This window comes from Scyliorhinus torazame, chromosome 10 (assembly GCF_047496885.1).
Source record: "Scyliorhinus torazame isolate Kashiwa2021f chromosome 10, sScyTor2.1, whole genome shotgun sequence".
Lineage (NCBI taxonomy): Eukaryota > Metazoa > Chordata > Chondrichthyes > Carcharhiniformes > Scyliorhinidae > Scyliorhinus > Scyliorhinus torazame.
The window spans coordinates 39373830-39445918 of NC_092716.1; the positions used below are offsets into that span (position 1 = coordinate 39373830).

The following is a 72089-nucleotide window of genomic DNA, read 5'->3' on the forward strand; positions in this document are numbered from 1 at the left end:
AACTAAAAGGAAAGTGGGAAGAAGAATTAGGGGAGGAGATAGAGGAGGGTATGTGGGCTGATGCCCTAAGCAGGGTAAATTCCTCTTCCTCATGCACCAGGCTTAGCCTGATTCAATTTAAGGTGCTACATAGAGCACACATAACGGGAGCAAGATTGAGCAGGTTCTTTGGAGTGGAGGACAAATGTGGGAGGTGTGGCGGGAGCCCGGCAAACCACGCACATATGTTTTGGGCGGCACTGGAAGGGTATTGGAAGGGAGTGACGGGAGTGATTTCGAAGGTGGTGAAGGCCCGGGTCAAACCAGGCTGGGGGTTAGCCCTATTTGGAGTTGCGGATGAGCCGGGAGTGCAGGAGGCGAAAGAGGCCGACGTTGTGGCCTTTGCGTCCCTAGTAGCCCGGCGCAGGATCCTACTCATGTGGAAGGAGGCGAAACCCCCCGGACTGGAGGCCTGGGTAAATGATATGGCGGGGTTCATTAAATTGGAGCAGATAAAGTTTGCCCTGAGAGGATCGGCTCAAGGGTTCACCAGGCGGTGGCAGCCATTTCTCGACTACCTAGGGGAACGTTAGAGGGAAGACAGATGACCAGCAGCATCAACCCGGGGAGGAGGGGGGGGGGGGGGGGGTTTAGTTTAGTTTATGTCAAAAGATTATGGGGTTTAGTTATTTGCGTATTGTTAAAAATTTCTTTACTGTTACGTTTGCTTTGTAAGAGGGAAAAAATTGTTGTTTGGAAAAAATTTTCAATAAAATACATTTTATTAAAAAAAAGAGCTAGTCTGGTTCAATCAGACAGAGTAACCACACAAGTTAGCAGAGAGTTGAACTCAGAGAACTGTGCTAGTAGTTCAATAAACCTGATTGAACTAACTTCAAGGTCTGGAGTATCTTTCTGATCTAAGCTACATCCAGTTGCAGCCAGTGTTAGACCACTGTACCTAACACAACAAAATTATCAATCCATTTCCAAGGTTTGTATAGGACTGTTTCTTTCTGGCAGTTTCATGGGCCCACAACAGATTTAACCACAAGTCATTTTATTTCCTGTAAAACATAAGCAGTCAATTTCCAAGTGCCTTGAACCACTGCTTTGACAAATATTGAAATATTATCTTTTCTCACGATTTAGGTTGGCGATTTTCGTCATACATCACATTTTGGGAAGGATGGCAATTATAGCCGGTTTCGGATTTTGTTAATTCAAAATACTTGGGCTACAAAGCACAAGGGTTGCCATTTCCCCAGAAACATAGGGAGGCACTATTGTTCTGGGGGGGAACGTGGCATGAGCAGCTGCGATTTCACAGGTGGCTCTGCCCATCTTTGAATCCGTCTTTTCATCCTGTTGCACATTTCATATTTGTCTTTTCTTGGGATGCATGTCTTGTGCTATATCCCACGAAGTGTTTGGTTGAAAAACTTGCAAGAGCTGAGATAAAATGTTTAAATTCTTGTTCGTCTGTGGCAGCTGGAGTGGGCTGGGGTGGGGCCCTGCTTTCAGTGGCACAGTTGCTATTGTGCAGACCCCCACCTTGGCGGTGTTGTGTGCATTCGATGATTGCTGCTAACGAAGATGTAATGCTGGCTGAAAGTCTCGGCTCTGAGGTGCAAGACGTCCGGGTGAAATTCCAAGAATTGTAGGGTACGTTTAATTAGGTGTTGGAGGCACAGGAGCAGATACTTGAGAGAGAACTTTTCCAAGTGGAGCCCCACCTCCGCACTGTCGGGATTCTGCTACATGGATTGTCGTCCATCCTGACGGATTCGGGAGAAGAAGACAGGGACCGAGAGGAGCACACCACTGAGCCCGGTCCCTGGAGAGGGGTGGTGGAAAAGATCCCGAGTGAGTTCAAATGTTGGCTGCCATGTTTCGGTAATCTTGATTTGGAGATTGAGTGTTTGTGATTCGATGGAGCACATCATATCCTGTCTTTGAGGCTGGGGGCTGGTGTGGCTTCCTGATTACTGGCCCTTTATTGTCCTATTCCTGGTGCTCATCATGACAGGTTGGAGATGGCCATACCGGTCAAGTCATTCCACCTCACTCCCAGCCGGGGCCTAGGCTGTGGACCACCCGTGTGGTGGTGAGATGGCATGGTGGAAGTAATGGTGTATCATGCTGCGATCATTGGAATCCTTGAAAGATCCTAAAGAGGGCTCGTTGATCCTGTTTTATCCTTGCATTTGCTTTCTTGGAGTGTTCGGGAAGATGTCTTTATCCTGAGGACTGCCCTGAAATTTAATTGTTATCCTGGGAGTTGCTCCCTGTTGATCATGTTGTTGTTTGCTTGATGGTTGTTTTTTTTCCTATAGTAGTGTGTGTATTACAGGTGCAATGGCCTGTACTGTTGGTTATCCTGATTTTGCAAGTTCTTGTTTCGTCATGGAAAATGGGACATGTGCATAGTTTTAATCTAAGTAATCATACTTTATGGTGTATTATAATCCTGGTGGTTGAGGGAGGGGGTAATTCTTTGCCAGGAGAGGGGTGGAAGGTTGGGGTTGGTAGGGTTAGTTTGTCTCTACTCTGATGGAGGATAGCTCCCCCAGTTCATCCTCACTGTGATGGAGAATAGCCAATCCGTTTCAGATTTATTATCCTTTTTGGTTTGAATCTCAGAATCCGTGCTTTTATCCTTCACGAGCCTGAACATTTTTTTTTTTTTTAAATATTTTTTATTCTCCTCCTTTTTCACATTTTCTCCCAAATTTACACCCAACAATAAATAATAATCAGTAACGAATGTAATGTCAATGCCCATATCAATAACAACGATCCCATCCTCCCACCAAACCCCAGACAAACCCTCCCAGCCTCCCCCCCCCCCGGCAATGTTCGAAGTGATCCAATTCTCGAAAGTCCATAATGAATAACGCCCATGAATTGTAGAACCCCTCCATCCTTCTCCTCAGTTCAAATTTGACCTTTTCAAGCGTTAAGAATTCCAGCAGGTCCCCCTGCCACACCAGCGCACAAGGTGGCGAGGTTGATCGCCACCCTAACAGGATCGGACTTCGGGCGATCAACGGGGCGAAGGCTACATCTGCCTCTGTGTCAACGAGGCGAAGGCTACAACACCCCGGACATTTTACTGGGTTCTATCGGACTCTTCCGTTGGGGCGAGTTTGTCTTTTCTCCTTACATGGGCCTCTCTCTTTGGCTGTTTATCTGTGGAGCTTATCAGTCTGCTCTAAAAACAGACAAGAACTCAAAGTGGAGTCAGTGCCCCTGGTTGTGGATGGAGGATGAGGGTGCCCGTGGATATCTTTTGTATGGCGGTGGTCTTCGCAAATTGGTCTGGGTGTCCCCTCCCTGACAGTCTCTTATTTCTTCCCTCATCCGAATGAGGGTGGTGCTGGTGGAATGAGTAGGGCTCTTGGGCATTCAGTGAGGAGAACTGGCCCTCCTTCCCAGGGCACCTAGTCGGTGGGTGTCTTGACGGTTCTTCTTCCTCCGGATTGGAATCCCATCCAGGCTAGGCTTAGCATCCTTTCTTTCCTTGTGAAAGTGGAAGTGGTGCCTTGCCCTAGGTTGGGTTTGATAGGAGTAGGCTTGGCAGGCTATCGATTGGGGTTGTGAAAGAGGTCCTCAGGACAGAATTATCTGGGGTTTTTTTATTTTTATAAAGGATGTTGCTGGGCTAGGCCAGGCTTGGCATCATGTTCAGTATCCTGTACCCCTCAGGGATAGGGGGTGCCCCCTTCTGGGGCCATCTGTCCCTTGTTGATTGGGTGGCTGGCTCTCCTCCTCATTGGCATGCGTCAGGCATCTGTCCAAAAGCTGTGGGATTTGGGTTGGATCTATTTCCCTGTTGTTTGTGTGAGTAGTTGTGATGGTTCTTGCTGGGTTTCTGTGTTCGGGCTGTCTAGCTGTGTCCACACCGAGTGTTCATTTTACGGTGGTGTTGGCTTTTCTCCTGGAAGGTCCTGGTTGTCAGCCTTCCCTCCGGGGCATTCCCCCCACCCCCCCAGGGGCCTCTATGATTGGAATGAGAATGAGAATGTTTGACATTAATAATAATAATAATAATAATAATCTTTTATTGTCGTAAGTAAGAAGTTAGTGAAAAACTCCTAGTCGCCACATTCCTGCACCTGTTCGGGTAAGCCGGTACAAGAATTGAACCCGCACTGCTGGCCTTGCTCTGCATTACAAACCAGCTGTCTAGCCCACTGAGCTAAACCGGCCCATATTACTCAAGTTTTGGGCTTTGCGGGTATCCCGTTGTTCCCCTTGGGAGTGTGCTGTCTCCGTCAGTTGAGTGGTCTATTCCCCCCGGTTTAAGGTCCCTCCACGAGTGCTGTGATGAGTCAGGAGCTGAGCTGGGTCCTGAGCTCTTATTACCCAGGGGATCAGTTCTGGTAGCTCTGGGTTTTCCTCTCCGCTACTTCTTCTATGGGAGATCTTGGGTCTGAGAACAACTTGGACTTGTTACTGCTGGTTCTCACCATTATTTTTGGATATATAATCAATATTGGTTCTGTTCAGGGCCTGGACAGGGGTTTTGGGGTACGTATGTAACTTCCCCTTAAGAACTGGGGTCCTCGCGGACTTTTGCTTTTTTGTAGTGCTGGGTATGTTGTATCCATTCTTGGTTTTTGCATGGGTGCAGTTGGGTTTGAAATCTAGAAAAGCAGGCTATGTTGGGTTGCTGATGCCTGTGGTGCTGCTGGAGCCGAAGGGATCGTGTGTTGGTGTGCACCCAATCTAGCTGCGATTCATGCGACGTGGAAGGGTGTGCACCTTCCTGCCATGCTTTTATCCCGTTCTCCCCTTGGCTTCTGGTGGGATCACAGGAATATTTGGTTTTGCCCAATGGTTCCACCAAGCCAGTTGTGATGTTGTTCCCCTGTTGCATTTTGTGCCCATGTACATTGAGCCATTTTTTCCACTCCCCTTATGTATGGTATTATTTTGTAACTTTGTCGTGTCTGTTTCTAAAATGTAAAAGTCCAATCAATATACTTCCATAGAACGAGTGAGAAACACCCTATTAATCTGTAACTAGCAAAATTGGGAGCAAAACAGTTGAAATTAATCACTTGCTAGTGTTCCAACCTACGATACATAGCACATACTGAATTCACCATTATATCAGTTGGCAGCACTCTTGCTTCTGGACCAAAGATTGTGGATTTAAGTCACAGCTGGAAGCCGTAATCCAATTATATTTACAAAGTTTTCAACAACCTACTTTCTCTCCTTCCTTCAACAACATCCTCCCCTCCCCCCACCATCCAAACAATCCCAACATAAATTAATGCAAGATCTTGGGAGACATTTTCATCAAGTACTCAGAAGTAACAAGGCACACTATTTTATGGAGAAGTGACAAAGAAAAATCTTCTGTCAAACCAAGCAAAATCTCATCTAAACATATTACTTGCACTTTTTTTGTAATATCTATCCTGCAAATTATCTCATATGCACTTGGAAGTTCAGGCTATTATCAGGCTCATCATACATGACAAATTCAAACTCCAGAAATGAGTCCCATTGGCACTTAACACTTTGAACTCGAGCTCCCAAGGTTAGATATCCAGCCAGCAGAGTGGACAGGTGTTGTGTTGAACATTTCAAGAATCTGCACTTTCAACTTTATTGCACATTACTTCTGTTCTATGCTAAATGTCCTGTAACAAAAAATAACTTTTTCCATGGGTAGCCAAAACTGCCTTTAAATGTTTGGGCAAGGGTCTTCAGAGTGCATCTATGCACAGGGAACACAAAGTATCAAAAAGTGATGTTCTAATTGTGTCAAATCTTCACATAGAAAGCAGCCTATGGTTACCCAACTCTGCAAGCATATTTCTGACAATAGAGATCATGGGCTGGATTCTCCGGTCGCCAAAATCACATTCGGTGACTGGCCGGAGAATCTGAGTTCTGGACCAAATCAGGGGCAGCACCGCTTTCGCGATGATCCATTCCCTCCAAAGCAGCATACCCTAGGAGTACGCTATGCCACGTATCAACGGCCTCAGGACATTGCCTGAGGCCCGCCACCCCCCCTCTCACGACGATGCTCCACCCCCAACTGGCCGAGTTCCGACGGCGTGGGACACGTGTGGACTCATCCGTCAGGAACTCGGCGTGGTGGCTGCGAACTAGCCTATCCGCAGGCAGGGAGTGACATTATTCAGAACTGGGGGCACTGTGGGGGGATGGTCCAGGGCACGCAAGCCGGCCCGGGGGGGGGGGGGGGGGGCTATTTCACAGGACAGATTCACATGCAGCCTCCACCATGTAGCACGGCGCAGCCGCTACAGGCCACCACCGTGCGCATGCACGGCCACGGACCTGGCAATTCTCCAGGCCGTATCAGCAGCTAGAACCAGGTGCTCTACGCTGCCACCCTGCTAGCCTCCAGCAAAACAGGGAATTGGTGGCCATTTTGTACCTTTTTCTGGCGTAAAACACCACCCTTCCCACATCAGCATGGGGACATAGCCCCAGAATCGGAGAATCCAGCCCCATGTGTTTGCCAATAAAATATTCTCAGACTGAATACTTCAGAAGAATCTTCATGAAAGGGATAATGGAATAATTTCAGTGAGCAGAATAGCAAAGAGGTGCGTTTTTGCTAGTTTAGCATTGATGTCACACAAAACACAAAGCTGGAATTTTCTCCATTGGGGTAACCAGGAACTTAGACCAAAAATACATCCATTTGTGTCCATTCTGCTGATGCTCATTCAATTTACCAGAGAATCTCAGTAGGATTCACCCGAATTGAATCAGCCACCATTCATTCACAATAGGTGCCCATGATTGAGAATCGACAATCGAGGAAACTTTAAGTGACTGGTACTCCTGTCGCAAAGATGCTAAACAGAAAACGGAGTTCTCAGAAGATAACCCTTTTTAAAAACTCAATGTCAATGAGTCAGTCCTTCCTGCTGCACCCGTAGTGCACGGGGAGGAAATTCGTGCGTAATGTAATTAGACACCTAACTTGTTTCCGGCCAAAAAAAAAAATGCAATAATCTATTGCATCTCTGGGCACAAATCCACAGGGATGTCCAGGACAAAAATCGGGTATGAAGAAGATCCCAAGGAAGGAAAGAAGAGGATAGGAGGAAGAAAAAGCAGGCCTCCCCTCCTCCTCTAGAGGGTTCACCCCATCCTTCCAGGCTCGGAGGTAGGGTTCAGTCTCTGGATTCGGGCAAGAACAAAAAAAAAACACACACAACTATAGCACCTTCCTCAAACCGGACGTAGGTGTAAAACAACACCCTCAGAGTTTCAAGCAGGGATTCCACCAAATGTTGGAGCTCTGATCAAGTTGTTTTGACAGGTCAAGAATCTGTGGCGTTTAATGTAAAGCAAGTTAAGCGAATTTTTTGGAAAGTAGAATATGAGCGGGCTGACCTCCCTCCCCGCAGCAAACTCCACCTGCCCGGCCCGCAGAGTTCAGAGCCTTGGGGCGCACTAGCCTGACTACCGCCGGCCGGCCCGGGCCGCTGTTATTTATCATTCACTGGTAGCCCGAACAGTCGCAGCGCTGCCGGCTTCACTTCCGCCAGACACGCACCACCCCCTCTCCCTAATTAAAGAATGACAATAAGATAAACCAACCCAGATTCCCTCTCCCTAGCTCTCTCTCCACCGCACGCCACCAATAAACCCCTGTCCCCGCCAGGAGCCTTCACTTTTACCTCAGCCGCCGCTTCCACTTCCGCCTCCTCCGACACTGTCAGCTGACCGCCGTCATCTGACCGGAAGTGATGCGGCAGCCTAGCAACCGCAGGCCTGGGTGGGCAGGTCGCAGTCCACCTTGCACCTCCTCTCATTTAGAGGGAATCGTGAGCAATCTTGATACGCCCTGTTCCAGAAAGGTCAGGACAATCTAATGGAAATAATTTGCATTGATGCAGCATTTCACGATGCTCTTGGGATAGACCCGTAGAATGCCGACAGTGCAGAAGGAGGCCATTCGGCCCATCGAGTCTGCACCGACCCTCTGAAAGAGCACCTTACCCAAGCCCCCGCCATCACCAACCCTACCTAACCTTTTGGACACTAAAGGGGCAATTTAGCGTGGCCAATCCACCCGCCTGCACATCTATGGACTGTGGGAGGCACCCGGAAGAAACGCACGATAACCTAAAGTGCTTTATAACAAATGGGAGACTGCTATTCCCCAGGCAAATGCTGCAGCAAAATTGCCAATAACAAGGTCCCCGAAACAGGAAACAAAGGATCGATTAATCTGATTTTGGTAATGTGGATTCAAAGAAGAATGTTACTTAAGGCACTGGAAGAATTTATACTTTTCTTCAATACGGATTTGTAAATTTCATCAGTTAATTAATGTACGGTTGTACTGCACTGATTAGCATGCTGGTTGGTGTAATATTCTTTTGTGTACCTTGTTAACTTAAAATAATCGATGTAAAACTGTACATTACCAGAGGGCATTACAAATTTAAATGTGTTTATGTGAATCCCTGTAATCAATTCATTTTTAAAAATGGAAATAAGAAAAAGGACCAATGCTGGAAAATTGACTGAAAAGAAAATGCTGGAAACGTACAACAGGTTCATTCTGACCTGAGTTCCAGTGTCTTCTACACCCAGGGCGTTGTTATTTTCTTGACGTTGCTGACAGACCAGCTGTGTAATTTAATAATTATGAAAATCATTGAAAAACAAGATACAAACTAGATATGAATGTTCTGCTGCTCCACAAAAACACACTGGGCAGCACGGTAGCACAAGTGATTAGCACTGTGGCTTCACAGCACCAGGGTCCCAGGTTCGATTCCCCGCTGGGTCACTGTCTGTGCAGAGTCTGTACGTTCTCCCCGTGTCTGCGTGGGTTTCCTCCGGGTGCTCCGGTTTCCTCCCACAGTCCAAAAACGTGCAGGTTAGGTGGATTGGCCATGATAAATTGCCCTTAGTGACCAAAAAGGGTTAGGAGGGATTATTGGGTTACGGGGATACGGTTGAAGTGAGGGCTTAAGTGGGTCGGTGCAGACTCGATGGGCCGAATGGCCTTCTGCACTCTATGTTGAACATTAATTAGGACAATTAATAATGTGTAGGGTTACAGGGTTGCACCTAGGTGAATTATTCAATCTAAGAGAATAATGCAGACATTTGAGAGCAGTGCAATAGTAATTGTTTTCACCTCTTGGTGTTTATAAATAGTGTTGTCAGTACTCAGTCTCTCAAAATTCCAAGTTTCATGCAGTTTGATGTTAAATTGTTGAATTTAGTCTGAAAACTGATGTACTAAGGAATTTATAAAGGAAACTCTGAGGTAATCTTTTCTATAAGTTCTTGCAGCAATGAGTTTAACAGATATAGTAAGAAGTCTTACAACACCAGGTTAAAGTCCAACAGGTTTGTTTCGGTGTCACTAGCTTTCGGAGCGCTGCTCCTTCCTCACATTCACCTGAGGAAGGAGCAGCGCTCCGAAAGCTAGTGACACCGAAACAAACCTGTTGGACTTTAACCTGGTGTTGTAAGACTTCTTACTGTGCTCACCCCAGTCCAACGCCGGCATCTCCACATCATGTTTAACAGATATGTGAGTGATACCTCAGTAATTAAACGAAGATGTTTTAAAAACTATATCAACTGCCATCTGACATCAGGTCCTGGAGTTGTATGTCTGGCAATAGAATGGAAAATGTGCTTCAGTGAATGACTTTGGTCATTGTGATTGATAAACTTCCTGCAGCTAAAAAAAGACTACAACAGAAATCTAGATACTGTGTCAAAAACAGAATTGTATGGATGTGTACAATTATATAATTGATATGTAATAAAAATACAAAATAGCTTTTAAATATTGCATTGCGTGAATAGGGTTGTTTGAATGAGTAAGAATATATAGAGTATAAACGAATTAGCTAGAAAAGAGATCAACTGTGCAAATTAAGTGTTTTACATTTCTATAACGTAAATGAAAACTGGAAAACTTAGAGCAAAATTATGGCATCGCCTAGATCTCCAAGGATATAGTTGAAGATTGATATAATGCCTCCACCTGCATTCTTGGCCTGGTGTTGATAAATGGCAGGAAGAGACTACAGAATTAGGAAGAAATGGGGCAGGCCAGACCTCATGTGACTCTTTTATAAAGCCAAATACAATCTTCATATAATGAGTTCAAGAGACGCAAAGAATGAAAGGTGAGGAAATCTTTCTTGTAAATTTTAGAGCTGTGGAGTGAGATCCTTCAGAAAGACAAAGGTAAATGGAAATTTATTATGTTCTTATTCAGTTGTCTCATTTGTTGTTCTGTTGCCAGAATGCAATTGTAATAGTTGCACTTAACTATGTTTTCACAACAATGTATGTCCAATGTAAATAAATTTCATTAGATTGTGCAGACCTTGCATGCAATTTTCTCTGCAATATTCTGGAATTCGTTTTCATGCTTACTAAAGCACTTTATTGCCATTCTGTCCTTAAGGTTAAGACTGCTCTGCCACTGAACACCTTGAAGGGATGTCATAAGATGTGTGTGTGTTCTGCCCATAGGCAGGTCCTTGGTTCATTATCTGCTATGCTTCATGCGGAGTTTTGGTAAGTCATTTTCCTTAAGGCTGAACAAGAGAGCATGTGGCCATATAGCGAGAATTTATTGCCCAACATGATTGGTTTGCAGAGGGCCAGATAGTTGCTACTGACAGTCTCCACTTCCAGCTGGTAAAATCGTCATTTCATGAAGTGTTGGTCTTGTCTGGGTGTTATAAGGAGGATGGTAGCAATAAACATTTTATACTGACTTTCACTGTTATCATCTGCACCTGGTGCCCACCCACTGTGGGCTCCATACCATGTTTTTCTGTTATCTAATGATCAACTGATGACTATTTACCTTGGAATGGAGGTAGACAAGGACTCTTTGGAATCAAAGTGGCTTGCAGGTGGAGCCAACTGATGATGGATGATCAGAGACAAATCGACCATTTATAGCAGTGTCGATAATCTCACACTTGAATTAAGTAGGTCAGCAGTACTCTCCGGGCAGAACTTTACATTGCCCCATTGGTGGGTTTGAGGTAAGGGGTGGCCATAAAACCTGCCTGATTGCCTTCCACCGAGCTCCTCCTGCCCCAGCCTCTCTGCAATTTTATGCTGCGATGGACAAGGCCAAGGCTGGCTGACCTGGCCTCACCTCAATTTTGTTTTATAAATTTAGAGTACCCAATTCATTTTTTCCAATTAAGGGGCAATTTAGAGTGGCCAATCCACCTACACTGCACATGTTTGGATTGTGGGGGCGAAACCCACGCAAACACGGAGAATGTGCAAACTCCACACGGACAGTGACCCAGAGCCAGGATTGAACCTGGGACCTCGGCCCCGTGAGGCAGCAGCGCTAACCACGGCACCACATGCAGCAAGTAATCTACCGGAGCTCCGTGCGAAGGGCTGAGCTCCATAAAAATCCATATTCACTCTCAGAATATCTAAACTGGTGCTAAACCTACAGTTTCTGGATTTAGATAAATGGGGTGTGCCTTATGCAGAAAGAGTGCATTTCATATCAGGCAAATAGACATTCCATTCTCATTAGTTTGGTTTGGAAGTTCTTATGATATTTGGCTGACCAACAAAATAATGAATGGTTGGAAACCTCACAGCTGGGAAGTCAGACAAATTAAAGTTTATGTATCAACAAGGAAATAAATATTCTTTATTCTACAATGCATTCGAACTGCAGTCCACGGTTCTTAGTAATAATGTTTGGAAGTTTTCTAGTTCAGTAATGCATTTAACCTTTCGTTTTCCACCGGGTAATTAATATACTTATGGAGTTGTGTTATAATGCTAGTTAAATCTTCCTGCAAAACACAAAACCAAATATTTTGCTCTGATGGGATTGCAGCACATTGATTTAGCAGAAACATCCTAATGCCTCCTATCGGTTAATATCTGACATTTTGTTGAAATTGAAGATCCACATCATATTGACTAAGTAAAACTGCAATCCTCTTCACACCATATTAATATTTTCACTGCTAGAACGTTGTTAATTTGACTAAAAGGCACCCAGATAACATCTGACAGAACATTTGCCCATTTGTTTTATTTTTTCAAATGCTGGTGCACCTGCCATATATTTCCAACATTTTAATTTTACATTTTGGATTACTGAAGGAGAAAAATTAACTTTCAGATGAAACAGGATTTGGTGACGGATTAAATTACAGGTTTGATGTGGATTGTCCAGCAGGGACCATTGTATGGCAATCAAAACCAGAACCACTAACTGGTCCTGGTCTAAAAATGAATCATTTATACCTCCATCCACTCTCAATCCATTCATTCTTCAAAGTTTAAATTGCTCTCATCATGATGCCTCAGGGCAGCACAATGGCATAGTGGCTTGCGCTGCTGCCACACAACTCCAGGAACCAGGGTTCGATTGCGAACTTGGGTGACTGTGTGGAGTTTGCACTTTCTTTCCTTGTCTGCATGGGTTTCCTCTGGGAACTCCAGTTTCCTCCCACAGTACAAAGATGTGCAGGTTAGGTGGATTGGCCATGCTAAATTGCTCCTTAGTGTCCAAAAGGTTAGTTGGGGTTACTGGATTATGGCGATAGGGTGGGGCTTGGGCCTAGGTAGGGTGCTCTTTCGGAGGGTCAGTGCAGACTTGATGGGCTGAATGGCCTCCTTTTACATTGCAGTGATTCTATGATCTCCCTGGCTGGCTTGTTGGAAGTATTTAATTTTCTTTAATAACATTACATTTGGATCCATCTTGGATAATTAAAAGAAGTTAACATGTATGAATCAGGATTGTGCCACTCTGCTACATTTAGTGACTCAGCTATTGGATGATTAATTCCTGGGATTGTTCTCTGAACAATAAGAATGTCTTTGTGTGCCCAGGAAAAGACACACCTGAATTCTTGGACCAGCTTCCTTATTTAAAGTCCTCCAAAGGTTAAACTGCCTTTTTAATATCCAAAATGTTCTTTCTTTTAAAAGCAGGTGCTTACATGGCATAACAGAAAGTTCCAATACACTGAGCATAGGTTGGTAGTCTCTGAGTTATCTTCATTCAGTAAATATACAAAATGTACTATCTTTTGAACAATCTGCTGTCAGAAATCAGTCAATGGCAAACCCCAAACAAAATTTGAAAAAGAACATGAATTAGAGAATGGGTTATTCGTGGTGTGGAAAAATAAATAATTTTGTTGTAATCTTCTGTCCATGCAGTTTGCTGAAGTGTTGCCTCTGAAAAGTGAGTCTTTCAAAATTTGAATGTAATCAACAATCAGAAATTAGCAATTTTGTACATCCACATTCTATTAAAGTGATTTCAGTTGAGGCATATTTAACTATTTGTGTGGGCAGGTTAACCTTATTATTTTGTGAAGCAAAAACAGTGGCCTTGCAGGCTAATTAAGGAGACAAATTAAACTAGTCAAATGGTCTCTTTCAGGTTTTTGAAAAAATTAATATGAGATGAAAGCTTAATTAAAATTTGTCTTTAATTTTTTTTAAATGCCCTCATATTAACACCATCATATTCCTTGGATATAACTGCCTAACATCTGGGTTTTTCATTTGCAATGGTGACTCTCACAGCAAACAGGCGCCTTAGAAAATAAAGCTGTAAAACGCCAGATGAAACAATAACTACACTCTGGGCAAATGACCACCAATTCACATAGTTATTACTTGCTAGTACAATGAAGTAATCAGCTCCTTTGTGCATTCTGGCAAAGTTATAAAATCTCCACATATGGAAGACATAGCTTTGAACTTTGATAGTAGTATCCTATGAGAGAGGGAAAATGAGAAAATTAAGTATAAGATATAAGATTTAAAATTGATAATTAACACAATGAAAAGGCAGATAACAGCTGAGACATTGGGTGGAATTGTCTGAACTTAGTTCCTGCTGAAGCAACAGGACCATTAGTGGGACAGGAACCTATTGACAGCTGGAGCAGGCTTTGCTGAGACTCCTTAACTGAGCCAAGCATTAGTATTGCATGTCCAGGTTCTCCAGACAATATGCGGGGGTTGGCGGGGTGATGCACTGGACCTATCAAAGGAATGATTTCTAATTGAAGCGACCCTTTGTTACAATGACTTAAAAGGACATGGAATTTTGAGGGTGCAGCAACCACAACGATGAAGAGGAGACCAGTGTCTCTCACTTTTACCTAGAGGTCCGACTCAGGGGCTGTGTGAGGTGATCTTTTGTCAGAACCAGTTGAAGAGGACAACCTCTCAAATAAAGCAAGAGTGGATGGAAGTGTCCAAATAAATCAGTAACGCTAGTGTGGTCCCTTCTACCTGGAGACAGTGCCCCAAGAAGATCCAGGACCTCAAGAGAGTGGGCAAGGTGAGTTGCATCACATTTTCAGGTTTCAAGCCCACACACTGACTTCCCCAGCATTCTCTTGCATAGCACCCAGAACAAAGCACCTTGCAGCTGCATTCATTCCTCTCCAGGCATCCCCTCACATTCCATCTGAGCAGCCAACACACCTTCATCCTCATACCCTCTCCTCACAGCCACCCACCACAAACGTTGTCCCTCGCTGCTACCCACACAAGCCATTGCTAACACTCAAGTGTTTGTTTTCTCTCATTGTAGAAGAAGAGAGCATACAACTTGGGAAGAGGCAGAAGTGCAGGGCGTGATCAAACAGTCTCATCACACCCGACTCGGTGACGCAATGAGACTGTTAAATATCGTGAGAGGCCTTTTGCAAGTTTTGCGACACTTGGAGCGCCTCACAAGATCTAACGCCTCGCTGGAGCATCTATCTCGCTGCTTTTTAAAAAGGCCAAAAACCCTAAAGAGTGTGGGTCAGAGCGTCCATGTTGAACGTTAATGCCTAATAGCTGGCCAAGGTGTTGGCTTTAAGACTGGAGTTGTGCCTCCTACAGTTGATCAGGGAAGATCAGACGGGGTTCATGAAAGGGTGGAGGCTGTCGGCAAATGTGCGCCGGTTGCTTAATGTGGTGTTCACCCCTGCAACCGGTCCGGTGCCAGAGATTATTGTATCTCTGGACACCGAGAAGACTTTCGACTGGGTGGAGTGGGGATACCTCACTATGGTGTTGGAGAAATTTGGGTTGGGTCTGGGGTTTGTGTCCTGGGTGTGGCTGCTGTATGCGGCGCTGTTTGTTCGTGTTTGTACTAATAATATGAAACCTTTCGGTTACACAGGGCACGAGGCAAGCATGTCCGCTGTCACCTTCGTTTGTAAAGGCAATTGAGCCATTGGCTATGGCGTTGAGGGCCTCAAAGGAATGGAATGGGATAGTTAGGGGGATGGAGAACAGGGTATCGTTATATGCGGATGATTTGCTGTTGTACATCAAGGGATCTGGAGACATCTATTGGGAACATCATCGAGATTCTACAGCGATTTGGGGCTTTCTCTGGCTATAAGCATATTTGCCGTTTGGAAGAAGATAGATGACACTAACCATGCACGCATCACGTTTTAAAATTCATTCATGAGATCGGGGCAGCTGTGGCAAAGCCATCATTTATAGCCCATCCCTATTTGTGCTGGAGAAGATGATGATGAGCTGCCTTCTTATGCAGTCTCCCAGAGTGCTGTTGAGTAGTAATTTCCAGGCTTTGAACCTGGCAAAGCTGAAGGGCATGTTATTTTTCCAAGTCAGACTGGTAGTGGTTTTATCATATAGCTCCTGTCCGTGGAGGGACCGAACAGCAGGAAAGCCTGTTGACCGTGGCTGGACTGGAAGATCCCGCCACCGGCATGCCGCCTCCGCTGCTGCAAAATACGCCCTCAGTGTTTGTAATATGTTGGGTCTCATGGCAGGTTCCTAATTGCAATACATTTGCGTGTCATGAATACTCCTTATATTAAAATGTTTTGCAATGACGGCCTACCTTCAAGCTTAAGTCAGCAGTGTACGAGTCTCTTGTGGTCCTAGTTCACTTCCATTTAAAGGTGACCTGCAACAGTCAGTTTTGTGTGGTTGTGTCTGAGTTCAGCAATTTTCCTTGTTGAATTCTGCAGCATAAGGGAGTGGAGCAGGAAAATGGCAACTTGCACGGAAGCTCGAGACTGGCAAGGGCTGGGAGGGTGTGTGTGGAATGGGGTCAGGGACATGGAGGAGTGAAAGAGGGATTTAAGGGAAGACAAAGGATGTGGCCGGAGGCACTGCAGAGTGAAGTCAAAAGGGCCTGGTGTCCTGGGTGACGTTGGAGGGGTGGTGGGAACAGTCAGTCATGCTAGGAAAATGAGGGGACTAATGGGTGGGGTCAGTACTTTCTACTTGGAGGTCCATCTCAGGGTGTTGGCTGACAGAGTCCTTATAGGGCTTTGAATTCACTTACAACATTTAAGTCACACCTGCTGAGAGTGTTCTTGGACAATGTCCTTTTAAATGCATAGAAGGCAGGATCAGCTGAGCCTGCAAGTTCAGCCATGTCCCCCAAGATGGCAAGCACACCACTGAACACTAATGTGAACATTCAATAAAGAACGCAAAATCATATCTTCTACAATAAAGAGACTCACAATTAACTATCAGTGGGTGGTAACCCTGAGGCATACCAGTACATTTAGCCCTCTGACTTAGCTAGTCTAAACAAGTAATGATGACGCACACATGAATAAAGTGAAACTAATGCAATGTGAAAAATGTACAAGTGTCCTTTCAATTTGAAAAATGCCCATGCCAATTTTGTGCTTTCAATAAGCCTATGTTAATGGTAATGGCAATGTAATTGAGAAGAAAAGTTCTGGCTGTGATGCAGACCCGCCCTGTTTGTCCAGGAGGCCCTTTTTTTTTAGGTTGTCCACACCTGCTGCATTGTCGGCTTACGGTTGTTATGGGTGGCACGGAAGCATTGTTGCTTCACAGTGCCAGGAACCCAGGTTCAATCCCAACTCTAGGTCACTGTGGAGTTTGCACATCCTCCCCGTGTTTGCGTGGGTTTCGCCCCCACAACCCAAGAGATGTACAGGGTAAGTGGATTGGCCACGCTAAATTGACCCTTAATTGGAAAAATGAATTGGGTACTCTAAAATTTTTTTTTTAAACTACTGCAGAAAAAAGCATTGCAGGTGTACCTGATCCCTACAGCATAGAAGGAGGCCATTTGGCCCATTGAGTCTGAAGACCACCTTACACAGGCCCAATGCCCTATCCCTGTAACCCCACCTAACCTTTGGACATTTAGGGGCAATTTAGCATAGCCAATTCACCTAACCTGCACATTTTTGGACTAAGAGAGAAAACTGGAGCACCTGGAGGAAACCCACACAGACACGGAGAGAATGTGCAAATTTCACACAGTCAGTCACCCAAGGTCGGAATCGAACCCACGTCCCTGGCACTGTGAGGTGGCAGTGCTAACCACTGTGCCACCATGCCTCAGCTTTAGACAAGTGTAGGTAGAAACAGAGTCTTTGAATATTTTTAAGGTAGACGTAGATTCTTGATAATAAAAGGGGTGAAAGGTTATTGAGGACAGGCAGGAATGTGGAGTAGAAGTTACAATTAGATCAGCCATGACCTTACTGATTGGTGGAGCAGGCTCAAAGGATCGATTCCTGATCCTAATTTGTATGTTTGTATTGTTATGACACCCTGGGCTGGTGCACGGTCAATTCCAGTCCCACTTGACCCCGAGTCGCAACACAATTGAAATTAACAAATAATTTTTAGAAAATACCCAAAGTCTTTGGTCATTGGCTGCCCAATAACTACAGTCACCAATTTGTAAATGTAAACACAATTATTAGTTATTAATAACAATAATTATAACCAAATGCAACTGGTTAACTATTATCTAATTCTTAACCCGCCCCTCTTTAACTTGCCCCACCCTCTATACACACACAAAGCAGAAAACACAGAGGGGAAAGAGGGATGTGAAGAAAAATAAAAAAGGATAAAAGTCTCTGGGCGGAATTCCCCATTTCTGCGACCAGCAAATTGGCGTGAACCCATCACCGATTCCAGTACCAGTACCGGTGCGGGTGGCACCGGTGCCACGTGAAGTGCCCATGGATTACGCTGAAAATGGGAGGAGAATGGCCGGGTCCTGGGCTGCGCATGTGCACGGCTGACGACGTGCACCGATCGCACCATACAACATGATGCCGGCCATGTGCGACTCCAAACCACACACCGTGACCTCACAGTCCACCCCCTCACCACACCTCACCAACCCCGCTAGCCCTAGCAGAAGCAACCCCCGGCCAGCAGCATGGATCCCGGCCATGTGTGGCGCTGGACACAGTCCGCAGCCGTCACGCCAGGTTTCCACACGTGGCCCTTGTCGTTGGGAACTCGGCCCAGCAGAGGCGGAGCATCGTGTGTGAGCGGGCCAAGGACATGCCAACGCTGTTGAAACGACGCGCAACATGCACCAGGTTGGAGGGCGGTGGAGCATGGCGGACCGGCGTCAAACTAGCACCGGCCCTGATTTCGGGATTGGAATCCATTCTCCCCCAATAGGCGAACGCGATTTTGGCGTCAGGCTACGGAGAATCATAGAATCATAGAATCTACAGTGCAGAAGGAGGCCATTCGGCCCATCGAGTCTGCACCGGCTCTTGGAAAGAGCACCCTACCCAAGCCCACGCCACCCTATCCCCATAACCCAGTAACCCCACTCAACCAACACTAAGGGCAATTTTGGACGCTAAGGGCAATTTAGCATGGCCAATCCACCTAACCTGCACATCTTTGGACTGTGGGAGGAAACCGGAGCACTCGGAGGAAACCCACACACACACGGGGAGAACGTGCAGACTCCGCACAGACAGTGACCCAGACGGGAATCGAACCTGGGACCATGGAGCTGTGAAGCAATTGTGCTAACCACTATGCTACCGTGCTGCCAGAATCCAGCATAGATATATGTCCATTAAATATCCATGGGTCAAAATGATAACAAAATAAAAGAAATGGAAAATAAGGGAATCATCAGGAAGGGTCCTTACTTACCTTCCTCACTAAAAGGATTGAGGTACGCAAGACATAAAACGTAAACATATATCCATTCATTCATTCTTCCTCAATATATAGGTTCCCCACCCCTCAGTTCCTACATTGGGAACTAATCAGCCCGTAAACCGGCAACAAAGTATCCGCTCTCATATTATCCCTCCTGGGGATGTGTACAATTTTAACATTGAACTGTTGTAATAATAAACTCCAATGAAATAATCTTGCATTCCGGGTTTGAAACTTTACTATGAATGCAATCGGATTATGGTCCATATCAACAAAGCTTTGTTTATTGTCATACTGGACATGTACTTCAAAGTGCTGGAGGGCTAGTAATGCTAAGGCTTCTTTTTCAATGGTGGAATACTTTTTTTGAACATCTATTCCTGCATCATTATCTTGTAATCTCGAGTATGAGCTGGTTTAGCACAGTAGGCTAAACAGCTGGCTTATAATGACTAGAGGCTTTTCACTGTAACTTCATTGAAGCCGACTTGTGACAAGTGTTTATTATTATTATATTAATAGCACTGTCCCCAATCCCAGGTCATTGGCACCCATGGCTATTTTAAAGGTTTAGAAAAATCCAGTGCAGCCAACACTGTTTCGCCCACCAACATGATTCTCAGTCTCCCAAACTCTATTTGGCATTCTGTGGACCACATTGGTTTCACTTGTTTCCGCAACATATCCAACATGCATTGGATTTCCGCCTCTAATTGAGCCAGTCTCCATGGGTTTAGTCCATGGGTTTAGTTGCGTTATTGGTTCATGTCTACATGATGATTAGTTAACGTGATGCACCCTGGTATTTCCCTACAAATCTGCCCATATTTTCCCAGTATCTTTATTAGACATTTTTGCTGTTCTTCTAAATAGGCAAACTGGGCCTCTAATACCTCTAAGATGTCTTTATTTATTAGTCGTACTACCGGAAGGTCATTCTATGAACTGTCGACTTTTTCTCCTACCTCACTCTTCCCATTTCTTCCCATCTCCTATGGTCTGGATTATCAATGAGGTATGTCATCTTACTCACTCTCCGAGCTACCTTATAGGGGCCACTGAATTCGCTTTCTGAGGTTCACCCTGCAACGGCAACAATACTGATACCTCATCTCCAGCCGAGATAGTTCTGGACTTGGCATGTTTGTCTGCCCACATTTCTATTCTTGTTCCTGTAATCTTTAGATGCTCTTGGGCTATCTGACAAGCTCCTGTGAGTCTTTGCAGAAATGTGGACACGTAATCCAACATTGTGGATTTGTCCGGTTGTTTTAGAAACTTCTCTTTCATCGGTTTTAATGGACCCTGTATTTCATGGCCATAAACTAATTCAAATGGGCTGAACCCGGTAGCTTTGATCAGATAATATCTGGTGGCAAATAGTAAAGAATCCAATCCCTTGTCCCGATCTCTTGGTTATTCATGGCAATAGACTCTAATCATGATTTTGAGATGATATCTCTCCGAAGCTCCCTGAGTTCGTGGATCAGATGTGGTTGATTTTAATTATTTGATACCTAAACTACAAAATGTGTCCTGGAAAAGTTTAGACATAAAGTTAGAACCCTGATCATATTGTACTTCTAAGGGTAGGCCATAGTGTGTGAAAAACTGGGTCAACTTTCCACCACTACCTTAGCTGTAATTGTTCTCAAAGGTATAGCTTCCAGAAATTGGGTAGTCCTATCCATGACTGTAAGAATGCCCTGCCTTCATTTTAGACAATGATCCTGTGCAATCTACGAACACCTGACTAAATGGTTCTCAAACTCTGGTATTGGCATCAAAGGTGTGGATTTAATCACATGCTGTGGTTTACCTATCTCCTGACAAGTATGTCAGGTTCAACAGAATTACACTACATCCTTATGCAGTCCTGACCAGGAAAAATGCCTGTTGATTGATGTCTGAATTTTCCGAATTCCCACAATTCCTGCCATTGGTATCTCATGTGCTATCCGCAGTCCTTCCCTGTGATATTTGGGTGTTACCACTATCTGATATACAACTGTCCATTCCTCATCCTCAGTTCTATGAGGATGTCTCCACTTCCTCATCAGAACTCTGGAACCCTATCAACCTCACCTTCTGTGAGAGCTGACTCTGCTAATATATGTATCTCTGGATCTGCTTCCTAGACCTCAATTAATGAAGTCCTACCAAATGCTCCCTTAGAATTATCCTCATTCTCAAGGATAGTTTTGGTTACTCTATCATCTGATTGTGGCGTGACTTTAATATCTGATGGTGAACTTTTTTTAACCATTGCCCTGATCACCACACACGGAGAAAAAATATTTGGAAATTGTCCCTATAACTGTTCTGTCTCCTTATCTTCCCTCGGATTCGTTGTAATCATGGATGAAGCTATAATGTTCACTCCTGCCAAATCATTCCCAAAACGTAAGTCTACTTTGTCCACTGGTGACTTCTTAACCACTCCGACAACTACTGGACCTGACAATAAATCACACTCCAATTGTAATTTATGTAATGGAACTGGGATATAATCTCCACTTATCCCATTCATTAATAGCTTAGCTTTCATTCAACTCTGCGGAGGGAAAACCAAGTCCCTCTCCAGTAAGAAAGTTTGCGTAGCACCTGTGTCCCTTCAAATAGTTATGGGGTTGGCTACATCAATTGATGAAAATGGGCTGATCATTCTCTTACACAAAAACCCTGCATATCTCTCATCTACCTCATTCCTCATACCTGCTCCCACAGCAGCATTTACCTCAGGTCTCCCAAGTCCAATTAGAACTACTGCCTGCCCTTTTCCATAATCCTCCTCATGAACTCGAACAAGTTCCATGGGCTTTCCTCGCAACTTCCAACATGTTGAACGAACGTGTGCCACTTTATTGCAATGGTAACACCTAGGCCTTCGAGTCTCACCTTCACCCTCAGTACCTTCCTTGCTGGTCTGAGGAGGGAATCTTGGAGTATTCCCAGCTATCCATTCCTTATCTTGACTACCTGCCTTCCTTTCACTCTCCCACTTCCTAATGTTTTCAAAATTAAGGGGATGATGGAACAAAGGTTGAAATTTACAGATCAGCTCATAATCATCAGCCATTATTGCTGCTTATCTAGCAGTCATCACCTTTTGGTCATCAACATGGATTCTTATCCCAGAAGATAGTGAGTTCTTAAATTATAGAGAATAACGTCTCTCTGCGCCTCATAAGTAGTTTCAACTCCCAATGCTTCCACCCACCTATTAAAATTGTTCTGCTTAACCCTTTCAAATTCAGTATATGTCTGGCCCGGATGTTTCCTTAAATTCCGAAATGTTTGCCTATATGCCTTGGGAACTAATTCAAATGCACTCAGAATAGCCTTTTTTACCTTGTCATAACCTTTAGACACCTTTCTGACAGGGTAGCATAAACATCCTGTGCCCGCACCGTCAATTTACTTAGCATGGGTAATGTCCACCTTTATTTTGGCCACTCCATTTGGGTTGCTAATTTCTCAAATGCCCCCCAAAATGTTTCTACTTCCTTTTCTTCAAATTTTGGGAGGACCTGTATGAACTTAAACATATCACTACTGGGTTTCATTCTAGGACTAAACCCCCCTCTAGCTCCTGGCAGCTCTCTTTCATATTTAAATGTTGAGTGATTGCTTCAATTATCTCTACCTTCCTAGCTTTAGCTAACATCTCAATTTTTAATTCACTTGCCAATTCAATTAGTTTGTCTTTCCAAGCCCTTTTAAATAAACCAAAGGGAAGTCCTCCACCTGAAGAAAAACCATAGCACCTGTTTGAACCTCCTCCAAACCCAACAGTACCTCCATCTCGTCCCGCAATTCTCCTCCCACCTTGGGGACTCCAGACCCTCCAAAAACTCTGCCATTCCCTGCTCATCCTCTGGCGGCTCCAAATTCACTTCCGTTGACAATGCTGGTTCTGAATATCATGTGCTGCGTATCTTGGATAACCAATTCAAAATAGCATATTTTGCATCATTTACCACCCTCCAGCCTCCCAAAATGATTAACTACACCATTTTCTCTTGAGGCCTTTCTTAAGTATGTTTTTGTACGTCCAACAGCTTTAGAGTAGAAATATGTTTTCAGGTTTTAAACTTAAAATTTTGCTATCCTGTTCAAACTAATGACACATTGAACATGTTTAATAACAGAATGCCTCTCTGTTATCACCCTCTGGTGTTGCTGATGTTTGATATATGGCAACCATCAGCATCTCACATTGATTGACAGTGTTTCTTCAGCCTGTCATTGTTTCAGCAGTTTCGGAAATCAATATTTTGCAACCTTGCCCCAGAACTTTATTGTTTGTACGTGTGACTACATAGATTCGTATGTGCAGAGTTTCAAATTAAAATGAAAAACCCAACTTGGATGAGGACGGAAGAACAGCACCAGATTAGATAGGGTGGAAGAGAGAAGATGCCTCATTCAATTGAGTTGGGCAAGAGAAGAGTGCCAGTATGAACTGGTAGGAAGAGTCAACATAGAGGCAAAAAGAATGTTTTTGACAAAAGTGTAAGGGTTTGGGGGAATGTAATAGCCCAGGATTTGCTCTCAGCAGCAAAGCAATGTCATTCGCTCCTCATCTCACTCACTGCTCCCCACAGCTGTTTTGCTGGCTTTTCTCTAATGTGGTATCTTATCCAGTGCAGAGGCCTTTGTGAAACGTGTGACATATGTAAGCAGGAAAGGCAACAATGCAGGTCTTCACCAATCAGACTGAAAATCCTCGCTGAGCCATACAAATCAAGATGAATAAAGCAGGAAGTATAAATTTCTATTAAATAATGTGCAGAAATTAAATAAATATTGGGGAAAATAGATGAGATTAAAGGAGAGATAAAAGAGAAAGGCAAAAAAAAAATTCTTATTTCTTTCAAAAAACAACTCCAACTCTAATTTGCTCCTGTGAGATTGAGGCTTCATACTTAGAGAATTATTTTTTCAAGGTGAGAAAGGTGCTTTGGCAGTAATTATCACCTACTGCACCATTAATAATTCATTTATTCCTGAATGCACCAGCCCTAAATGTTTTGCCATTTTTAGTGGTAGTTCCCACTACCTGCCAATGGATTTCCCATTGTGGCCACCCAATGCCGCCGGGAAGCTCGTGGGCGGCCGGCACAAAGGAGAATGCAGCCCATAGTGGTACTAGCCTGCATGGCTGACAGATCAAAATTAAACCCTCTGGTAAGTTTCCACTGTAAAACCATGCTGAAAATCAATTTCATTTCAGGAGTTGTTGTGCATTTTTGTTTGGATGCATGGGGAAAGAATGAAGTTGCGGATCAATAGTGTGTGGTGTGGAATAAGCATCCCACAAGCCTATGCAAAGAATGCAGCTAATAAGTGTGGGATATGTTCAGATCCCGTATAACTGAAGAGATCAAGAGGCACCTGCAGAGAAATGATTCCCAAATTGCAAATAGATTAGAGGGTCTAAAGTCCGAATCCATCCTTTGTATGCGTTTCTCTTCAAACCATTCAATGATCATGTTCACACTGAATGGAATTGGCGAATGGTCGACAGAGAAATAAACCTTCATGATAATGGAAGTATGTGTGCTGCCCTGTGTGATGATATGCATAAGCAACCTTGTATATAATAATACATGACCTCCGACCAGCAGGTGGCAATGTAAACCTACCATGTGACTCTGTGCCTGGGGGAGTTGGGAGTAAGTCGTGTTAATGGAGAGACATATTTTGCAGTAGCTCTAGATTAATTAGTGTTAGTTTGCATTATATTTATTCCAGTTATTTTTACCATGCATTTGTTTTATAATAAATTATTTTAACTAGTCAAGAACTAGATGTTCTGTAGTGCATCATTCGTACTGGCCAGTGTACAGAACATGACACCCTGCTTGATGTTTTGTGTGTTTCATCATCAAATCGTGAAATTCTATTAATGCACAAACTGTCATAAGATCATTCATAAAATGTGGAATATCCAATTGAATGAACCGAGGGGAAAATGATGTGATATCACAAGAGGTTGGGCGATGACAAAGGGAGTATTAAAGATACAAAGCAGACACCCTTAAGCCCATAACCAATTAATAGACGATTTATTGATTAATACAATTTCTTGGTTATAATACACAGCCAAGTTCGTAATCGCCTACTTGAAACACGTTCAAGTTACCGATACAGGCTCTCATCCAATCCGCAGTCAAGCTTCAAAATAGGCTGCAGTCCGTCCCTGGTCACTATGCACACAGTAATCCACTGCCTCCTGGCTTCCACCTCAAGGCCTTCCCCCATGGCTCAGGATCCACTAATATAGTCATTTTTGCAGCTGAATCCCATCACCAAGATTGATGTGACCTCACTTCCAGTTGGAGGTCACCTGTGGCAGCAGCCATATTGTGTGTGGACTGGCTGTACTCGGCAGCCATTTTATTGAATGATAGCGCCTGGGCCCTTGTGACATCACAATGATTTGCTGTGGCAGGATGATTCTGGAAACACAAGCACCAAATCTGATCCAGAGTCGGATCCTTCTGATAATGTCAAAGCCAAAGTGACTGAGAATGAATTTGTCATTTGTCAGATGTTGAAAGCAATGAATTTGATGGTTTTTAAAATGTTTTGGTTGTGGTTAAAAGGCATCCTTGTAGAATTCATTCATTCAATAAAATATGACACATCAACATCAACGCTGACCCACTTGTCGATGGAGCAACTGTTGGCGCTTTCCTCCATAGAGCTCCAGAAGCACAGAGACTCAATAAAAGAGGACGTTATGTTGTCCATGAGATTGGCGTTAGAAGCCGCACTGGCCCTCATCCAGGAACGATGAACGATAGACAGAGCGGAGCGGAGACTGGAGGCCCAGGAAACGACGGTACGGGACCTGGAGGTATCGACCACTGACCAGCACAAGCAGATCGCCTCGCTCAAAGCCAAGGTAGCAAGGTTGGTAATGATCCAGAAAGCACTTACGGGGAAAGTTGATGACCAGGAGAACAGGTCCTGTTGACAGAACCTGCGAATTGGTGAGCTGCCTTAGGGCTCAGAGGGCAGGAGTCCGATGAAATATGTCTCAAGGATGCTTGGGAAACTGGTCAGAGAGGAAGCTTTACCAAACTCCCAGCAGTGGACCAGGCCCACAGGTTGATCCGACAAAAGCCCAAGTCAGGAGAACCACCATGGGCAATAATTGCAAACTGCATAAGTTTCAGGACAAGGAGAAGGTTCTTAACTGGGCGAGGAGCACGCAGTCATGTAGGTGGGAATGACACACAATCCGTATTTACAAAGACTTTGGAAAGAACCTGGTCAAGCGCCAGGTGGAGGTTAATGGGGCCAAATCGCGCTATTCAAAAGTTAAGTATGATTTGACATGTGCCTGGCGAGGCTATGGGTCATGTTCAACAACAAAGAACTCTATTTCAACACACTGGAGGAAGCAAATTAATTCATTCAAAATAATGGACTTGCAAAGAAACAATAAGAGACAATCAAGCACTCTTTATCTACGTTTTCTTTTTGTTTTTCCTTTGAACTTACACAATCTAAGGGGAGCAGTGCAAATGTACTTGGGGACAAGAAGGGAGGAGGGGGAGACCAGACTGGTGCATGAAGAGCTGCTCCCATGGGGCAGCCACTACACTGGCTAGTGTACGGGAGTGCAAAGGTGGGGAAGTCTTCCAAGAGGGAGAGAGCGCCTGCAGAAGGGGGGGATGTCAAACAGCAATCCGGGGAGGCAGGGGATGAGGGGAAAGGGAGGGGAGAGGGCAGATAAGAGGGGAAGCAATAGGGTTACAGGGAAAGGTAAGAGGGGACTGCATGGGGAGTAGGGGAGGGAGGGAAAGGGTAGACTGCTAGTCGCACATGAAGATAGTTGGAAAGAAGGCGGTGATGGTGGTCATCTTGGATGGCCCACGAACAAAGGGAAACCCCGGCATGCAGGGGCACGTGCACAGAGTAAGTAGGGCTGACCCCACAGGAGATGGGGATAGTAACCCCCCATAAGAATAGTCACCTGGAACATAAAGGGACTCAACAGGCTGGTGAAAAGATCCAGAGTCTTTACCCATCTAGAAAGCATGAAAGTCGACGTAATCTTTCTTCAGGAGACACACCTGAGGGTGAAAGACTGACTGGCGATAAGGCAAAGTTGGGTAGGACAGACGCATCAGGCATGCTTCATACAAGGACAAGGGGGGGTGACCATTGTGGTAGTATGCATTGGGGGTCATGTGGGACTATGAAGCCGTGATGTTATTGGCTGACAGATCCCGGGTCCTGGTTGGCTGTTGATCCCTTGCTCCGCCCTGAAGGCGGTGTATAAGAACCAGGAGTTCTCCCCCGCAGGCCAGTCTGTTGCTGAACTGCTGGGAACAAGTCATGCTTAATAAAGCCTCACCGACTTCATCTCTATTCGTCTCTCGTGAGTCTTTGTGCGCTACAATTTATTAAGCGTGCTTAAAGGACTATGGAGCTCAGGATCATCCCGGAATGCCTGAGGATCAGCCCCCACGCAGTGAACTCAGCAGCAGTTTTTAAACACTGGCAGACTTGTTTCGAAGCATACCTCCGAACGGCCCCCGGCCGGGTCACAGAAGACCAGAAACTACAGGTCCTGCACTCGAGGGTAAGCCCGGAAATTTTCCCTCTCATAGAAGACGCAGAGAATTTCCAGACGGCGTTCGCAGCACTAAAGAGCATCTATGTTCGCCCAGTGAACCAGATCTACGCACGCTACCAACTCGCAACGAGACGGCAAAGTCCCGGAGAATCGCTAGACGAATTCTACGCTGCGCTGCTAACTTTGGGACGGGCCTGCAGCTGCCCGCCGGTAAACGCGATTGAACACACGGACATGTTAATTCACGATGCGTTCGTGGCTGGTATGAACTCTCCCCAAATCCGCCAAAGACTTTTAGAAAAAGAGTCGCTAGGACTCTCAGAGGCACGGGCCCTTGCAGCCTCACTAGATGTGGCCGCGCGAAACGCCCGCGCGTACGGCCCCGACCGCGCGGCAGCCCCTTGGGCTCCGTGGACCCCCATCGTGACAACCCCCCCCCCCCCACCCCACAGGCTTGCGCGGTTCAGACGCCAAGTCATCCCGGGGGAGCCCGCTGCTATTTCTGCGGCCAGGCGAAACACCCCCGGCAGCGCTGCCCGGCCTGCGCAGCGATTTGCAAGAGCTGCGGGAAAAAGGGCCATTTCGCGGCTGTGTGCCGGTCCCGGGAGGTCGCCGCTGTCCCCGGAGAAGAAGGAGTCCTGCGCGTTTCAAGCGCTCCCCAACCCCCCCCAGCGCCCCATGTGCGACCCGCAGGCGCAGCCTTTTTGGGTCCCGGCCACCGCTGTCCCCGGAGAACAAGGAGTCCTGCACGTTTCAAACGCTCCCCAACCCCCCCAGCGCCCCATGTGCGACCCGCAGGCGGCGCCATTTTGGGTCCCGGCCACCACGAGGGGAGATGGGGCGCCGCCATCTTGGGACCCCCCCAGCCCTGTGCGACGCATGGGGCGGCCATTTTGTCCACCCCGCCGCCATCTTGGACGGCAACAATGGACCCCAGCATCGACGGCTCCACGGGGTTCGAGAAAGACGCTGAAGCACTACGACCACGTCTGGCCTCAATGACGCTGGACCAAGCACGGCCCCGGACGCTCCAGATGACGACAACAACGGTGCTGATCAACGGGCACGAGACACCATGCCTGGTCGACTCCGGGAGCACAGAAAGCTTCATCCACCCCGACACGGTAAGACGCTGTTTTTTGACCATCCGTCCCAGTGCGCAAAAGATTTCCCTAGCTGCAAGATCCCACTCCGTACAGATCAAAGGCTTCTGCATAGTGACCCTAACGGTGCAAGGGAGAGAGTTTAAAAACTACATGCTCTACGTCCTTCCCCAACTCTGCGCGCCCACATTACTGGGATTAGACTTCCAGTGCAATCTGCAGAGCCTAACTTTCCAATTCGGCGGCCCAATACCCCCACTCACTATCTGCGGCCTCGCAACCCTCAAGGTTGAGCCCCCATCCTTGTTTGCAAACCTCACCCCGGATTGCAAACCCGTCGCCACTAAGAGCAGACGGTACAGCGCCCAGGACCGGACATTCATTCGGTCCGAAATCCAGCGGCTACTGAAGGAAGGCATAATCCAGGCCAGCAACAGTCCCTGGAGAGCACAGGTGGTAATAGTAAAGACAGGGGAGAAGCAAAGGATGGTCATAGACTATAGCCAGACCATCAACAGGTACACACAGCTAGATGCGTACCCTCTCCCCCGCATATCCAACATGGTCAATCGGATTGCCCAATTTAAGGTCTTCTCCACCGTGGACCTCAAGTCCGCCTACCATCAGCTCTCCATCCGCCCAAGTGACCGCAAGTACACAGCCTTCGAGGCAGACGGGCAATTATACCACTTCTTAAGGGTCCCATTTGGCGTCACAAACGGGGTCTCGGTCTTCCAACGAGAGATGGACCGAATGGTTGATCAACACGGGTTGCAGGCCACGTTCCCGTATCTTGACAACGTAACCATCTGCGGCCACGATCAGCAGGACCACGACGCCAACCTCCAAAAATTCCTCCAGACCGCTAAAGCCTTGAACCTCACATACAACGAGGACAGGTGCGTTTTTAGCACAAACCGGCTAGCCATCTTGGGATATGTAGTGCGCAATGGGATAATAGGCCCTGACCCCGAACGTATGCGCCCCCTCATGGAATTTCCCCTCCCTCACTGCTCAAAAGCCCTAAAACGCTGCCTGGGGTTTTTTTCATATTACGCCCAGTGGGTCCCCCAGTACGCAGACAAGGCCCGCCCCCTAATACAGACCACGACCTTCCCTCTGTCGACAGAGGCTTGCCAGGCCTTCAGCCGCATCAAAGCGGATATCGCAAAGGCCACGATGCGCGCCATTGACGAGTCCCTCCCCTTCCAGGTCGAGAGCGACGCCTCCGATGTAGCTCTAGCGGCCACCCTTAGCCAAGCGGGCAGACCCGTGGCCTTTTTCTCCCGAACCCTCCACGCCTCAGAAATCCGCCACTCCTCAGTGGAAAAGGAAGCCCAAGCCATAGTGGAAGCTGTGCGACATTGGAGGCATTACCTGGCCGGCAGGAGATTCACTCTCCTCACTGACCAATGGTCAGTAGCTTTCATGTTCGATAATGCACAGCGGGGCAAAAGTAAAAATGACAAGATCTTAAGGTGGAGGATCGAGCTCTCCACCTTCAACTTTGAGATCTTGTACCGTCCCGGAAAGCTGAACGAGCCGTCCGATGCCCTATCCCGCGGCACATGTGCCAACGCACAAATTAACCGCCTCCAAACCCTCCACGAGGACCTCTGCCACCCGGGGGTCACTCGGTTCTACCATTTTATAAAGTCCCGCAACCTCCCCTACTCCGTGGAGGAGGTCCGTACAGTCACAAGGAACTGCCACATCTGCGCAGAGTGCAAACCGCATTTTTTCAGGCCGGATAGTGCGCACCTGATCAAGGCCTCCCGTCCCTTTGAACGCCTCAGTCTGGATTTCAAAGGGCCCCTCCCCTCCACCGACCGCAACACATACTTCCTGAACGTGGTGGACGAGTACTCCCGTTTCCCCTTCGCCATCCCCTGCCCTGACATGACAGCGGCCACAGTCATTAAAGCCCTTAACACCATATTCACACTGTTCGGTTGCCCCGCATACGTCCATAGCGACAGGGGGTCCTCCTTCATGAGTGACGAGCTGCGCCAGTTCCTGCTCAGCAAGCATATAGCCTCGAGCAGGACGACCAGCTACAACCCCCAGGGGAACGGGCAAGTAGAGAGGGAGAACGGCACGGTCTGGAAGACCGTCCTACCGGCCCTACGGTCCAGGGATCTCCCAGTTTCACGGTGGCAGGCGGTCCTCCCGGACGCCCTCCACTCCATCCGGTCGCTACTGTGTACCACCACTAACCAGACGCCTCATGAGCGCCTCCTTGTCTTCCCCAGGAAGTCCTCCTCTGGAACGTCGCTGCCGACCTGGCTGGCGACCCCAGGACCCATCTTGCTCCGGAAACATGTGCGGGCGCACAAGTCGGACCCGTTGGTCGAGAGGGTTCACCTCCTCCACGCGAACCCGCAGTACGCCTACGTGGAGTACCCCGATGGCCGACAGGACACGGTCTCCCTGCGAGATCTGGCGCCCGCCGGCAACACGCACACCCCCTCGACACCAATCACCCCCTCCCTGCCACCGGCGCACCCCGCGACAGCCCCCTTCCCGGGAGGATCGGTCCTCCTCCCAGGTCCGACCAGAAGTGAAGCTGAAGCAGAAACCGTAAAGCTCCCGGAGACGACAACACTGGAACAAGCACCACCACCACCGGGGCTGAGGCGATCGACAAGGACGACCAGACCGCCCGATCGACTCGTGGCACTGGTGTAACACTAGAATGTTGTGGACTTTCACGAGAATTTTTTTTCCTTTTTTTCCCTCTTACGAATACTGTAAATAGTTCAAAAAAAAAAAAAACCCTGTACATAGCCCAGTGTAGGGCACTGTGATGACATGCAAAAGTTTTTTTTCCTCCCAGGACCAGCCTTGTAAACCCCTACCACCATGCGAAGCACCACCCCGCCGGGTTCAATTTTAACAAGGGGTGAATGTGGTAGTATGCATTGGGGGTCATGTGGGACTGTGAAGCCGTGATGTCATTGGCTGACAGATCCCGGGTCCTGGTTGGCTGTTGATCCCTAGCTCCGCCCTGAAGGCGGAGTATAAGAACCAGGAGTTCTCCCCCGCAGGCCAGTCTGTTGCTGAACTGCGGGGAACAAGTCACGCTTAATAAAGCCTCATCGACTTCATCTCTATTCGTCTCTCGTGAGTCTTTGTGCGCTACAGCCATACTATTCAATCAAAAGACAGCTGTTATAGCGACGAACACGGTGATAGACCCAGGGGGACGGTATGTGATGGCTGGCGGGATCCTGGGAGAGGTACCAATGGTCCATGTAAATATATACTCCCCTAATTGGGACAATGCCGAGTTCAGCAATAAAACAATGGTGGAGATCCCCAACTTCAACTCCCACCAGCTCATCACGGGGGGAAACTTCAACTGTGTGTAGGATCCAATCACGGACAATCCCAGCCCCAGATGAGGGACAAAATCAGGAATGACGAAGGAACTGAACACCTTTATGGAGCACGTGGTGGTGGTGGTGGTGCGGGGGGGGGGGGGGGGGCGTCCAGGCACGCCATGGAATTTCAAACATCCGAGGGAGAAGGAAGTCTCCTTCTTCTCCCATGTTCACAAAGCCTACTCCTGTAGAGACTTCTTTGTAATGGGCAAATCAGTGCTTTCAGGTGTAGTAGGGGTGAAACACTCCACAATAGTAATCTCAGACCATGTGCCGCACGACACAGATGTGAGGTTGGAAATGGGCCAGGCCCAGCGCCCCCCACAAGGTGTTCTGTGAAAAAATGGCACAAGCCATCGATGCATACGTAACCTGCAACCAAAATGGGGAGGTCTCATCTTCCACATTCTGGGAGGCACTGAAAGCAGTTATAAGGGGGGAAATAATAGCACACAGGGCTCTCAAGGACAGAAAGGAAATGGCAGCTAGGCAATGACTGATCACCTCCAATTTGAAGGTGGATTGGCGGAACTGCATGGACCCGACCATGGAGTTGCTGGCGGAGAAGAATAAGCTGCAAGGAATTTTATCTGTTCACCATGGGCAAATCAGTGGGCCAGCTCTGCCAGACACGGGGGGGCCTTTAATGAATATGGAGAAAAGGCCAGCCGCCTACTGGCACAACAACTGAGAAAGCAGGTGGCCACAAGGGAGATAGTGCAGGTAAGGGATGGGAATGGTAGGCTAGTCACAGCACCAGTATGTTTTAATACCAGGGGGCAACGTGTAATTAGTTAAACAGTATAGTTAGGGTAACCAACTACCGGGAGCTCAATGTTAATATACCTCATATCTGTATATACGTTTCCTATGTATTCATATGTCTTATGATCTTATTAATAAGAGGATCAGGGGTTATTGGTAGAAGGCAGGAAAATGAGGATGAGAAACATAACAGCCACGAGTGAATGGTGAACCCAACTCGATGGGCCGAATGGCCTAATTCTGCTCCTATGTCTTATAAGACCATAAGACATAGGAGCGGAAGTAAGGCCATTCGGCCCATCGAGTCCACTCCACCATTCAATCATGGCTGATTTCAACTCCATTTACCCACTCTCTCTCCATAGCCCTTAATTCCTCGAGAAATCAAGAATTTATCAACTTCTGTCTTAAAGACACTCAACGTCCCGGCCTCCACCGCCCTCTGTGGCAATGAATTCCACAGACCCACCACTCTCTGGCTGAAGAAATTTCTCCTCATCTCTGTTCTAAAGTGGCTCCCTTTTATTCTAAGGCTGTTCCCCCGGGTCCTAGTTTCCCCTGCTAATGGAAACAACTTCCCTACATCCACCCTATCTAAGCCATTCATTATCTTGTAAGTTTCTATTAGATCTCCCCTCAACCTCCTAAACTCCAATGAATATAATCCCAGGATCCTCAGACGTTCATCGTATGTTAGGCCTACCATTCCTGAGATCATCAGTGTGAATCTACGCTGGACCCGCTCCAGTGCCAGTATGTCCTTCCTGAGGTGTGGGGCCCAAAATTGCTCACAGTATTCTAAATGGGGCCTAACCAATGCTTTATAAAGCTTCAGAAGTACATCCCTGCTTTTATATTCCAAGCCTCTTGAGATGAATGACAACATTGCATTTGCTTTCTTAATTACGGACTCAACCTGCAAGTTTACCTTTAGAGAATCCTGGACTAGGACTCCCAAGTCCCTTTGCACTTCAGCATTATGAATTTTGTCACCGTTTAGAAGATTGTCCATGCCTCTATTCTTTTTTCCAAAGCGCAGGACCTCGCACTTGCCCACGTTGAATTTCATCAGCCATTTCTTGGACCACTCTCCTAAACTGTCTAAATCTTTCTGCAGCCTCCCCACCTCCTCCATACTACCTGCCCCTCCACCTATCTTTGTATCATCGGCAAACTTAGCCAGAATGCCCCCAGTCCCGTCATCTAGATCGTTAATATATAAAGAGAACAGCTGTGGTCCCAACACTGAACCCTGCGGGACACCACTCGTCACCGGTTGCCATTCTGAAAAAGAACCTTTTATCCCAACTCTCTGCCTTCTGCCTGCCAGCCAATCGTCAACCCATGTTAGTACCTTGCCTCAAATACCATGGGCCCTTATTTTACTCAACAGTCTCCCGTGAGGCACCTTATCAAAGGCCTTTTGGAAGTCAAGATAGATAACATCCATTGGCTCTCCTTGGTCTAACCTATTTGTTATCTCTTCAAAGAACTCTAACAGGTTTGTCAGGCACGACCTCCCCTTATTAAATCCATGCTGACTTGTCCTAATCCGACACTGCACTTCCAAGAATTTAGAAATCTCATCCTTAACAATGGATTCTAGAATCTTGCCAACAACCGAGGTTAGGCTAATTGGCCTATAATTTTCCATCTTTTTCCTTGTTCCCTTCTTGAACATGGGGGTTACAACTGCGATTTTCCAATCCTCTGGGACTTTCCCTGACTCCAGTGACTGGAAGCCTCCACTATTTCTTCAGCTATCTCCTTTAGAACCCTAGGATGTAGCCCATCTGGGCCCGGAGATTTATCAATTTTTAGACCTCTTAGTTTCTCTCGCACTTTCTCCTTTGTGATGGCTACCATATTCAACTCTGCCCCCTGACTCTCCGGAATTGTTGGGATATTACTCATGTCTTCTACTGTGAAGACTGACGCAAAGTACTTATTCAGTTCCTCGGCTATTTCCTTGTCTCCCATCACAAAATTACCAGCGTCATTTTGGAGCAGCCCAATGGCAACCTTTGCCTCCCGTTTGTTTTTAATGTATTTAAAGAAACTTTTACTATCATTCCTAATGTTACTGGCTAGCCTACCTTCAAATTTGATCCTCTCTTTCCTTATTTCTCTCTTTGTTATCCTCTGTTTCTTTTTGTAGTCTTCCCAATCTTCTGACTTCCCACTACTCTTTGCCACATTATAGGCTTTCTCTTTTGCTTTGATGCATTCCCTAACTTCCTTTGTCAGCCATGGCTGCCTAATCCCCCCTCTGATAACCTTTCTTTTCTTTGGGATGAACCTCTGTACTGTGTCCTCAATTACTCCCAGAAACTCCTGCCATTGCTGTTCTACTGTCTTTCCCACTAGGCTCTGCTCCCAGTCAATTTTCGTCAGTTCCTCCCTCATGCCCCTGTAGTTACCTTTATTTAACTGTAACACCTTTACATCTGATTCTACCTTCTTTCTTTCAAATTGGAGATTGAATTCGACCATATTATGATCACTGCCTCCTAAGTGCCCCCTTACTTTAAGATCTTTAATCAAGTCTGGCTCATTACATAACACTAAGTCCAGAATGGCCTGTTCCCTTGTGGGCTCCATCACAAGCTGTTCCAAAAAGCCCTCCTGTAAACATTCAATGAATTCCCTTTCCTTGGGTCCACTGGCAGCATTATTTACCCAGTCCACCTGCATATTGAAGTCCCCCATGATCACTGTGACCTTGCCTTTCTGACGTGCACTTTCTATTTCGTGGTGCATTTTGTGCCCCCGGTCCTGACCACTGTTAGGAGGCCTGTACATAACTCCCATTATGGTTTTTTTGCCTTTGTGGTTCCTCAACTCTACCCACACAGACTCCACATCATCTGACCCTATGTCGTTTAGTGCTATTGATTTAATTTCATTCCTAATTAACAAGGCAACCCCGCCCCCTCTGCCCACCTCTCTGTCTTTTCGATAGGTTGTGAATCCCTGGATGTTTAAATGCCAGTCCTGAACCCCCTGCAACCATGTCTCTGTGATGCCTACCACATCGTACCTGTCAGTCACAATCTGGGCCACAAGCTCATCTACCTTGTTCCGTACACTGCGCGCATTTAAATATAGCACCTTTAATTCTCTATTGACCGTCCCTTTTTGTTTTCTTAGTGTGGTGGTCCTTGGTTTACTGAGCCTTTCCATACACTGTGACATATTTTCTGGGATGGGGACAATCGTAACCACTCTTGGGTTTTGTCTGTTCGTGTTTTTTTGTATTCCTAAGCAGCTACGCTCCCCGCTGATTACTTCACCTCTTGGTTCCCTGACTTTCCCTTCCCCCCCAATCTTTAGTTTAAAGTCCTATTGACCACCCTATTTACTCTTTTCGCCAGAACACTGGTCCCAGCTCGGTTCAGGTGGAGACGATCCCAACGGTATAGGTCCCCCCTGTCCCTAAACTGATGCCAGTGTCCCATGAAAAGGAACCCCTCATTCCCACACCACTCTTTCAGCCACGTGTTAACTTCCCTTATTCTTGCCTCCCTATGCCAATTTGCACGTGGCTCGGGCAGTAATCCGGAGATTATGACCCTTGAGGACCTGTTTTTTAAATTTGAATCCTAGCTCTTTATAATCTCTAAACAGGTCCTCTTTCCTAGACTTGCCTATGTTGTTGGTACCGACATGGACCACAACAACTGGATCCTCCCCCTCCCTCTCCAGTATCCTTTCAAGCCGGTCAGAGATGTCCCGCACCCTAGCACCGGGCAGGCAACATACCATGCGGGACTCTTTATCCTGCTCACAAAGGATACTATCTATGCCCCTGATAATAGAATCCCCTACAACTACAACTTGCCTATTTACTCCCTCCCCTTGAATGGCCTGCTGAACCATGGTGCCTTGGTCAGCTGACTCATCCTTCCTGCAACCCTGTTTGCCATCCACACAGGGAGCAAGTGCCTCATACCTGTTGGACAGTCAAGGGCTGAGGCTCCTGAGTTCCTGACTGCTGGTTCCCTTTACCTGCCTGACTTGCAGTCACACCCTGCTGTCCCTGGCCACTGGCAGGATTTAAACTACTTACTCTGACAGGTGTGACTGCCTCCTGAAACACAGTGTCCAGGTAAGTCTCCCCCTCCCGGATGTGCCTCAGTGTTTGAAGCTCAGACTCCAGCTCATCAACTCTGAGCCGGAGCTCTTCGAGCAGCCAACACTTACTGCAGATGTGGTCGCTGCAGCTCGGAATGGGATCTGCCAGCTCCCACATCAAGCAGCTCAAGCACATCACCTGACCAGCCATCACTGATTAATTAATTAGTTTAATTTAAGTTTATGGTGGGGGCAGCTTCAGCCAATCAGACACTAATCTACACTGCACTTTTAACTGAAAAACAGCACAATTAGATTAACCACTTACCTTTCCTGGTTACCTCACTGCACCAAACTACCAAATTCTCACTGTCTGTATCTCTCTCACTCGGGCTGTGTCCCTTGACCTGCACAATGCTAATAATATAATATAATAATGCTAATAATAATAATAATATGGCACTTACCTCACACCAATGGATCTTATTATTAGGTTAGAGGAGGAGGGTGGGTGGGAGACACTACACGTGTAGTGTCTCGGGTTTCCTCTCCACCAGAATTTATTGTTTGGGGGGGGGGGGGGGGGGGGGGCCTTCCCAGAGTCCGCGGGTCGAACTTCCGGTTCCCGCCTTATATTTTAAAAAAACTAAAAAATAAAACAGAAAAGAAGAACAGAAACGGGACTAGGTAAGTGTTTTTAAAGGAGAAACTTACCTCCCAGAAATCACTTGCGCCCCGCTCCCGCCAAAATCCAATGGCCTGCTCCTGTGAAGGTAAGTGTTTTTAAAGGAGAAACTTACCTCCCAGAAATCACTTGCGCCCCGCTCCCGCCGAAATGCAATGGCCTGCTCCTGTGAAGGTAAGTGTTTTTAAAGGAGAAACTTACCTCCCAGAAATCACTTGCGCCCCGCTCCCGCTGAAATCCAATGGCCTGCTCCTGTGAAGGTAAGTGTTTTTAAAGGAGAAACTTACCTCCCAGAAATCACTTGCGCCCCGCTCCCGCCGAAATCCAATCATGGTCTTATACCTGTTTATTTCTTCCTTCTTTTCTTTTCTTTTTGGGCATTGATGTTACAAATAAATGTAAAACCATTAAAAATATATATTTTAAAAGCTTCCAGCATCTGTTTTCTTAAGCATTACTCCATGATATGGCTTTTCTTCTAGCAAAGCTGAGAGGGTTGTTCTCTTTAAAACCAACTGCTTCTAGCAGAGCTGTGAGAGTTGCCTTCTTCCTCACTATCTATGTCCAACTGCAATGACTTCAACTAAAAATACACTCAAAAAGCATTCCTATCCTAAAGGTGCCCCTGGTTGCCAAGCAACAACTTCTACTTCTCCATAGCTTGTTTACTTTTCACACCATAACCCTTGCTTCTCTAAGTACAGTAGAAGAACAGTTTTGTCTGAAACCAAAACCCTCAGATGTGAACACCTTTGACCAGCAGGATCTAACTATAGGTGTACCCTTTCTGACATAAACACTAAATTAAATCCACTTAAATCTATGGCCGTGATTTAACAGAAACATTTCTGAGTGTCACTTTGGATAAGTTTGGAGGGGTGTTCTTGCCGGGTTTTTTTTGGTGAGATCCACACTGGTATTCACCCACACTTGGTAATTTTTCAGGGCCTTGGGGAGTTTCTCCCCCGTCTAACCCACACTTGGAAATTTGTTCAGCAATGGGATGCTGAACTCGTTGGCGAGACCGGCTCCTCAAAGATCCGATCGCTAAGCAAGCTAGGGCCCTCCACACCCACTAGTCATGGGCAATGTCATCCCCCCCTTCCCCCCCCCCCTCCCCACACACATGGGCAATACCCCACACAACCCCAAGTGAGGACACCCCACTATGGGGCCGCCCCCCTTTTCAGGCCTACCCAACCCCCCTTTCGGGCCCCCGCCTTTGCAGGACAACCAACCTTCACCTCCCCAACCTTGATGAGTCATCTTCAAACTCGCCCTTCACCACCCTCCCCCAACTCTTCATACACCCGTCATCCCCCATTCATGCATGACCCCCCTCAGGCTCTGGCCCTTGGGCACCGTGGCACTGCCACCAAGGCATCCCAGCTGTGCACCACCAGCCTGGAAGTGCCACTGGATACCTTGGCAGTGCCAGGGTGGCACTTCCAAGATGCCAGGGTGCCAGCAGGAGCTCCAGAGTGCTACACGGCCCTTTCCTGACCATCCAGAGGTCTCCAATGGCATGGGAACCCCCCACCCCACCCCAGTGGCATTACGCCTGGTCCACGTTTGTGTGGACTAGTACTAAATGGCGCCATGGCGAGGTCTCCCAGGCGCGGCCATTTGTTCCCAGAGAATTCAGGAGAATTGGGTGCCGACTCATTTAAATATGTTAATCTGGATCTCGCCCAGCTTGAGCAAGATCCAGATCGTGACATGTGTTCGATCTCATGAGGCATTCCTAGCATTGCAAATCTCGCGAGTGACCTCATCGCATCATCGATTCGGGCGGGATGAGGCCGTTCGATCACTGCTTAAGACAGCTGTACCACTGATCAATCCAGCAGGCAAGGAAAAAGGTCTGATCAGACCATAATTGTGACAGCTCACTGCTTTGGAGGGAGGGGCAGGCGTAAAATTTCATTAAAACTATTAATGTCCTAATCTGATCAATGTTTCTCACCTGAATAGCAGAAAGTGTGTCATTCAGTTGAAGCTTTTCTTTATCTTCTATTTCTTTTTTTTCACTTAAACCATCGTAGTAAACTCCAAAACTGATAAAGATCTGCTTTGATCCAAAGTGTGATGAAAAGTTGTTCAAACAAAGTTGATAATAACCTGAAAGAAATCAAAATCTGATTGTCCAAGAAATGCAGTATTGTTTTAACTATGAAAACATGCTTTCTGTAACAAAAAACAGTTGGATATATACACACTTTTAACATAGTAAGGGCATTTCACAGATGAATAGCTAGAAAGCTAAAATGGAAGCTTAGCAAACGGAGGAACCAAGAGGAAGAGTTATCAAAAGCTTAGTTGAAGAAGTAGGTTTTGGGGCAGCACGGTGGCACTGGGACTATGGCGCTGAGGATCCGGGTTCGAATCCCGGCCCTGGGTCACTGTCCATGTGGAGTTTGCACATTCTCCCCATGTCTGTGTGGGTTTCACCCCCACAACCCAAGATGTGCTGGTTAGGTGAATTGGCCACGCTAAATTGCCCCTTAATCAAAGAAAAAATAATTGGGTACTCTAAATTTAAAATAAAAAGAAGTAAGTTTTAAGTTAAAAGGGAGAGGGACAGGTAAACAGGTAAACATGAGGACTAGGCAGTTGAAGGAATGGCTGTCAATGCTTGATCAAAGAGAGGGGGGTTTGCACAAGAATTCAAGCAATGGAGAAGTAGAGAGAGTGGTAGAGTTTGAGGATGTTACAGATAAAGGAAGAGTGAGGTATGGAAGAGATTTAAGCATGAGGACATTGTTTTTATTTGCAGCATTGTGGGACCGGGAGCAAATACAAGTCACTGAAAATGGGTGGGTGGTGAATGGTATTTAGTGCTGGATAGAATATGGATGAGCTACAGTTTAAGGAAAATAGAGGATGGGAGACAAGCCAGGCATTAAATGTCATAAAATTCATGTGGAAGCAGTGGAGATGGACATGTTGTGAAAAAGTTGATCCCAGTGATATTAATATTGTGGAGAGTAGACACATTAATCTCACTGACACCAGACAAGTTGAAAGTGCAAAAGTAAAATAATTTGAATGCCGAATAGCTGAAATAAAGTCAGAAAATGGTGGAAATACACAGCAAATCAGGTAGCATCTGTGGAGAGAGAAATAGAGTTAATGTTTCAGATCAATAATCTTTCATCTTTTGTTTAAGTCAACAAGTTGATGACCCACTAATGTGAAGAAATATATGCTCTAACAGCCTCCCTGAACAGGCGCCGGAATGTGGCGACTAGGGGCTTTTCACAGTAACTTCATTTGAAGCCTACTTGTGACAATAAGCGATTTTCATTTCATTTCATTATGTTTGCATTGTTACGTGAAGAGAAGTTCTGACCATTGAATCAAGTAAATCTGAACATAAATATTGCTCAGCGTGTTCACTCACTGTATCAATTCATATTGGACTTATTCTTACCTAGTGCTCATTCTGTCCATTTTATGAGACATTAAAGTGGAACACATGCGAAACACATGACTATCCAGTTTCAGTCATGAATTACAGACCCGAATTCTGCTATCATTCAAATAAATATAGGCTAATGTAAGTCAACATGCAAAGGCATGTTACAAACCAAAGGCATCATGACAGTACGAATGAAAAAGACAAATTTAACACAGTCACCAACCTTTCCCCTGTAGTGATACTTAAAATAAGATAGCAGACACACCTGATTCATTTGTTTTGAAGTTGATTTGGCCACTTGCATCACTGGATGTATCTATCACGTGTCCAGTAGGTGCATTAACTGTGGTAGTAATAGTTCGATCATTCTGTAATCCCATCACCCATTGAACCTAGGAATTATATTTTAAAGAGACGTTTCAAACATACAAAAGACACAATTGTATATTGAGGGAATGCTGCTTATAACACCCATGAGTGGTCCATAATTGTGCATTAATGTACAACTGCGGAGGTATTTGGGTTGATCTACAATCAACCTATTTGCAAGTCAATGTTTAGAAAATGCCACCTTATGTTGAGGAATGCCAGTACGTTTTTAAGAAAATGTTAAATGTAAAATAAGTAAAGTTGTAAATGGAGTGGCCATATCACTGGACTAATAATAGAGGCCGGGACTAACAAAGAATATGAGTTCAAATCCTACCAAGGCAGTTTGAGACTCTGAATTCAGTTTTTTTAAAGTCTGGAAATCAGAAGCTTGAATCCTGAAGAGACCATGAATATTTTAGATTTTTGTAGAAACACCAATGGCTCATTAATGTTCTTTAGGGATGGAGACCTGTCGTTTTTACCTAGCCTGACCTATGTATGACTCATACCAATATGACTGACTCTTAACTGGCCTCTGAAGTGGCCCAGCAAGCAAGTTGTATCATTTTGCCACAATGACTAGCAGGAATAAAACTGGACAGACAGCTTCGAATTAAAACGGGACAGACCACTTAGCTTCGATCTAGGGTATTAGAGCACACAATCCTCCAAAGCCCTCTCACTAACATCTGGGGACGGGTGTCAAAGTTGAAGGAGATGTCCCACAGGGTAGGCAAACCAGTCTAGAGTCATACTCACAGTATCATTTTTTATGGATGTGCATAGGCAGAAGAACCAGAGAGCATTGCTATCAGTAATGGTAACCACAAAACCTCCAGGTTGTCATAAAAGCCCCTCACTAATGTCCTTTAGGGACGGAAATCTGCCATCCATACCCAGGTCCATAAGTAACTCCAGACCCACGGTGATGTGATTGACTTTAAACTGTCTCCTGAAATGGTATTTGAACCAAACCGTTAAGAAAAAGTCTAATAAGAACAAAACCGGGCAGATCACCAGGCCTCAACCAAGCATCAAATTCAAATACCACAATTGCAAACCCAGCTCAGTCAACCCTACAAGCTCCTTACTAACAGTGGGGGCTTGTATCAAAATTGGGAGAGCTGACCTCCAGACTAGTCAAGAAATACCTGACATAATCAAACTCACCAAATCATACCTTACACTCAATGCTCCAGACTCCTCCATCACCATCCTTACCCACTGGCAAGTAGGAAAGCTCTTGCAAATGTTAGTGAGCAGGTCTACGTAGGGTGGGATGTTCCCTTGTTACTTCTGGTGCCGAGGTTGATGTCGGTGGTCCTTTTATCTTATTTAACTTGTCCGAGGATAGCTAATAATTATAATAATAATGTTTTTTGATGCAAACGAATGGCTAGCTGGATCAGTTCAGAGGGCAATTAAGACTCAAACACATTGCTGTGTGTCTGCTGTCACATGTAAGCAGTCCAGGTCAGAATGGCAGATTTCCTTCTCTGAAGGAAATTAGTGATCAATGGAACAGGTTAGGTAAATGTGATTCAAACTATTACTCATTGGGGGGGTAAATGCTGTCACAAATGGCTTGTTTTTGTGTTGTAACCTTTATGTCTTTCTATTTATTAATGCTGTTTAGATGTTAGAGAATTTCTCATTTGTCAGTATCTAAAAGGACTTCAACAGAATATAATTTAAGAATCTCAACTACAGGACAGTTTTGGGCGCATTTAGTGTGGTGTTTCTTGCTGGCTGCAGCACTGGGAAAGATCCCACTATTCAACGGCACTTTGCTGTTTTTTTTGGTCTCAAGTAGTTTCTCTCCACCGAGACCACACTTGAATTATCTTTAAATTACCTTCTGCTGGCAAGCCCAGCCGGAAAGCCTCCTCGCAGATCAGGGCGCCATTTTGTCTGGCTGCCCTGATCTTTCCCCCTTTCAGCACTCCCACCCCCATTTTTGACCCTCTCAACGTCGGGGAGGTTCCCAGGAACACTCCCTCACCCCGTCCACCTGGTAATGCCCCCGGGCCTAATCCCTGGCAGTGCCAACCTGGCACTCAGGCACCCTGACACTGCCACCAATCTGGCAATGCTAGGGTGGCACTGTAAGGATATCAGTGGCAATGCCAGGCTAACGGTGTTGGGGTGCCAAGAGGGAGTGCCAGAGTGCCGCCCTGCCCTGTCCCCAACCACCCGGGGGTCTCTAATGGCCTGGGAGAGACCTCCCCCCCCCCCCCCCCCCTCCAGGCACTGTTACAACTGGTCCACGTTTGTGGAACCCAGTACTAAATGGCACCCTGATGAGGTGCCCTAGGCACAGCCGATGAATTCCCGCGAACGCATATTTAAATGAGCCCAAGGGATCATTTAAAAATGCAGATCACGATCACGGCCAGTGAGGGCAAGAGCCGGGTTGCAACGTCTCGCGAGATTTTGTTAAATCTCACAAGGCGTTTCGAGTGTCGTAAATCTGACGAGAGGCCTCTCGCGAGATTCAACAGCCTCATCCCGACACCAACTTGGGCGCAACAAGACTTCCAAATCGCGCCCATGGATTCCAGATATTCTTCATTCACAATATTATAACAAGAACAGAAAACGCCAGGCTGCATCTGTGGAAAGAGAAACAGAGTAAACGTTTCAGGAAGAGACCCTTGAGTCAGAACTTCTGATGAAAGATCATCAATCTGAAACATGAACTCTGTTTCTCTTTCCACAGTTGTTGCCTGACTTGCTGAGTGCTCCCAACATTTTCTGCTTTTATTTCAGATTTCTAACATCTGCAGTATTTTGCTTTCAAATTGTAACATGTTGAAATATTTAACAGCATTCATTTTAAACATTTGTGGCTTGGATTATTGAAATTTATTTTCAACCGCATATTTTATTTACAAGCACAATGTGACCAGGGAGAAACATTTTATGATCCTACCTCATAATTGAAGTAAAAATAGCCTGCTTTTTCCGCATAATGCCAGAAGCATTCCTGTCCAGTTCCTGGGACAACAATGGAGAAATCATACTGATCTGCAGCATGAAATGTAGACCCGCTCATTGACTCAGGCTTTTGACATCTTCCACTTAAAAGCAGGGCAACACACAGGTATACAAATACAGCACCTGGTGCAGGCATTTTACCTCAGTGATGTCTTGAGAATTTTAACAAGCAAGAAAACTTACAGCTTAGGAAATAATTAACTTTTATCTAATCTTTCAAACACATTAATTCTATTTGATGTCCTTTGCACCTGTGAAATACACATTTTTAAACAAACAGCTTCAAAAAGAATCCTAATACTTGACATGAAAATTACACAAAATATACAGAAGCATGCATTATTCCTCCACTTCAAAATATTTGCTGATTGAAACAAAAATTGATTGTCGTCAGCCTCTTACCAACATGTAGGTGGTAGTTAACGGCTACATTGTCGATGACAAATGGAAAGCAAAGGCTTTTGAGCACCATGTGTTGTTGGCAGAATGCAAGTTAGAAGCACATTCTATTTGCATTTAAATTTAGAGTCAAGATCTGGCATTAATATATTTGTGGGTGGAAAAAAATCGAGGTTTATATATCATCTTTGCTTGTGGACCTTTCATGGTCTTCTCAGTGTTTTAGATTAAAAGAATAAACATAAAATGAAGATTATGAGTTTTGCAGCAATGAGATTAAATCCACCGGCGTTGAATAAAATTAAACTATTTGGGGACCATGTGATGCAGACGCGGGAATAGCAGATTTTCTGCAAGCTCTGGCGCCACTCGCTTTATAATCTGTCATTTATTTTGTTTGCCCGGCACATGCTCTCCTAATCTGAAAATTAATACTTGGTGGCGTGTTCCTGGAAGACTTTAGAATAAATATTGGAGAGAAAATGCCAAAAAAACCCGATGAGATCCGGCAATAATAGGGGGCAAATATATTCGGCGGGCTTAGAGACGCCTTTTCAATATGGCGACTTGACCCTCGAGTGGTCTGCCAAACCGGTGCTCACTGAGGTGCTGAAAATGATGACTGCAAACATTGTCCGAGTAATAGTTCAGGGACTTGGATTGCTTGCTGATGGAAAATTTGAATGCTCGTGAGGTCAAGCTGCACAATACTCACAAGAGACTTGACAAAATGGACGAAAGAATCCTGAACATCGAAAATGTTATTTCCTCAGATTAAGTTCATATCTTTGATGCACTATCAATTACGATGAGACGAGAGTAGAGAGTAATTGAGGCTTTATTACACAGAGATGCGTGGCCTCCTACAGCTGCTGCCGAAATGGCTGAAGTTTGGAGAGCACACACATTTCTACTCCGCCTACTGGGCGGAGCCACCAGGCAGGGATCTACCCCCATACCTGTAGTACAGGGGCCTTACCGTAATACCCTCGTATGCAGTGCAGTATATACAATATAATACAACAGTGGTGACTACCACATTCACCCCCTGTTAAAAATGAGTCCAGCGGGGGTGGTGGAAAACTATTTACATACAGGTTGTCATTAAAATTTCAGAGAAGGTTACAAATTTAGACGGTCGGACGCCTTGATCCGTCGTTGAGAGCGCCGCAGTGCTGGTGGCGAGTCATGCATCGGCTCAGTCGTCAGTGACTCCGGGAGCGTGTCAACATCCTCTTTATCCCCGGGTGGGACCAAGGAGAGGACGGATTGTCCTGGAGCGGGGGCTGTGGTGGGGTGAGCTGGGGGAAGGGAGGGTGGCGCCGGGGCAGAGGGGGGGTGGTACCCAACTGGTGCCAGGTCCCTGAGGGAGACTGTGTCTTGGCGGCCGTTGGGGTACGCTATGTAGGCGTACTGCGGGTTTGCTTGGAGTAGCTGTACCCTCTCAACCAATGGGTCTGCCTTGTGGAGTCGTATGTGCTTACGGAGGAGTACGGGTCCTGGAGCTGCCAGCCACACTGGGAGCGAAACCCCGGAGGTGGACTTCCTGGGGAAGGCAAAGAGACGTTCCTGGGGAGTTTCGTTAGTCGGCGTGCGCAGGAGCGACCGAATGGAGTGAAGTGCTTCGGGGAGGACCTCCTGCTAGCGGGAGGCCGGGAGATGTCTGGACCGTAGGGCCAGCTGGACGGTCCCATTCTCCTGCTCCACCTGACCGTTTCCCCGGTGGTTGTAGCTGGTCGCCCTGCTCGAGGCAATGCCCCTATTGAGCAGGTACTGCCGCAGCTCCTCACTCATAAATGAGGATCCCCGGTCGCTGTGGACGTAGGCGGGAAAACCGAACAGAGCGAAGATGGTGTTGAGGGCTCTGATGACGGTGGCAGATGTCATATCGGGGCATGGGATGGTGAAGGGTGACTTTCTCGATGGAGTAGGGCAGATTGCGAGCCTTAATGAAGTGATAAAAGTGGGTGACCCCTGGGTGACAGAGATCGTTGTGCAGGGTCCGGAGTCTGTCCACTTGTGCTCTGGCACATGTACCTCGGGACAGGGCATCAGGAGGCTCGTTGAGCTTACCGGGGCGATACAAAATCTCGTAATTAAAGGTGGAGAGCTCGATCCTCCACCGCAAGATCTTATTGTTTTTGATCTTACCCCGCTGTGTGTTGTTAAACATGAAGGCAAGCGACCATTGGTCTGTGAGGAGAGTGAATCTCCTGCCAGCCAGTAATGCCTCCAGTGCCACACAGCTTCAACGATAGCTTGGGCCTCCTTTTCGACGGAGGAGTGCCGGATTTCGGAGGCATGGAGGGTGCGGGAAAATAATGCCACGAGCCTGCCTACCTGGTTGAGGGTGGCGGACAGAGCGACGTCTGATGCATCGCTCTCGACTTGGAAGGGGGGCGGCTCGTCGACCGCGTGCATCGCGGTCTTGGCGATGTCGTCCTTGATACAGTTGAAGGCCTGGTGAGCCTCCGTCATCAGTGGGAAACCGGTGGAGTGGATGAGTGGGCGGGCCTTGTCCGCATTGTTAGGGACCCACTGGGCATAGTACGAAAAGAACCCCAGGCATCGTTTGAGGGCCTTGGGGCAGTGGGGAAGGGGAAGATCCATGAGGGGGCACATGCGATCGGGGTCGGGCCCTAGAACTCTGTTCTGAACCACATAGCCGAGGATGGCTAATCGGTTCGTGCTGAACACACACTCCTCCTTGTAGGTTAGGTTGAGGAGTTTGGCGATGTGGAGAAATTTGGAAAGGTTAGTGTCGTGGTCCTGCTGGTCATGGCCGCAGATGGTGACATTATCGAGATACGGGAAAGTGGCCTGCAGTCCGTACCAGTCAACCATTCGGTCCATCTCCCATTGGAAGACCGAGACCCCGTTAGTGACGCCGAAGGGAACCCTAAGGAAATGGTAAAGGCGGCCGTCCGCTTCAAACACGGTGTATGGGCAGTCTGCCTTGCGAATGGGGAGCTGGTGGTAGGCAGATTTCAGGTCCACTGTCGAGAAGCCCCGGTACTGTGCAATCTGATTGACCATATCAGATATGCGTTGGAGGGGGTACGCGTCGAGCTGCGTGTACCGATTGATGGTCTGACTGTAGTCAACGACCATCCTGTTTTTCTCCCCTGTTTTCACCACTACCACTTGGGCTCTCCAGGGTCTCCTCGATGATACCTTCCCGCAATAGCCGTTGGACCTCAGGCCTGATGAAGGTCCTGTCCTGGACGCTGTACCATCTGCTCCTGGTGGCGATGGGTTTGCAATCCGGGGTGAGGTTTGCAAACAGAGAAGGCGAGTTGACCTTAAGGGTCGTGAGGTCGCATACAGTAAGGGGTGGTAGGGGCCCGCCAAATTTCAGGGTTAGGCTCTGGAGGTTGCACTGGAAGTCCAGGCCGAGTAGCAAGGCAGCACAGGGGTTGGGGATGATGTAGAGCCGGAAGCCGCTGAACTCTACGCCCTGGATGGTGAGGGTGGCGATCTGGAGGCCAGGGAGATTCTTTGGTTAATGGGGTGTACCGTGAGGGAGCAACGCATTACCGTATCGGGGTGGATGAAGCTCTCAGTGCTCCCGGAGTCCAGAAGGCAGGATATCTCATACCCGTCGACCCTCACCTTTGTCGACGCGGTCGCGAGGTTGTGCAGTCGGGACTGGTCGATCGTGATGGAGGCGGGACGCGGCTGGTCGTCGGCGGTTGCAGCCGATGAGCGGCCCGATGTGGTGCCTGACAGGCAGGGGTCCTGAGGCGGGGAAGGTGGCAGCGCCCACGGGCTGCACGTGTCCTGACGCAGGGAAGGTGGCGGCACCCTTGGGCCGCACGTGTTGTGAGGGGCGCAAGATGGCGGCGCCCACGGGCCGCACGTGGTCTGAGGCGAGGAAGATGGCGGCGCCCACTGGCCGCACGCGGGGGGTGCAGGGACAATAGCAGCGATTGAGCGGGTCTGGCACACTGCAGCGAAATGTCCTTTCTTGCCGCAGGCCTTGCAGAGCGCGCTCCGCGCCTGGCAGCGCTGCCGGGGGTGTTTTGTCTGTCCGCAGAAGTAGCACTTGGGTCCCCCGGGGTTGGTTGGCTGCCACACGGCGCAGGCGTGGGGTTGGCTGGGGGCGGTCGCTGATGGGGTCCACGATGGGGTGGCCGCTGGCGGGGTCCACGATGCCCAGGAGAGGTGAGCCGTGCAGTCGGGGGCATACGCCTGTACGTTGCGTGAGGCGACTGTGAGCGAGAGCGCTAGTTTCTTGGTCGCCGCAAGGTCAAGCGTAGCCCCTTCTAAGAGGCGCTGGAAAGTGTAGGCCGACCCTATGCCCGTAATGAACGCGTCTCTCATTTGCAGGTTAGAATGTTCAGCGGCCGAAACGGCCTGGCAATCACAGTCTCTCACCAGGGCGAGCAGAGCACGCCAGAAATCTTCCACAGACTCACCAGGAAGTTGGTGCCACGTGGACAGGAGGTGCCTGGCATAGATCTTGTTGGTCTGCTGAGCGTAGTTCTCCTTCAGTAGCGCCATGGCCTCTGTGTAGGTAGGCGCGTCCTGGATGAGGGGAAAGACATCGGAGCTCAGCCGCGTGTACAGAATCTGGAGCTTCTGTGCTTCTGGGTTTGGGTCTATTGCAGATCCGATGAATGCTTCAAAGCAAGCCAGCCAATGTGTGAAGTCCTTTTTGGCGTTGTCTGCTTGAGGATGTAACTGCAGGTGATCCGGCTTGATGCGGAGATCCAACTTTGTAAAATCTCTGTGTAATAAATTGATGCACTTTATTGCACTATCAATTACGACGAGACGAGAGTATAGAGTAATCGAGGCTTTATTGCACAGAGATGTGTGGCCTCCTACAGCTGCTGCAGAAATGGCTGCAGTTCAGAGAGCACACACATTTATACTCCGCCTCCTGGGCGGAGCCAGCAGGCAGGGATCTACCCCCGTACCTGTAGTACAGGGGACTTACCGTAATACCATCATATGCAGTGCAGTATATACAATATAATACAACAGTGGTGACTACCACAATCTTATCTTTGGAAAATCAGCAACCTGGCATGGCAAAAATCCTGGAAGATTTGGAGAACCAAGGCTGGAGAAAGATCATCCGGATCATCGGTCTGCCAGGAGGAGCAGAGGGTAAGACTCCTGTTAAGTTCTTTGAGAACTGGCTGCCACGTTTTCTCAAGCTGGATATGAAAGCTGAGCATTTGAAATTAGAAAGGGTGCACTGTGTCTTGTCTCTAAGGCCGAAGGACAATCAACGTCCCAGGCCTATCATCATTCACTTCCACAATTTTAAAGAGTGTCAGAGACTCCGAGAGATGGAAAGGTGCGGTGGGACCTGGCTCCACGAAGGAACAAAGATTTCCCTAATCCAGGGCTTTTCGGGGATGACACAGCTGAAGCATCAAGGTTTCGACCAAGTTCAAAGGCAACTCAAGACAGCTGGAATTAATTATGCCAGGTATTATCCTGCGACCATGAAAGTGATATCTGACCCCCCGGGAAATGCCTTCAGATATATGCAGGTGAGGCGACAGGTGAGGGAATTCCCATTGCTCCTGGCACAAGAAGTTCAAGATAGGGTGATCTCGGGTGTATGGGTCGGGGAGGGCAAGGTGTCGGAAATACACCAGGAGTTGAAAGAAGAGGGGGAAGCGCTGGTAGAAGAGTTGAAGGGTAAATGGGAGGAGGAGCTGGGGGAGGAGATCGAGGAAGGTCTGTGGGCTGATGCCCTAGGTAGGGTTAATTCCTCCTCCTCATGTGCCAGGCTCAGCCTGATACAATTTAAGGTGGTCCACAGAGCGCACTTGACGGGGGCGAGGTTGAGTAGGTTCTTTGGGGTAGAGGACAGATGTGGAAGGTGCTCAGGGAGCCCGGCGAACCATGTCCATATGTTTTGGTCATGCCCGGCACTGGAGGGGTTCTGGAGAGGAGTGGCGGGAGCAATATCTCAGGTGGTGAAAGTCCGGGTCAAGCCAAGCTGGGGGCTAGCAATATTTGGAGTAGTGGACGAGCCGGGAGTGCAGGAGGCGAAAGAGGCCGGCATTCTGGCCTTTGCGTCCCTAGTAGCCCGGCGAAGGATCTTGCTAATGTGGAAGGAGGCGAAGCCCCCCAGCCTGGAGGCCTGGATAAATGATATGGCTGGGTTCATAAATTTGGAGAGGATTAAGTTTGCCTTGAGAGGGTCTGCGCAGGGGTTCTACAGGCGGTGGCAACCGTTCCTAGACTATCTCGCGGAGCGTTAGAGGAAGGTCGGTCAGCAGCAGCAGCAACCTGTGGGGGGGGGGGGGGGGGGGGAGGGGGGACGTCCTGGGGGGGGGGGGGTCTGCCTGGGAGGGTGGGTGAGCAAGAGATAACATGAAGGGTTGGGGAAACTGGCACGTTCGGGTGAGGGCCAGTGTACAAAGCTGTGTAAATATATCATTTTGCCATGTATATATCTTGCTCTGCGCGATTTCTTGTTTTTCTTTTGTTACGGTGGGGGGGGCGGTTATTGTTTGTAAGGGAGAAAAATTGTGTTAAAAAAATGTGGTAGTATGTATTGGGGGTCATGTGGGACTGGATGCCCTAATGTCATTGGCTGACAGATCCCGGGTCCTGGTTGGCCGTTGACCTCAAGCTCCGCCCTGAAGGCGAAGTATAAGAAGCCGGTGTCTTCCCCCGCAGGCCAGTTTACTATCGGGCTGCTGGGGAACAGACACGCTTAATAAAGCCTCATCGACTTCACTATATTCGTCTCATGGAGTCTTTGTGCGCTACAATTTATTAAGCGTGCCTAAAAAGGACTATGGAGCTCAGGATCATTCCAGAATGCCTGAGGATCAGCCCCCACGCAGTGAATGCGGCAGCAGCCTTCAAACACTGGCAGACTTGCTTCGAGGCCTACCTCAGACCGACCACCGGCCGGGCCTCAGACGAACAAAAACTGCAGGTCCTGCACTCGAGGGTGAGCACGGAGATTTTCACCCTCATTGAAGACACCGACGATTTCCAGACGGCGTTCGCAGCACTGAGAAGTCTCTATGTCCGCCCAGTTGACCAAATCTACGCTCGCTACCAGCTCGCGACGAGACGGCAAGCTCCCGGAGAATCGATGGACGAGTTCTACGCCGCGCTACCCGCGCCTGCGGCCCCGACCGCGCGGCAGGCCATTGGGCCCCGTACGTAGCCGTCGCGGCAAACCCCCCCCCCCCCCCCCCCCCCGCACACCCTACAGGCTTGCGCAGTCCAAACGCCGAGTCGCACCGGGGGCGCCCGCTGTTATTTCTGCGGCCAGGCGAAGCACCCCCGACAGCGCTGCCCGGCCCGCGCAGCTATCTGCAAAAGCTGCGGGAAAAAGGGCCACTATGCGGTGGTGTGCCGATCCCGCGAGGTCGCCGCCGTCCCGGGGCCACAGGGAGCCCTACAGGCAGTCTATGCCTCCCAACCCCCCCAGCACGCCATGTGCGACCCGCAGGCGCAGGCGCTCTGGGTCCCGACCACCGCGGTCCCGGGAGAACTGGGAGCCCTGCACGCCGCCTACGCTCCCCAACCCCCCTCCCCGCAGTCCATGTACGACCCGCCGCCGGCGCTCCCGATTTGGGTGCCGGCCAACACTCTCCACGGAGAGGAAGGGGTCCTTCGCGTCCCGAACGCCACCCTCACCCCCGTCCCGCGCCCCACGCCTGACCCGCCGGCGCCGCCTACCTGGGCCCCGACCGCCGCTGTCCCCGGTGAGGGAGCTCCTCGCGCTCCTTGCGCTCGCAGCCCCACGCCTGTCCCGCCGGCGCCGCCTACCTGGGCCCCGACCACCGCTGTCCCCGGTGAGGGAGCTCCTCGCGCTCCTTGCGCTCACGGCCCCGCGCCTGACCCGCCGGCGCCGCCGACTTGGGCCCCGACCACCGCTGTCCCCGGCGAGGGAGCTCCGCGCGGTCCTAGCGCCCGCGGCCCTGGCGCTCGCAGTGAGGGAGCTCCGCGCGGTCCTAGCGCCCGCGCCCCTGGCGCTCGCAGTGAAGGAACTCCGCGCGGTCCTAGCGCCCGCGGCCCTGGCGCTCGCAGTGAAGGAACTCCGCGCGGTCCTAGCGCTCCCCAGACCCCCCAGCACACCATGTGCGACCCGCAGATGCCGCCATTTTGGGTCCCGAACACCTCGAGGGGAGGAGGGGCGCCGCCATCTTGGACCGCCCCCGACCTGTACGATGCATGGGGGCGGCCATTTTGTCCACCCCCGACGCCATCTTGTGACCCCTCAGCCACGTGCGATGTATGGGGGCAGCCATTTTGTCCATCCCCGACGCCATCCTGGACGGCAACAATGGACCCCACCCCACTACTACAACCACGGCTCGCTTCGGTTACGCTCGATCAGGCTCGGCCCCGGACTCTCCAGACGACGACGACAACGGTCCTAATTAACGGCCACGAGACGCCATGCCTCGTCGACTCCGGGAGCACGGAAAGTTTTATACACCCCGACACAATAAGACGCTGTTCCTTAACTACCTACCCCAGCGCACAAAAGATTTGCCTAGCTGCAGGATCCCACTCCATACAGATCCAGGGATTCTGCATAGTTACCCTAACGGTACAGGGGAGGGAATTCAAAAACTACAAACTTAACGTCCTTCCCCAACTCTGTGCCCCCACCTTGCTGGGCTTAGATTTCCAATGTAACCTACAGAGCCTTACGTTTAAATTCGGCGGCCCCATACCCCCACTCACTATCTGCGGCCTCGCTACCCTCAAGGTGCAACCCCCGTCCTTGTTTGCGAACCTCACCCCGGATTGCAAACCCGTCGCCACTAGGAGCAGACGGTACAGCGCCCAGGACCGGACCTTCATTCGGTCCGAAGTCCAGCGGCTACTAAAGGAGGGCATAATCCAGGCCAGCAATAGTCCCTGGAGAGCGCAGGTGGTAGTAGTGAAGACAGGGGAGAAACAAAGGATGGTCATTGACTATAGCCAGACCATCAACAGGTACACACAACTAGATGCGTACTCTCTCCCCCGCATATCCGACATGGTCAATCGGATTGCCCAGTATAAAGTCTTCTCCACCGTGGACCTCAAGTCCGCCTACCATCAGCTCCCCATCCGCCCAAGTGACCGCAAGTACACAGCCTTCGAGGCAGACGGGCGATTATACCATTTCCTACGGGTCCCTTTTGGCGTCACAAACGGGGTCTCGGTCTTCCAACGGGAGATGGACCGAATGGTTGATCAACATGGGTTACGGGCCACGTTCCCGTACCTCGACAATGTAACCATCTGCGGCCACGATCAGCAGGACCACGACGCCAACCTCCAAAAATTCCTCCAGACCGCCAAAGCCTTGAACCTCACGTGCAACGAGGACAAGTGCGTTTTTAGCACCGATCGGCTAGCCATTCTGGGCTACATAGTGCGCAATGGGATAATAGGCCCCGACCCCGAACGTATGCGCGCACTCATGGAATTTCCCCTCCCGCACTGCCCAAAAGCCCTGAAACGCTGCCTGGGGTTCTTTTCGTACTACGCCCAGTGGGTCCCCCAGTACGCAGACAAGGCCCGCCCCCTAATACAGACCACGACCTTCCCTCTGTCGACAGAGGCTTGCCAGGCCTTCAGCCGCATCAAAGCGGACATCGCAAAGGCCACGATGCGCGCCATCGACGAGTCCCTCCCCTTCCAGTTCGAGAGCGACGCCTCCGACGTAGCTCTAGCGGCTACCCTTAACCAAGCGGGCAGACCCGTGGCCTTCTTCTCCCGAACCCTCCACGCCTCAGAAATCCGCCACTCCTCAGTGGAAAAGGAAGCCCAAGCCATAGTGGAAGCTGTGCGACATTGGAGGCATTACCTGGCCGGCAGGAGATTCACTCTCCTCACTGACCAACGGTCGGTAGCCTTCATGTTCGATAATGCACAGCGGGGCAAGATTAAAAATGACAAGATCTTAAGGTGGAGGATCGAGCTCTCCACCTTTAACTATGAGATCTTGTACCGGCCCGGAAAGCTGAACGAGCCGTCCGATGCCCTATCCCACGGCACATGTGCCAACGCACAAATTAACCGCCTCCAAACCCTCCATGAGGACCTCTGCCACCCGGGGGTCACTCGCTTTTACCACTTCATCAAGTCCCGCAATCTCCCATACTCTTTAGAAGAGGTCCGTACAGTCACAAGGGACTGCCACATCTGCGCGGAATGCAAGCCGCATTTTTTCAGGCCAGATGGAGCACACCTGATTAAGGCTTCCCGCCCCTTTGAACGCCTCAGTCTCGATTTCAAAGGGCCCCTCCCCTCCACCGACCGCAACGCATATTTCCTTAATGTAGTGGACGAATACTCCCGCTTCCCTTTTGCCATTCCCTGCTCCGACATAACCGCGGCCACAGTCATTAAAGCCCTGAACAGCATCTTCACGCTGTTCGGTTACCCCGCATACGTCCACAGCGACAGGGGGTCCTCTTTCATGAGTGACGAGCTGCGCCAGTTCCTGCTCAGCAAGGGCATAGCCTCAAGCTACAACCCCCGGGGGAACAGGCAAGTAGAAAGGGAGAACGGCACGGTCTGGAAGGCCGTCCTACTGGCCCTACGGTCCAGGGATCTCCCAGTTTCACGGTGGCAGGAGGTCCTCCCGGACGCTCTCCATTCCATCCGGTCGTTATTATGTACAAGCACTAATCAAACGCCGCACGAGCGTCTCCTTGTCTTCCCTAGGAGGTCCTCCTCTGGAACGTCGCTGCCGACCTGGCTGGCGGCCCCAGGACCCATCCTGCTCCGAAAGCATGTGCGGGCACATAAGGCGGACCCGTTGGTCGAAAGGGTTCACCTCCTCCACGCAAACCCCCAGTACGCCTACGTGGAGTACCCCGACGGCCGACAGGACACGGTCTCCCTGCGGGATCTGGCGCCCGCCGGCACCACGTACACCCCCCCGACACCATCAACCCAACCGCCCCCCTTCCTGCCACCGCCGCACCCCGCGACCGCCCCCTTCCCAGGAGGATCAGTTCCCCTCCCCTTTGCACCGACAGCTGAAACCGTGCGGCTCCCGGAGGCGACAACACTGGTACAAGCACCACCACCACCGCCGGGGCCGAGGCGATCGACACGGACGACCAGACCGCCCGACCGACTCGTGGTGTCGATGTAAAACAAAGATGGACTGTTCAATGAACATTTTGTTTTTCCTATACCCTCTGTAAATAGTTGTAACAGGACAAAACTGTCCAATACTGTACTACCATGTAACTGTTCTATCCTCCCAGGACCAGCCCTGTAAACCCTTACCACCATACGAAGCATCACCCCGCCGGGTTCAATTTTGACAAGGGGTGAATGTGGTAGTATGTATTGGGGGTCATGTGGGACTGGAAGCCCTAATGTCATTGGCTGACAGATCCCGGGTCCTGGTTGGCCGTTGACCTCAAGCTCCGCCCTGAAGGCGAAGTATAAGAAGCCGGTGTCTTCCCCCGCATGCCAGTTTACTATCGGGCTGCTGGGGTACAGACACGCTTAATAAAGCCTCATCGACTTCACTATATTCGTCTCATGGAGTCTTTGTGCGCTACAAAAACTTTAATAAATATATATATATTTTTTAAAGAAAGTGAAATCTGACAATTCCGTTAAATCTTTTGACAATCTGACTAGTGCCTTGGCCTTCATTCAGTCCATAAACGGCAGCGAGGTGGACTGATATTCTGCAGCTCAGAAAATTTGAAATCTGGTCTTTCTCCCTATCATGGTGTTATTTGTCTGATTTCATTGTCATTTATCCTGCTTAATGATAACATTTGAGTGCTGTAATTAACGTGTTTTTCTTGTCTTCAAGTGTTCCGGGGACTTTTATTATTTGTGGTAGCTGTGCCACGTGCTAATTATCCATTGTCCTTTCTTATTGTAACAACTCTTTAATCAGGTCAGAATGGCGTGGTGCCATTGCTGGGACGTGGGTGAAGGTTGCAGGTCTTCATGGGTGGGTTCAAATGCAAAAAGGGCATTTGGCTCCCATTCCCTTATTTTTGTCCTCTCCTCCTTGTTGAGGAGGTTGCCTCCTGATGGTAATGAGAGTATGGCCATAGGGTTAGCCCAGTGGGTCCTCACTTTTGTTGCGGAATGTTCTCTTAGAACTATTGTGATCATGATTCTTTGGTTTTTTAGTCATGTTGGGGTTTCTATGTTGTTGACTATATCCTGCATAAGTACAGACAGGTCTTTTATTCGAGAGAAGAATATGTTAGGTATATTCTGGTGCCTCTGGTGTTACTTGAGATGAGGGAAGGGGTGATATTGCGCACACCCAAATGTGGCACGAAAATTGCATCCTACTTTTTTTCGGGTGGCCTAGCAATGGTGGTAACGTATTTTCAACTTTACTCTTGGAATGTATGGGGAATTCATCTAACTATCAAAATGAAAATGTTCCTTTCTTTTCTGAAGAAGGAGAAAGTGGAGGCAGCACAGTGGTGCAGTGGTTAGCACTACTGCCTCACGACGCCGAGGGCCCGGGTTTGATCCTGACCCCGGGTCACTGTCCATGTGGAGTTTGTACATTCTCCCCGTGTCTGCATGGGTCTCACCCCCACAACCCAAAGATGTGTAGGATAGATGAATCGGCCCTTAATTGGAAACAAATAATTGGGTACTCTAAATTTCAATAAAGGGGAAAGTGGACAGAGCCTTGTTACAAGAAACTCACTTGGGTGACAAGGAGCACTTAAAGTTAAGGCAGGATTGGGTGGGGCCGGTCTTTTTTATTTCCTTTTTACTGAGCAGCAGGGGTGTGGCACTTTTGGTCAGCAAGAATGTCCCCTTCAAAATGGAGAATTATATTAAGGATAAGGGAGGAAGGAATGGGATTGTCAAGGGGTTAGTGCATGGAGGAACTGTCTCAGTTATGAACGGATATGGTTTGCTGAAATTACTCCCCCGAATTTGTCTCTAAGGCTTTTTTGGACTTTGTGCAGTTGGCCTTGGCTAACTCTTCAGTGCGTGGAGGCTTTAATTGTCATCTGTACCCCCCTCACGGTTACTAGAAATCCCCCCACTGCAGGCGAGAGCGCTGGCCTCAGCGTGTGAGGAAATAGGATATCCGGTCGTGTGGAGGACTTTTCATCTTAGACATAGGGATTTATCTCAGCTCCTCATCAGTGTCACACTAGAATCGACCATTCTTTTGTGCCTAGGACTATTCAACATTTAGTGTCCTCTTGTGACCATGTTCCCACATTCCTGGAATTGTTGTTTGAGTATACCCCCCCCGTCATGGCATTTGACACCCCCCCTGCTTTGGGATAAAACCTTTATTGCATACTTTAAGAAGGAAGTTGGGTTCTTTTACTCGATCTGATGTCATTCCTTCCACTCTGTTTGAAACCTGCAAGGCCTATGCTGAGGGGTTGGTTATTTCTCACACAACTAACAAAGGGCAGAGAATGCTGGAGAGCCAGCTCCGGTTTGTTTGGCCGAGGTAGGGGGAAAGTACACGAGGGCCCCTAGCAAGCAATTAATAACATAACTAGGGTGGGTCTTGATTCTTTATTGACACAGCTGGTCGAGAGAAGTCTAGGGTTCGCAAAGCAAAAGGTGTATGTGTTTGGGAATAAATCGAGTAAGTACTTGGTCTTTTTGACTAAGAAGAGAGTAGAGTCTAGGGCTACCCCCTGTGCAGAACTCGGGGAGCAGGAGGTTAATGAAAACTGAAGATATTAACGGGATATTTAGGGATTTCTACACTGAATTACACAAACCTGGTCAATCTGGTGATGTGGTGCCACGCATGGAGTGCTGCTTCCCTTCCCTCAAGTTCCCTGTGTTTTCGGAGAATCGATGCTTGGCCCTTAGTGCTCCTGTCTCTAAAAATGAAGTGGCTGTGGCCTTTAAAGAGCTTCAGCTGGGGAAGGCCCAAGGGCCAAGAGGTTTTGGGTGTGAGTTTTACAGGGAGGTTAAGGATCTGTTAATGGAGCCATTGGTTGGTATGTAATGTCACTCCTTTGAGACAGGTCTGCTGTCATTGACACTTCGGGAGGCAAACATCTCCCTGATTTTGAAGACAGACAAGGACCCGGAGGAATATACTTCCTACAGGCCAATCTCATTTCTGAATGTTGGTTTGAAATTGTTGTCTACTCTAAAGTATTTGCAAAGTGGTTAGAGGGAGTTTTACTGATGATTATCTGGAAGGATCAGACAGTGTTCATAAAGGACGTTTTCCAGTAACAATGTTAGAAGGACAAAAATGGGAGGACGAACTGGGGGCAGAGGTAGGGTGGGGACTCTGGAGCGAAGCACTGAGCAGGGTGAGCTCCACCTCCTCCTGCGCAAGGCTAAGCCTAATGCAGCTCAAAGTGGTGCACAGAGCGCACCTGACCAGAACCCGAATGAGCAGGTTCTTCCCGGAGGTGGAGGACAAATGTGAGCAGTGCCAGAGGGGCCCGGCCAACCACACCCACATGTTTTGGGCTTGCCCCAAGCTTGCTGGGTTCTGGACAGCCTTCTCCGAGGCAATGTCCAAGGTTGTGGGGGTGAGGGTGACCCCTGGAGGTTCACCCACCCAGGGGAGAAGGAGATTTCCTTCTTTTCCCAGTACATAACGTAAACACCAGAATTGACTTCTTTGTGGTGGGGAAAACGGTGCTTCCGGGGATAGACAAAGTGGAATACTCCGCAATTATGATATCAGACCATGCTCCACACTACATGGACGTGAGGCTGGAGACGGGCAGGGCCCAACGCCCCACATGGAGGTTGGACATTGTCCAATAGCTGATAAGGCCTTCAACGAAAAGATACTGCGGGCCATAGCAGAGTACAAGGAGAACAACCAGAATGGGGAGGTCTCACCCTCCATGTTCTAGGAAGCGCTAAAGGCCGTACTAAAAGGGAAAATCATCACTTTCAAAGCGCGAAGCGATAGGGAGGAAAGGGCGGCTAGGCAGCAGCAGGTTGACTCCATACTGGAGGTAGACCGTAAATACTCCGAGGCCCCGACCGTAGAGCTCCTGGCAGAGAGGAAAGAGCTACAAAGGAACTTTGACCTGCTCTCCACCAGGAAAGCAGGGCACCAACTCCGCCAGGCACGTGGGACCCTATACGAACACGGAGGCAAAGCCAGCCGCCTGTTGGCACACCAGCTGAGAAAGCAGGCAGCCACCAGAGAAATTGCTCAAATCAGGGATACCAGAGGCACGTTAGAAACAGAACCAGAAAAGATCAACAAAACCTTCAAGGCCTTCTACCAAGGGCTGTACACCTCAGAGCCCCCAATGGGGGAGTCCGGGATGAAACGGTTCCTTGATGGACTGGACATTCCAGTCGTGGGGGAGGGCAGAAAATGGGGCTTGGAATCACCACTAGCACTGGGAGAGTTCATGGACAGCATTAGCTCCATGCAGGCAGGGAAGACGGGTTCCCGGCGGACTTCTACAAAACATTTGCGACAGCACTGGCCCCGTATCTGCGGGCGATGTTCACAGACTCGCTAGCTAGGGACACACTGCCACCCACGCTAGCACAGGTCTCAATCTCGCTGATACCTAAGAAAGACAAAAACCAAACGGAATGTGGGTCATACAGACCCATCTCACTGCTAAACGCAGATGCCAAAATACTGGCCAAAATCCTAGCCAAAAGGCTAGAAGATTGTGTACCAGAGGTGGTCGCAGAGGACCAGAAGGGCTTTGTCAGAGGTAGACAGCTTACCTCAAACATTAGGCACCTGCTGAACGTGATAATGACCCCCTCCGGGGAGAGAACACCAGAGGTGATCGTCTCCCACGATGCAGTGTAGCCATCTGGGATGGCCACTTTCAGAATACAAAATGGACACTCACAGAGAATATAGGGAAATGTGGACAATACCAAGCAACAAGCAGGCACAGAGCCTGAATGTATATTTGGGAAGCAGTTACCAGACGGAATCGAAACTCTGGGTCGATTAACATATTGATGGCCGACTTCCGGGTGCGGCGATGACCAGCTGAGTCGCACGTTTCGGCAGCTCCCTGTGAAACGGACTTTTGGGCTCTTGATAGGAGCCCCAACGGCAATTTTAACGGCTGAAAACACCGTGCGGTAAACCAGAAGGGTGTTCCCCCTGGACACGGATGGAAAAAGGAGAGGAAAGTGGCCGGATTGCAGCGGATCCTTTGGAACAACGGCAAGGAAGGCAAGCAGAAACCAAGATGGCGTCGGAAGGTGGCAGTTTCATATGGGGCCCTGAACAACAAGAGTTTTTGAAACGCTGCGTGGAGGAGATAAAAAAGGAAATGAAGAAAGAGTTGTTGGCCCCGATATTACAGGCGATTGAAGGGCTGAAAGAGGAACAAAAGACCCAGGAGCAGGAGCTTCGGGTCGTGAAGGCGAAAGCAGCTGAGAATGAAAACGATATACAGGGCCTGGTGGTGAAGTCGGAGATACAGGAGGCACACCAGAAACGATCTGTGGAGAGGTTGGAGGCACTGGAAAATAACGCAAGGAGGAACAACTTGAGGATTCTTGGCCTTCCTGAAGGTGTGGAGGGGGCGGACGTCGGGGCATATGTGAGCACGATGCTGCACTCGTTAATGGGAGTGGAGGCCCCGACGGGTCCGTTGGAGGTGGAGGGAGCATACCGAGTTATGGTGCGAGGACCGAGAGCAGGAGAAGCTCCCAGAGCCATAGTGGTGAGATTTCTCCGTTTTAAGGATAGAGAAATGGTCCTTAGATGGGCGAAGAAAACTCGGTGTAGTAAATGGGAGAACGCGGTGATCCGCGTCTATCAAGATTGGAGTGCGGAGGTGGCGAGAAGGAGGGCGAGCTTTAATCGGGCCAAAGCGGTACTTCACAAAAAAAAGATAAAGTTTGGAATGCTGCAACCGGCAAGACTGTGGGTCACATATCAAGGGAGGCACCACTACTTTGAGACGGCGGATGAAGCGTGGACTTTTATTGTAGAAGAAAAATTGGAATGATTGGACTACGAAAATGAACGTTTGGACAAAGTGGTGGGACGAGTGGGGGGGGGGGGGGGGGGGCGAAGAGGGATTGTATTGTATGATTAATCCTGCGGTATGGTAACTTTTCTTTCTCCCACAGGTGGTGATGGGGGGAGGTGGGGAGGGAGAGGAGATGGGGCGTTGGCCATGGGAGGCGGGGCCGAGGGAGAGGCGCGGGCTTGGTTCCCGCGCTATGATAATTATGGCGGGAATAGAGAAGCAGGAAGGAGGGGGCACCGCACGGGGCGAGCCGTGATCACGGGGGGAAGCCGAGGTCAGCCAGAGTTTGCTGACTTCTGGGAGCAACATGGGGGGAGTAATTACGCTAGCGGGGGGTCTAGCGGGGGGGGGGGGAGGGGGGAATTACTGGGTTGCTGCTGCTGGGGAAAGGGGGGAGTGGGTGCGGGAAAGGATGGGCGGGGGGGCACCGTCTGGGAGAAATACAGCCGCATGGGAACTGGGCGAGAAGCTGGAAAAAGATGATGGCTAACCGGCAAGGGGGGGGGGGGGGGAAGCCCCCCAACTCGGCTGATCACGTGGAACGTGAGGGGGCTTAACGGGCCGATAAAGAGGGCACGAGTACTCGCACACCTTAAGAAACTTAAAGCAGATGTGGTCATGTTACAGGAAACGCACCTGAAACTGATAGATCAGGTTAGGTTGCGCAAAGGATGGGTAGGGCAGGTGTTCCATTCGGGGCTGGATGCGAAAAACAGGGGGGTGGCTATATTAGTGGGGAAGCGGGTAATGTTCGAGGCAAAGACTATAGTGGCGGATAACGGGGGCAGATACGTGATGGTGAGTGGCAAATTACAGGGAGAGATGGTGGTGTTGGTAAACGTGTATGCCCCGAATTGGGACGATGCCAATTTTATGAGGCGAATGCTAGGACGCATCCCAGACCTAGAGACCGGAAAGCTGATAATGGGGGGAGACTTTAACACGGTGTTGGAACCAAGGCTGGATAGGTCGAAGTCCAGGACTGGTAGGAGGCCGGCAGCAGCCAAGGTGCTTAAGGATTTTATGGAGCAGATGGGAGGGGTGGACCCGTGGAGATTCAGTAGACCTAGGAGTAAGGAGTTCTCGTTTTTCTCCTATGTCCATAAAGTCTATTCACGCATAGACTTTTTTGTGTTGGGTAGGGCATTGATCCCGAGGGTGAGGGGAACGGAATATACGGCTATAGCCATTTCGGATCATGCCCCACACTGGGTAGACTTGGAGATAGGGGAGGAAACAAGAGGGCGTCCACCCTGGAGAATGGATATGGGACTAATGGCGGATGAGGGGGTGTGCTTAAGGGTGAGGGGATGCATTGAAAAGTACTTGGAACTCAATGACAATGGGGAGGTTCAGGTGGGAGTGGTCTGGGAGGCGTTGAAGGCGGTGGTTAGGGGGGAGCTGATATCAATAAGGACACATAAAGGGAAGCAGGAGAGTAAGGAACGGGAGCGGTTGTTGCAAGAACTTTTGAGGGTGGACAGACAGTATGCGGAAGCACCGGAGGAGGGACTGTATAGGGAAAGGCAAAGGCTGCATGTGGAATTTGACTTGCTGACCACAGGCACTGCAGAGGCACAATGGAGGAAGGCGCAGGGTGTACAGTATGAATATGGAGAGAAGGCGAGCAGATTGCTGGCACACCAATTGAGGAAAAGGGGAGCAGCGAGGGAAATAGGGGGGGTGAGAGACGAAGATGGAGAGACGGAGCGGGGAGCGGAGAGAGTGAATGAAGTGTTCAAGACATTTTATAAAAAATTGTATGAAGCTCAACCCCCGGATGGGAGGGAGAGAATGATGGAGTTTTTGGATCGGCTGGAAATTCCCAAGGTGGAAGAGCAGGAAAGGATGGGATTGGGAGCACAGATCACGGTAGAAGAAGTGGTGAAAGGAATTAGGAACATGCAGACGGGAAAGGCCCCGGGACCGGACGGATTCCCAGTTGAATTTTACAGAAAATATTTGGACTTGCTCGCCCCGCTACTGACGAGGACCTTCAACGAGGCAAAGGAAAGGGGACAACTGCCCCCGACTATGTCAGAAGCAATGATATCGCTTCTTTTAAAGAAGGAAAAGGATCCGCTACAATGCGGGTCCTACAGACCAATCTCCCTCCTCAATGTAGATGCCAAGGTCTTGGCCAAGGTAATGGCAATGAGAATAGAGGAATGTGTCCCGGGGGTGGTTCATGAAGACCAAACTGGGTTTGTGAAGGGGAGACAGCTGAACACGAACATACGGAGGTTGTTAGGCGGAATGATGATGGCCCCACCAGAGGGTGAAACGGAGATAGTAGTGGCGATGGATGCCGAGAAAGCATTTGATAGAGTGGAGTGGGATTATCTGTGGGAGGTGTTGAGGAGATTTGGGTTCGGAGAGGGGTATGTTAGATGGGTGCAGCTGTTGTATAGGGCCCCAGTGGCGAGTGTGGTCACGAATGGACGGGGATCGGCATATTTTCGGCTCCACAGAGGGACAAGGCAGGGATGTCCTCTGTCCCCATTACTGTTTGCACTGGCGATTGAGCCCCTGGCGATAGCGCTGAGAGGTTCCAAGGGATGGAGGGGAATACTTAGGGGAGGAGAAGAACACCGGGTATCTTTATATGCGGATGATCTGCTACTATATGTGGCGGATCCAGCGGAGGGGATGCCAGAAATAATGCGGATACTTGGGGAGTTTGGGGATTTTTCAGGGTATAAATTGAACATGGGAAAGAGTGAGCTGTTTGTGGTGCATCCAGGGGAGCAGAGTAGAGAAATAGAAGACCTACCGTTGAGGAAGGTAACAAGAGACTTTCGTTACCTGGGGATCCAGATAGCTAAGAATTGGGGCACATTGCACAGGCTAAATTTGACGCGGTTGGTGGAACAGATGGAGGAAGATTTCAAGAGATGGGACATGGTAGCATTGTCAATGGCAGGGAGGGTGCAGGCAGTTAAGATGGTGGTCCTCCCGAGATTCCTTTTTGTGTTTCAGTGTCTCCCGGTGGTGATCACGAAGGCTTTTTTCAAAAGGATAGAAAAGAGTATTATGGGTTTTGTTTGGGCCGGGAAGACTCCGAGAGTGAGGAAGGGATTCTTACAGCGTAGTAGGGATAGGGGGGGGGGCTGGCACTACCGAGCCTAAGTGAGTATTATTGGGCCGCTAATATTTCAATGGTGAGTAAGTGGATGGGAGAGGAGGAAGGAGCGGCGTGGAAGAGATTAGAGAGGGCGTCCTGTAGGGGGACCAGCCTGCAGGCTATGGTGACAGCCCCATTGCCGTTCTCACCAAGGAACTATACCACGAGTCCGGTGGTGGTAGCTACACTGAAGATTTGGGGACAGTGGAGACGACATAGGGGAAAGACCGGAGCACTGGGGGGGTCCCCGATAAGAAACAACCATAGGTTTGCCCCGGGGGGAATGGATGGGGGATATGGAATGTGGCAAAGAGCAGGTATAACGCAATTGAAAGATCTATTTGTGGATGGGAAGTTTGCGAGTCTGGGAGCGCTGACCGAGAAATATGGGTTGCCCCAAGGGAATGCATTCAGGTACATGCAATTGAGGGCTTTTGCGAGGCAGCAGGTGAGGGAATTCCCGCAGCTCCCGACACAAGAGGTGCAGGACAGAGTCATCTCAAAGAAATGGGTGGGGGACGGTAAGGTGTCGGATATATATAGGGAATTGAGAGACGAAGGGGAGACTATGATGGACGAACTAAAAGGGAAATGGGAAGAAGAGCTAGGGGAGGAGATTGAGGAGGGGATGTGGGCAGATGCCCTAAACAGGGTAAACTCGTCGTCCTCGTGCGCCAGGCTAAGCCTGATTCAGTTTAAGGTATTACACAGGGCACATATGACTGGAACACGGCTCAGTAAATTCTTTGGGGTGGAGGATAGGTGTGCGAGGTGCTCGAGAAGCCCAGCGAATCATACCCATATGTTTTGGTCATGCCCGGCACTACAGGGGTTTTGGATGGGGGTGACAAAGGTGCTTTCGAAAGTAGTAGGAGTCCGGGTCGAACCAAGCTGGGGGTTGGCTATATTTGGGGTTGCACAAGAGCCGGGAGTGCAGGAGGCGAAAGAGGCCGATGTTTTGGCCTTTGCGTCCCTAGTAGCCCGGCGCAGAATATTGCTAATGTGGAAAGAAGCCAAGCCCCCGGGGGTGGAGACCTGGATAAATGATATGGCGGGGTTCATAAAGTTAGAGCGGATTAAGTTCGTCCTAAGGGGGTCGGCTCAAGGGTTTACAAGGCGGTGGCAACCGTTCGTCGAATATCTTGCGGAAAGATAGATAGGGGAGAACAAAGAAGGCAGCAGCAGCAGCCCAGAACTTGGGGGGTGGGGGGGGGGGGGGGGGGGGGGGGGGGTGGCCTGAGACAAGGCAGTTGCCAATTAGGGCTAGTTTTTATTTTTGTTATTTAATATTTATTTATTTGTTGTTGTTTTCTTTTGTTCTTGTTTAAATAAAAAAGGTCATTATTATCTGTATTGTTATAATGTTGTGTAAAGGATGCACAATGTACTGTGTTGGTTGACCAAAAATTTTCAATAAAATATTATTTTAAAAAAAAACATATTGATGGCCCATTTCCGAGGAACAAAGGACCAACACTCAGGTAGTTGATACTGTCGCAGACATCCCAGCGCCAGTACCCCAATCAAAAGACACAAACAAAGCAAGGCCAACGGCCACCTAAGACACGCCCAGCCATCAGGGCACCCACCCCTTTACCGGTTAAGATCGATAACAATAATCGAGAAGCTGCCCAATTAATTGGGACCAAGTTTAAGGCCCGCCTAAAAGCGCGAAGCCCCTCCAAGTATAAGAAGGAACCCCCAGGAGAGATTCGCTCTCTTGGATTTGGCTCTCAAGCGGAGAGACCCTTCCACTAGAAGCAAGTAAGTTCAAGTTCCACACTCGCTACCAGACGGACGACCTTAGCTGTACTCCTGTTACCTCTTCGAACCCAACAGCCTCAGATCCGAACAACGACCATTGTTCCTCTGACTAAGTGGGCGCCCGAAATTAAGTATAGGTGTTAGCGATAGAGATAGTTTAGCCTGTAGTATTATTGTGCATGAGTAAATCATACTGTGTGTAAATAAATACCATTGACTTTGAACTAACTAACTGGTGTATTGGCTCTTTGATCGGTATTCGGGTTGAACCTTGTGGCGGTATCGAGAGATACCTGCCAACTGTGAAAGCATACTCATAATTAGGATTAAGAAAGGCGACCTTATTAACTGCCATATTTATAGCAAGTAAACAGAGCAACAACAGAAATGGCCTTCGACAGAGTCGAATGGAAATACCTCATAGAGGTACTAGAGTGGTTTGGGCTTGGAACAGGGTTCACGTCCTGGGTAAAGCTCCGATACAACGCTCCCATGGCAAGCGTACGGACCAACAACACCAACTCACGATACTTCCAGCTGCACAGGGGCACCAGACAAGGGTGTCCACTGTCCCCGCTGCTGTTCGCTCTAGCGATCGAACCACTAGCAATCGCGCTCAAAGCAGCAAAATGCTGGAAGGGAATGCGAAGGGGAGGCAGAGAGCACAGAGTTTCACTCTATGCAGATGACCTGCTCCTCTACATTTCGGACCCACAAAGCAGCATGGACGGAATCATCGCGCTCCTGAAAGAGTTTGGCGCCTGCTCGGGCTACAAACTCAACATGAGCAAAAGCGAGATCTTCCCGGTACACCCACAAGTAGGGGGTGCAGCACTAACGGGACTGCCATTTAAACAAGCCCGACACAAAGTCCGCTACCTGGGGATCCAAATAGCCCATGACTGGAAAGGGATCCACACATGGAACCTCACCAGTCTGACGGAGGAAGTAAAAAAGGACCTGCAAAGATGGAACACACTCCCACTCTCCCTCGCGGGGAGAGTCCAGACAATCAAAATGAACGTATTGCCCAGGTACCTCTTCCTTCTTAGATCCATTCCGATTTACATCCCCAAGGCCTTTTTCAAAGCACTGGACAAACTAATAATGGCGTTCGTTTGGGGGAGGGGGGGGAGAGAGAAAGAATGCTAAGATCCCAAAGAAGATCCTACAAAAAACAAAATCCACGGTGGGGGGCTAGCCCTCCCGAACCTACAATTCTACCACTGGGCGACGACGGCCGAGCGAATAAGGGGATGGATCAAGGAGCCAGAAGCCGAGTGGGTGTGCTCGGAAGAGGCCTCCTGCATGGGGACCTCCCTCCGGGCCCTCGCCACGGCAGCACTCCCATCCCCACCCAAAAAACACTCCAGCAGCCCGGTGGTGATAGCCACCCTCCAATCCTGGAACCAACTATGGCAGCAATTTGGCCTGACCAAAATGTCGGACAAAACTCCCATCTGCAACAACCATAGGTTCTCACCAGCACTGACAGACGCCACCTTCAAAAGGTGGGGGCAGGACGAAGGGCCACTGACAGTCAGGGACCTATACACAGACGGCAGGATCGCAACACTGGACGAACTGACAGAGAAATTCCAGCTAGCCAGGGGGAACGAGCTAAGGTATCTACAACTCAAAAACTTCTTACGAAAGGAGACAAGGACGTACCCACAACCGCCACGACAGACATTACTGGAAGAGACACTGGACGCAAGCATACTAGATAAAGGGAACTGTAGTGACACGTATGACCGACTGGTAGAAAGGGCTGCCACCGTACTGGACGTAACAAGAAAGAAATGGGAGGAGGACCTGGGGATTGAATTTGGGTGGGGACTCTGGAGCTAAGCACTGCACAGGGTCAACACCAACTCCACGTGCGCAAGGCTCAGCCTGACGCAGCTCAAAGTGGTACATAGAGCCCACTTAACAAGAACCCGTATGAGTAGGTTCTTCACGGAGGTGGAGAATAGATGTGAACGGTGCCAAGGGGGCCCGGCCAACCACGCCCACATGTTCTGGTCTTGCCCCAGACTTGCGGGGTACTGGACAGCCTTCTTCGAGGCAATGTCCAAAGTGGTGGGGTGAGGGAGGAGCCATGCCCGAAAGTGGCGGTCTTCGGTGTATCAGACCAGCCAGGTCTGTTCCTGGGGAGGAGGGCGGACGCCCGTGCCTTTGCCTCCCTGATCGCCCGCCATAGAATCCTGTTCGGCTGGCGGTCAGCAGCACCACCCAAAGCTGCAGACTGGCTGTCCGACCTCTCAGAAACTCTCCAAATGGAGAAAATCAAATTCGTCATCCGAGGGTCAGACGACGGCTTCCACAGAACGTGGGAGCCATTCACCCAATTGTTCCGGGACCTGTTTGTGGCCAACGAACAAGCAGAAGAATAGCCAGGTAGCCAAGAATCAGGGGAAAGTAGCCAAAGCATGTGAGGGAGAGATAGACCAGGAGTGGGGAGGGACACAGTTAAACCTAAGAGGAAGGAAAGGCGAACCACAGGAGGGGGGGGGGAAAGTGGGGGGAGAGGGAAGGGACAGGGAACAAGAGAGGAGAACCAGGTAAGTGGGGGGGAGGCAGGGAAATGACAGCTGGAAGGAGGGCACGGGATACGATAACAAACTTGGCATCTCCAGGAACAGAGAACAAGGAGAATACAGGCAAAAGACGGGAGGAACGGCTGAAGCGGAGGTGAGCGTGAGACGACAACAGCAGCGAGATCGGTCCGGGAGAAGCAAGTGACAACACCAACACCAAACCCATTCGAGTATTGCCCACTGTAATTGTTTCTCCGGCACCCAAATGTATATTTACCTCCCCAGTCTCCACATCCCTCCTCCCTCCCCCCACAAACAGTCGCCTACTTATGTGCTGTAAATAATTTTGCCAGTTGTACAGAGTTGCTGCTGTTGAGCTGGTGCACAATACCCTACCAGTTATTCTATTTTATTTTTTGTTTTATTTTTTATTGTTACTTTTTTTTTGGTATGTTTGGGTGTGCCCTTCTCTTCTATATATGTATATATATACTTCTTATTCTGTGTATATAACGGTAAATATACTTTGTTCAAAAACCAAATAAAAACATTTATAAAAAATTTAAAAATTCTATACTACCTTGTGTTTTAGATACTCTGTTAGTACACCAGGTACCTTGCAGACTTGGGAAAAAGACTTGGCAACTAATATTGACGAGAAGACATGGGGTAGTATATGGGATTATACCAATAAAGTTTCAGTTTGCAATAGAATGAAAGAAACTCAGTTTAAGATACTGCACCATTTACATATCATACCTCACCTGAGGCACAGGTTTAATCCTTCTATATCGCTGCTGTGCCTAAGGTGCCTTCGTCGAGGGTGAAGATATACATTGCATATGGACCTGTGTTAAGATTCAACCCTATCAGTCTGGTGTAGTTAGAGAGCTCGAGAAGATATTTGACAGAGCTGAAGAACAAAATATTTTGTTCCTGATTCCCAGACAGAAGAATTACTGACATGAATGAAAAACGGCGGTACAACATCCTAACTTTTGCAGCTCGTAAAAATATCCTCTGCTGCTGAATGAGCAACAAATATCTTTCAATTCAAAATTGGCATAAATTAGTCATGGAATGTATCCGGATGGAATTCTTGACATCTGTGATCCGTTCTAAGTCCGATGCTTTCTGCAAAGTGTGGAGCCCCCCCTTCTGAAATTTCTTGGCTCTGCCTCGTCTAACCTACTCCTGTTAGGTTTCCCGTGAACCACATCGTAAGCCTTGTTCTCGCAATACATAAAGGTGTGCAGCCTGAGATGTTATCCAGTCTTATTCAGATAGCTATATCCTTTTCTCCCCCTAATTTTTTTTTTCCAGATTGATTAAAGCTGGAGTTTATAAAGTCTGTTGTTCTAAAGTCATCCTGCCTTGTTCTTATATTTGCAATAATTCTTGTTCTTTATTGTACCTGATTTGCATTGAAAATGTTTTTTCCTCTTTAAAAAACATAATAAAAACATATATTTAAAAATAAACTATATTTGGGTAGTAAATACGAAATCGACATACGATTTTTTCGGTTCGTTTTGGTTTATAAATTAGGCCCAAGTATATTTTTCAAGAATAAGTGCCTGACAGCTGAAAATTGAACAATCTTGCCCTCTACTGGACCAAGTTTATTCAGCATGATATCCATTGAAAGGTACAAGTGTTGCAGCAGTGACTAATTAAAAACATCATCCCATACTGAAGTTCTCAAATCGATTTGGCTTGTGAAGTTGCAGTTGATTTCATCTGGAGAGGTTAGTCCACCCCTGTCCAGGGTCACACAAGAGGTTTAGCTGCTAGTGAGATAACAAGCCTGATGCCACAAGAGCTCCTATTTTCAAGAGGGAAAAGAAGAAAATACAGAAAAATCAATGAAAAAAAGGGTAGGAGAGGAAACAAAAATGGAGGAAAAGTGGGAAAAATAATTGTGAAAGCAAGGGGAGAGGGGAAGCAGAATGGGGAAGTGGGAAAGGAGAGCAAGAGGAAATCGGTGAGTGGGAGAATGAAGAGAAAAGAGGGGTGGGGACAGGAAAAGAGAAGAGAAAGAGGGAGGAAGAAAGGATAGGCAAGGGGTAAGCTTGGGGAAAGAGCAGGAGGGAGTTAGTGAGTGGAAGAGATAACAAAATAAAGAAAGTGGAGGGAGGGGAAAGGTACGAAGCAAAGGTCTGGGAAATTGGTTTTATCTGTTTAGGTGGAAGCTACAGTCTCTTAACAGTGGGGTGGAGCGCACAAATCCACTGCAGAGGTTGCACCTCTTCATTTTCCTGCTCAATAAATACGTTATAGTTTGCTCCATACGTGGACCTCCAGGGCTCTGTGAAGCTGGCGGCTGCCACATGATCAGTAAATGCCGGGTCAATTAGTCAGCCTATCAGCATCCACTGCTCCAAGAGACCTTGTTCTGATTGGTCCATCTGATTTATTCCATCTGTTGCTGGGCTGAATAGCCCACGGCCAACAGTAAGGTCAAGGTGAAGAAGGAACCACATGATCTGCAGGCGATGATGGCGTGGCCTTGGGAAAGGGGTTGGTGGGGTTTGGGCCTCAGGAATGGGAGTGGAGCAGTGCAGTTCTTCTCTTGGAAATGGAGGGGGAGGGAAGGTTATTCTGGCCTCGACAAAGAAGTGGGCGGGAAGTTCGGCACTTGGGAAATGGGGGGGGGGGGGGGGGGGGCATCAGAGAGATGAGAGTGTGTTTGTGTGTATGAGGCTGAGGGTATATGAGGAGCAAGGGAGTGTGATTGTGTGCGAGGGTGTTTGTGAATGTGAGAGGGATGTGAATATATGTGTAAATACGACAGACGTGAGCGTGTGTGTGAATGTATGTGTAAATATGAGACGTGAGCGTGTGTGAATGTGAGACAGACATGAGTGTAGAAAGGAGAGAGCGATGCGTATCTGGCATTAGAGTCAACTTTCCACCATCATTCCTCCCAATAAAAATGACTCGACTTATTTAATCAGATAACCTTTTAATTATTACCAGATTAATGTGTGCATACATATAGCTGG

At 48.4% G+C, this 72089-nt stretch overlaps 2 protein-coding genes across 2 annotated transcripts in view; both read right to left on the reverse strand.

Moving 5' to 3' along the window:
- wwp2 (WW domain containing E3 ubiquitin protein ligase 2) overlaps positions 1-7718 on the reverse strand; it is a 307842-nt gene extending 300124 nt beyond the window's left edge. Inside the window, exon 1 of the mRNA XM_072517953.1 lies at positions 7662-7718. The gene's annotated coding sequence lies outside the window, so the exon portion shown is untranslated. The remainder of the gene's footprint in view (positions 1-7661) is intronic.
- A 3989-nt stretch (positions 7719-11707) lies between these two features.
- On the reverse strand, positions 11708-44475 carry tmed6 (transmembrane p24 trafficking protein 6). Its single transcript, XM_072466788.1, has 4 exons — positions 44274-44475; positions 41235-41361; positions 39515-39669; positions 11708-13756 (listed from the first exon to the last, which is right to left on the reverse strand). Exons 1-4 carry the CDS (start codon positions 44472-44474, stop codon positions 13523-13525), a joined length of 717 nt encoding a protein of 238 aa, XP_072322889.1. The 5' UTR covers position 44475; the 3' UTR covers positions 11708-13522.
- Between the last annotated feature and the right edge of the window lie 27614 nt (positions 44476-72089).

Excerpts from the sequence above, each read along its gene's own strand:
- tmed6 (XM_072466788.1), bottom strand. The coding sequence starts at position 44,474 with ATGCCTGCACCAGGTGCTGTATTTGTATACCTGTGTGTTGCCCTGCTT. Across the intron at positions 41,362-44,273 it reads ATTTTTACTTCAATTATGAG|GTTCAATGGGTGATGGGATT; the intron begins GTAGGATCATAA and ends TATAATTCCTAG. Across the intron at positions 13,757-39,514 it reads ACACACTTTCTGCTATTCAG|GATACTACTATCAAAGTTCA; the intron begins GTGAGAAACATT and ends CCTCTCTCATAG.